At 40.0% G+C, this 72,089-nt stretch overlaps 3 protein-coding genes across 11 annotated transcripts in view; 1 reads left to right on the forward strand and 2 right to left on the reverse strand.

The window, feature by feature from the left end:
* The window catches only part of zmynd11 (zinc finger, MYND-type containing 11), a 17,604-nt gene extending 16,909 nt beyond the window's left edge, over positions 1 to 695 (reverse strand). For 4 of the 9 annotated variants that reach the window (XR_014029216.1, XR_014029217.1, XM_081353057.1 and 1 more), the window contains exon 1: positions 470 to 695. The gene's annotated coding sequence lies outside the window, so the exon portion shown is untranslated. The remainder of the gene's footprint in view (positions 1 to 469) is intronic. The other 5 variants (XR_014029219.1, XR_014029220.1, XM_081353054.1 and 2 more) reach the window with 2 other exon arrangements.
* A 6,576-nt stretch (positions 696 to 7,271) lies between these two features.
* On the forward strand, positions 7,272 to 38,828 carry vipr2 (vasoactive intestinal peptide receptor 2). The gene is made up of 13 exons (XM_081352224.1): positions 7,272 to 7,511; positions 14,813 to 14,915; positions 18,720 to 18,827; positions 23,177 to 23,271; positions 30,784 to 30,881; positions 31,235 to 31,370; positions 32,138 to 32,288; positions 33,360 to 33,420; positions 33,593 to 33,662; positions 34,878 to 34,969; positions 35,484 to 35,619; positions 35,949 to 35,990; positions 36,924 to 38,828. The coding sequence occupies exons 1-13, from the start codon at positions 7,461 to 7,463 to the stop codon at positions 37,095 to 37,097; spliced, it is 1,317 nt and encodes a 438-aa protein (XP_081208350.1). The 5' UTR covers positions 7,272 to 7,460; the 3' UTR covers positions 37,098 to 38,828.
* Positions 38,829 to 54,098: 15,270 nt separating this feature from the next.
* Positions 54,099 to 55,118, reverse strand: LOC308682890 (uncharacterized protein). Its single transcript, XM_081352861.1, has 4 exons — positions 54,847 to 55,118; positions 54,635 to 54,767; positions 54,462 to 54,533; positions 54,099 to 54,336 (listed from the first exon to the last, which is right to left on the reverse strand). The coding sequence occupies exons 1-4, from the start codon at positions 54,917 to 54,919 to the stop codon at positions 54,279 to 54,281; spliced, it is 336 nt and encodes a 111-aa protein (XP_081208987.1). The 5' UTR covers positions 54,920 to 55,118; the 3' UTR covers positions 54,099 to 54,278.
* Positions 55,119 to 72,089: the final 16,971 nt, after the last annotated feature.

Consider the following 72,089-nt stretch of genomic DNA (forward strand, 5'->3'; position numbering starts at 1 on the left):
ATGGCGCAAAAGCATTCAGAACACGTTTATATTAACGAAGCGACCAAAATAATGTAATTTCAAAAACCATGATGACTTTAACAGCTGCCTGTCTCATTTATGATCAATCAAGCCAGCGCAAATCCCGCTTTTCGGTCACAGTGCCTAAAAGAAACAACATACGGATGTCTAAGAGTCGCAAAACTACAAACGTTAGGACATCGTAAACGCACGAGCTGTTTTTGTCACGCGCTTCACATAACCAAACCGCAAGGAATCACGATTAATAATCGAATCAAATTGCAAATGGAGGGAAAACCTTCATCGGTGCCTAGACATTCTTGTTGGTTGGTTGGTTGGTGAGCTACACGGACGCCATGTTGATATCCCTCCCTCGTTTCTAGACAAAACCAACCAGTTGGGAGTGGATTTTTTTGTTCTTCTTTGCCGTGAATGTCATGAAATCGATCCGGTTTATGCGCTTACTTACCGGTGTCCGACAGCTGATCAAACGCCTCGCCGTTCAGTCGCACTTTAGGATGTAACGCAGCGCTGGTTACATTTGTGTTTCCGGAGTTAAATGTCAGAATTGTGGTTGGTTGGAGGAGCCCGGCCACAGTTGAGAGCTCGGAGGGGGTAAACACACACACAGTACAGGCTGTGGGAGAACTCTAGTGGCAGGACGCAGGAGTTGCGCGCTTTACTTTGCACGTCTCACCTTCAAGCTTTTTTCACTTTAACTTAGCCTAGCCTACTACATTTTCCCCCGGTTTCACAGACAAGGTTTAAGTCTAGTCCCAGTTTAAAATGCTAATTTGAGTTTTAACTGAAAGCAACTTGCACTGACATATCTTAAAATATGTCAGCGCCATTGTTTTGTCTCAAGACGCACACCAGTAATGTTTTTTTTTCTAAGGCTCGTTTTTAAAAGCTACTTAAATGTCCTAATTAAAACTAAGACCTAATCCTGGCCCTGTGTGTGAAACCGGGCCTTATTTTACTAGTTTATGTATTCATAAATGTAAATTCCAAGTAAAACTTTTTTTTTCTTAACTTTTATATTTGGTAATGATTCATCTGACCTCTGTTAGATACGATGAGCACATCATCTAAAAAATGCATGCATTTATTATTATGATTCTGCAATATTATATGTTTTGAGACTTTGCTGGAACATGTCATCAAATATTAAATGAGCTGTTTCATTTTTCAATTCAGTTTATATTAAGTTTGTTACTGTTAGTGTGGAACATGTCTGAATACAAACCCCCTTTATGTTTTCTGGCAACAAACTAAATGAAGTTAAATTAAAATAAAATTAAATAAGATACATTAAAAAAAAACTAAATAAAAGGTTGCAAGTAACATGATTGCAAATTTAGCCTGCAGAATATCAGGGCGGGCTATGGGAATAAATATTGGTTTGTCGTAGTTGATAAACATATATTTCCTATAAATTAAAGAAAAATGTATTTTTTGTGATAATTTTCCAAGTCTATCGACTATAGACTAGAGTAATAGAATGATGAATACTAATAATTTTTCTAAATGTGTCAACTAAATATTACTTTTTTAATAATAGAAATAAGTTCATAAAATAAGTTTTACTTCAAAACTTTCACATTGAAGGTTACTGTATGCATAAATATTTATTAACCTCACTTTATGTTGTGAATGTTAATTAAAAAGTAATGCTAATAATACTAATAAAGCATCAATTGCAACTCTAAATATATTATAAGAGCTATTCTTTGGACTGGAGTAAATAGGATGAACAGGTTTTCCCAAAATAATTCTCATTGCCCTTAAAGGGATAGTTCACCCAAAAATACAAATTCAACCATTTACTCACCCTCAAGTTGTTCTAAACCTGAATGTGTTTCTTTCTTCTGTTGAACACAAAATAAGATATTTTGTAGAATGTTGTTAACCGAACAGTTGCTGGACCCTCCATAGTATTTTTTATTTTTCATATTATGGACGTTAATGGGAGCCAGCAAGTGTTCGGTTAGCAACATTGACTTCCATAGTATTTTTAAAAATTCATATTATATAAGTCACTGGGGGCCAGCAACTGTTTTTTAACCAACATTCTTCAAAATATCTTATTTTGTGTTCTGTTCAACAGAAAAAATAAAGTCATGCCAGTTTAGAACAACTTGAGGGAGTAAATGATCACAGAATTTTTATTTTGTGGTGAACTATCCCTTTAAGAAGAAGCTCCAGCAGATGGTGCTAAATTAACATACATAGACTGACACTAAAATGTCTGCAACCTTAAAAAAAGATGAATATACTGCTTCATGTCGCCTGTCCCATGTCGGTTTAAAGTTGTCGGTGAAAGTCTTTTTCCAATTTCTTTTCCCTTTAGGTTTTTATTGTCAATGTGTATCTGTCAAGCACTAATATTACATTGCTTAACATGAATAGAACAACTTGAGTTTTGGTACTTAAAATAGTATGTTACAATTATGCGCAGCGTTTGTATAGTCTGAACTTTTATTAGCCATGTCCCTCTAAAAGCTGTGTCACTATGTGCTCATAGTCATAGGTAATTTCCTAGAAATGGAAAGTATTCAGTTGTTTTACCATTTGCTTGACCAAATTTATTTGGATCTGTGTGTGCTTACATTTTCCCTCACTTTAACATCACAACAAAAAATTAAAAAGTCTAAACACATCTCAACGGTTGACAAAATGTTTGTCATTATTTCTATTACTCTGCTTATATGTCCTTTTTAAAAGAGAGAATTTGCCAGGAATGTGAACACTCAGAAGACACTAAATAATTTTGTTCCATGTGTATACATCTCTACATAAATCATATTTTCTTATGTAAAGACTCATTTTTATTGTAGATGCGTAAGCACAATGCATACGTTACCAGCAGTCAGACATATTCCTTTCAATATTAATATTTCTGTAATATATATACTCTTAAAAAATAAAGGTTCCCAAAGGTTTTCACAGCGAAGAACCATTTTTCAGTGAAAAGATCTTAAAATAACCTTTTTTTTCTTAGTGTGAATAACATTTTAATCCACTTTAAAGAAGCTTTTGTGGGTTGAATGTTAAAGTATCTTCATGGAACCATTGATGCCAATGAAGAACCTTTGTTTTTTAAAAGTGAGCAGTGTTCGTCTTGTTGCTAGGCGGATTGTTTTGTACGATGTAATAGTTTTTTTTTTTTTTCAGCAAAAGCTTTAGAACAGAGTATACATAACAAAAACAAAATATTATTTTTTCCCCCCTCAACCCATGAAATATGTGAGACTACCAGTCTAATATTAGATTACAGATTCCTGTCTGAACTGAATCCCTTTATAATGACATGTCCTGGATCAGTCCACTATATAGGAACTATCAGTACAGGCTTTAATCTAGACTCTACTCAGTGCACTCTTTTCATTTTTCCCTTTCAGACTTTTTTTGGGAAATGATAAACCATTGAATCTCCATAGAAGGAGAAATCCCGTCTGGGTTTATTTTAATATACGCATCTGACGCAAAGTGCATTTTTTTGGAAACGTAAAAGTATCAAAAGCCATAAATGATGATGAACATGTCAGTATTTTCCTTTGTGAAATGTTCCAGTGCAGATGGTCTTGATTTGAGAGAGTAATGTCTTCTGTTCATCTTTCCACATCCAGCTTACTGCAAAATAAAACCTGCTACTCATATTTTAGGGAAATGCATTTATTCAAGCCGCATGAAATCCTGCGTAGTTTGACAGATCTCAAAATATACTGATTCAATTGTGTTTTAATCTGTCTGGTTAATGTCTGGTTTGCACTGCGTTTGAAATGCTTTCTGAAACATCACATTTTGATTTATAATGTGTCACACTAGCCTTAGGACAACCAGAAGAGGTCACTGTCATGTCAAATCACAGCCATGCAACATTAATGAGCAAATTCTCACACTAGTCTGTTTCTTTTTAAACATTATCCTCAAGTAAAGGTATATGCATGAGCTGTACTTTAACCCTTAAACAGGCAAGAGTGGAAAATGATAAGCAAAAAATCATTTCATGTTATTTTTTATATCATCTGGACTTAAGTAAAACATATCTAAAATATATTTTTTTATATTTTATATATTTTGGATTTTATGAGTTGTGACTGTTTTGAAACCGGACCTTGCGTTACCATAAAAATGGTACTTTAACCCCTGAAAGTATTCTGGCGGGCTGTGATGCGTGAGGTCGCGTGTGCCCTCATTGGGCGTGACGTCACGCCAGGCTCACTGGTAGGCTTAAGCAGTTGCCGCGCGGCAGCCAATGAGCGCGCTGTATGCCGCTCTAGCTCAGCTGCCTGCAGCTGCACTGCGTTGACAATATATGAAATTAAGGATAATTTTTGGTTTCAGTATCTCGAGAAAAGAAGGCTTTTCCCGCTGCGTAAGCAGAGCTTACGCAATACGAGAGAACCTCTCGTAAGAGAACCAAAGTTTCAATTATTAAAAGTGTGCGTCGACTTTTTGTGACAAACGCCATAACTCCTGTTATGATGTAGATTTTTTGAGGTGCACTCTTGTCATAAATTCATCTATTACTGTTCCTATATAATTTGTAACAAAAAAAACAGTGCTAAAATATCTATTTAGGAGTCTTAGACCAAGTCTTTCCAACGATATATAGTTTGTCATGATTAGATTAGGATTTAAAAACTCAAAATACAAAGATGGTCAAAATTAGGTTTAATCCCCTTTTTATTCCCTAAACAGGCAACGTGACTCAGGAGTCACATATATTTAAAACATGCTAAATAACAACATGAACAACATATTAATTAATTTTCTTCTTCAGCACCTTATGACAATGTTCACAATTAATATTAGCAGTATTATTATTATTTTTCCAGAGGAAAAGTAAGTTTAATATATATTTACTTTCCTCAAAATCTGAATGTCCTGCACCACCGGTAGCCATGTTGGATTTAGGTCAGGCTGACTAATTTATCACACAAAAATTGGAGCAAATCATGCGACCATCATACTCAAGACAGACCATGCTGTGATAAATGATAAAAGGATTTGATGAAAAAATCGTTCTTATGCCCCAAAAAAGACAATAAAAACTGTCAGGTCACGATGCCTCGCCTTATAACAGTTAAGGCAGCTCTTTTTCATATATTTCTGTTTGATACACTCTATACCATCAGCTCAGGCAGTGGAAAGTCAATGGCTGCTCTCTGATTTACTTATTTCCACATCTGTCTCCAAACTCCATCACATGATGTTCACAAAGTCACATTAACTGACCAAGAACAAACGCAATGCTAAATGAAGTGATTTCCTGGAACGGCACTTTAGTGCTGAGAAAGTTATTATTCATTAAGCTGCCATTTAGCTCAACTGACTTCTGCATTTGACAGTTTTATCAATGGTTACTCATAAAATGTATCAAGTGCATCCAATTATAAAGTGTGAAACAAAGAATTGCAGTGTGAGTTGAAAAAAACAGTATAGGCACAAAAAGGTGCAATGTTTCCTCTATACGCACAACAATACTTTTTGTTGTATGTGGTCACTCTATCTATAGAATCACATCTGTGACCTAAATACCTTGTGGTTTGACATTATAGATAAAAGAGTCTTAGCAAGCAGTTTATTCACAGGTTCGCCCGCAAGACTTCCTCTCTAAGGAGACAGAAGGACTAAGGTTTATTTTCTGAAGTTAATGGTAAACTAATCAGCAAAGTCTTTGGAGTTATAGTAATAATTAAAGAAGTGAAAAGATCCATTGCAACTTCTTCTGCCTGTTAGAATCCAAGAGAGACTTCACACTTACATCTTATTTTCACACTCATTTTCTTGCTTGTTACCCGAATGTTCTTCTCTCCAGAGATCTAATTTAGAATTGTGCTTTTTCAATCCCAGATGTTGTTTAGTTTCATAGTATTGAGCTTAAAGTTTATATGGTAGTCAAATATCACTTTAGGGGCCCCGTGGCGTATGCGAACTGACCGACCGAGGGTGGCCCCCGTTTCCTCGTACTTGCACTGGGCCCCGCCCCATGAGTGGTTTTGTATGTTGGTTTTAAATTAGAATATAATTATAAATTCAGAACATGTTATTTTTCATAAATGTCTAGTTGATACAAGTTGTAACACAAACAAAGGTTGCTGCCTAAAATTTTTAAGTATAATCAACCTGAATGTTTCAGTCATTTCAACTTAAAGCTACACTGTGTAGGATTTTCTCCCATCTAGTGGTGAAATTGTTTATGACTACCAACTGAGTTGAGTATTACTTAGTATTACTTTCTAGCCCCTCCCATTCCGAGGGCGTTTTAACTCCTACGGTGGCCGTATTATTTCCAATCTGCCGGCAGTTGCGAGAAATCTCCCCCTCGCATTCGTCACGACGCCACTGAGTGTAAAAACGCGAAAGGCAAAGCTTGAATTTCAAGGTATGTCCCTCTTTGGCTAATGTATTTTCAAGATGGAGGCACAACATGGCTGCCGCCATTCGAGCGACTCGCTCGTATGTATTCTAAATGGCAGATTCTACGCTTACGAGAATACTTGATTAGTTGGTAAGTAATTACACATTAATGAGCACATATCATTTTGAAAGAACAAAGTGTTTTTTGCTAAGAATCAACATAAAAAATTACTAAGTGTAGCTTTAAATTACATTAAAATGACTTTTTTCTTTCTTTTTTTTACATTTCTTAACTTATTTTGATGAGTTAAAGCAATGTAAAAGACATGTTGTCATAGCATTTTTTTTTTACAGTGAACGTGTTTTAAATATTATAAATGTATTAAATGCAATGTTTGTTGACTAAAACAATGGTATGATATTTTTGTACCTTTTACATTTTGCCGTTTCATGAAGTCTTTTATTTCAAACAATTATTTACTATTTAAATGCTGCTGAAAAGCCAGTAAAGGCTGATTCTATTGGGACAACTTAAATTAGGGCATGTTGGCTCAAAAGCCCAACATGTGTTCAGTGACCCAAAAATTTTTTTTCCTGGGCAGTGGAAATGTTCGATCAGTTATTTTGTGGCCAGTGATTTAGTGATTTTGACTTTAAAAACCAAACCTCGAAACCAGAAATATTTTCTGGAGTAAAAAGTGTAACAACTAGCCCCATCATAGCCCACAATCAGCAAAATCACACCAATTTGAGTGACCTCAAGCAGATAAACACTCAAAGTGTTTGAAATGAATGCCAGTGAAATATCTGTCCAAGTGCTGGCAGTGTAAGATGTGTGGCGCTTCTGATGATCAAGAGAGGAGGAGGAACAGAATCAACAGCCTCCCCTCAGCGCGCGCGCACGCACTCACGCGCTCATCCATTCTGCACTCTACACACTAATTTTGCGCGCTCAGAAGTGTTTTCACCGGACATCTTGGCGCAAGTGGCTTGTTTTCTTCTGTCCTCCAGCATGACTTCTCACTCTTGATTCTGAGGACTGGCTGGAATTTATGCTAACGAGATATTATTTATGAAACCAGCAAGAAATAAACATGAACCTCGTGAACTGTTTGGCTCTTCTCTTAGTTTGGCACGTGCACTCGGTAAGTACCTGCACCGGTTGTTATGAGTTTTTCCGCCTCAGGTATGCGGGTTTCAACTGTCAAAATATTTTCAGCAAATATGGGATTTAGAGTGAAAAAAACAATCACATCAAATGCGAGTTTTCTTTAGTTGTGGTTTTGTATGCTGGTTTCAAACTATTTCCATCTTCACAACCCTTAAGAATCACAATGTCTGTGAATTGTGTCCGCAAAACTATCATATTTTGCTACAGCTACTAGTAAACAATAGTAAAACCACGCTAGCGTGTTTCAGACAAGAGCTAACGTTAATGATAGAATATTTAAATTAAGAGGTTGAACTGCTGTTTTCAGGACATGTTTGTCAATTGTCACGTAGTTAGCATATATTTATAGTTGTGTGCAAATTATGGTCACTCTTTAGATTATGGTCCAATTCTCAGTATTAACGAACCATTAACTACGACTTTTCATTAATTACTCCTAAATACTATTATTCAGAAAGGTAGGTGTTAAGTTTAGGTACTGTGTAGGATTAAGGGATGTAGAATATCGTCGTGCAGAACAAGGTATTCATATGTGATTTATAAGTACTAATAAACAGCCAATATCCTAGTAATATGCATGCTTTAAGCTACTAGTAGTGAGAATTGGATCCTAAACTAAAGTGTTACCCAAACTGTGAATTATATAGATATATTAAATAAATACAGTCATGATATATCAAATGTATTTGATGCTATTAAAATGGTACAAAACATTTTCTGCTCTAAAACTGATGAAATTTTGTCAACTTGCATATCAGCTTATGGTGGTCAAGCTGGTTTAAGAACATAATTGATGGTTTGTTATTGGTACCAGGTTGATCTCAGACCTGGACTGCCAGCTGAGCCATTATTGAAAAATGCTTGTTCAGACCAACCTGACCACAAATGACAAGCTTGGACTAGATAGAAACCATGTCAAAGCCAGCTACTATCAGAAGAATAACAAATAGGCTACCTTTAACACTAACTGTCTCATGAATCATTTTGTGGTAATTGCTTTAATTTTTTAAAACCTTAAAATAGGCTGTTTAAAGTCAAGCTATGATGTGACAATAAACCCCATTACGACATCCCCAGTTATTGGGGGGACAACATGAGTTTAATAAACTGTATCTTTTTTTTCTTGGGCACCAACAATAAAAATATTTAATATTCACCAAGTAATCAATAGTTTTTTTTTTATTATTATTTTTTTTACGGTTTATAATGTGTAACCATATATCTGAGAAAAATTCAAAAGTGTGAAGCCACAGTCTGAGCCAAAAATCTGAGGTAACTGCCAGCCATTAGTGTTAAAAGTGCTTAATTTCTATTGGCTCATTGATCTTCACTTTGCATCAACCTTCAGTCATTCAGACCTTCAGCTCTCAGTTTTGGACACTCTTATACAGATTTAAATTAAATTACAATTTAAATTAGTCTTTTAAATATGCTAAAAAGAGAACATAGCAATGTTTTGAAGAGAAGTGGGTCAGGGCTATTCTAGACAGGCTCTCTGTGGTGATTCAGGTGTTTCGCCCAAAGGGGTTTCACGAAAAGATTCATTGGAGCAAGAGCTACTCAATTTCTTGCTGTGCAGTGTAAAGCTGGTGGCTTGCAGACACATTAAAAGCTATATGCTTTTTTGAGCAGCTACAGTTATAATTTTTTTCCTCAAACATTTTAAGATTATAAGTACTTTTTAAACATTGGTCTCCTAACGCACTTTTACAGTTATAAAGCCAAAAAAAAAAAAAAAAAAAAACATAACACAAAGTTTAAACTTTGGATATATGGCAAAAAATTGCTGTTAGAAAATACCAAGTGCACTAATATTTAAGATATGTTATCTTATGCAGTTGTATTTGTAAGGTAAATTCATCTTGTTTTAAGGCTGTGTAGATATTTTTTCTGGAAAAGATACTGATCAAAAATAGGATTTTTTTCCCCCCGGTGTAAATACCAATGTCAAAGATAAATAGTTTGGATATTGCTGGAAAAGCGATGCACCATATAAACTTATATAAGCTATTATTTACAAGCCCTGTTTTTAATCTCATTTTAAATAAGCTTAAGCTTATCTATTCAAAAGTCCATTTATCAGTTACTTATCCTGTAGATCAGCGAGCATCTCTTTATGACCTTAATTAAAGATCAACACTCTGTGTCCATATGGCTGCATCCCCAGAGGCACAAATACACACAAACTCAATCTTATATATGCTGCAGAAATATTCAATTGTAGCATATATGTATCTGTGTAGCTACAGGGACTACAATACAAGATGACTGTCCTTGATGTGTTTTCCACTACAGTCTTTGTCATGGATTAGTATTGAGAATGCACATAAGCGTAATTGTTGTGTGTGCTGCAATGTTCATATTTATACAAAATAACAATTTTTCTTGTTGTACTACTTTTTTTAATTTGCAGTGATTTGTAAAGCTCATGCAATATCTGCCCTCAAAAGCCACTAAAACTAGCTTTTCAATCCGTGGATCAAGAGGTATCTTCAGCTACTGAAGACATATTACACAGAGATCCTATCAAAGCTCAGAGAGGAAGTTGTGTGGTTGTGCTCTATGAGAATTCAATCCATTCAATCCCTGACCAATTTCATGCAACAACATTTAATGTCTTTTTTTTTTCACTACTCCTTGTCCTCCAAGGGTTTGATGGTATTGTATCGTATTTATGTGACAGGCTTTTGTGGTGATGAAAAATTTAGTGGCAGAAAGAACAGTATTTTCTTTCAGTCTAACCTTTTTCCCCAACCTGTGCTAGGCAAACAATGATAATAATCCAGAAGATATTTTACTTCTAAATACTTTGAGTAATCATTTGAGCATTCATTTTCAAAAAAAAAATTCCACATTGTTTATGATAGTAATAACACAGCTTTTCGTGTGGAACACAACTGTTTAAACAAAGCAATAAAATCTCAGAACGCTTTTGACCTTGAAATGCATTTCTTATTCTCGTTAATTACTTCAAGTGTGAGAAATGGAAAGTTGGCTTACAAACTGATAACAGTTGCACAACTGCTTTTCACCGTAAGCATGAAACCACACGTTCTCACTTAATCAGATGATGACATTTGCAAAGTTTCATGTTTTCCAGCTGACCCACTTCAGTTTAGTAAAGGACTGCCAGAATCCAGATTCACTTCTTGCAGAATAAATCATCTTGACTGTGTCAGAAGAGAATCATAGTAGCACGAAAGCAAATTGTCAAGCCAAAGAAGAGATGGTAATGATGTTCGCCATGTTAGGTTTAAACTTGAACGGTCACACCACTTTTGTGTAACATTTCAGTGCATTTTATTCACTAACCACCCGCAATCCAGAAGCTATCTGTGCTGTGATTCGTCATCGTTTTTCGTGAGCATGAATAACCAGCGACTACATTTCATTTAAAGGAAATTTCCTCCTTCAAATAAATCTGTAGTCTAAGTCTATAACAACTTATGGAAATGAGTTTGTGGTTGCAGTAACTCCAGTGGGATTTAAACATGAGCGAGCAGGAAAGTGTGTCACACATGCACAGTAGTACAGCAGGGTGCAAGAGGATGTTGCAAACAGAATAGTGGGACTGAGTGACATTACTGACACTGAAATTCAAGATCACTTTTATTAAAGATGAAAATGCACTGGATATGCTGCCGCTTCAACCTCTGCCTGTATATATATGAGACAGACCGGGGCAAATCACAAGGGCTATAATATAATTTAGAGTAAAAAAGTCCAATTTTTGGGCTTTCTATGAGTAGTTTCAAATGGTTCAAAAATTTTTTACATTGTAAATGTTTATTTAAGTTGTATTATGGCTTTTTAATGTTTTTTGTTGGTTAATTACAATATTTGTTGGTCAAAACAAATAGAATGATATTTTTAATTTATTGTTTTTTGTTTCATAAATGTTTTACTGTTTAAATATTGCTGAAAAACCAATAATAGGCTGTTTAATAGCAGGTTTCATTGTGACAGCTAATCCCATGTAATAACCCCATTATAGGACCTGATCTGTTATTAGAAAATGTCAACTTATGATCATTTTTACAGAAAAAATAAAAATAAATTCATACTTTATTACAAAAATACAAAAATATATAGGCCTATATATATTCAAATAAATTAAGTTATTTTGGACTTTCTATTCAGCAACAAAATATTAAGCAGAACAACAGTTTTCAAATATTTATAGTAATAAGAAATATTTCTTTAGCAGCAAATCAAGCATATTAGAATGATTTCTGAAGGATCATGTGACACTTAAGACTGGAGTAATGATGCTTAAAAAATATTAAAATATAAAACAGTTTTTTTTTTAAATTGTAATAATATTCACGTTTTACTGTATTTTTTTAAAAAAAATAAATGCAGATTTGGTGAGCAAACCTTTGAATAGTAGTGAATGTATCAATAGAGAAATAAACTTGAAAAAATAATAATAAACTAGCAGTATTGACTATATGGTATTTAAAATGACCTTTTCACATAAATGTTAGTCATATTTACTTGAAACATCCTTTAGAACTCTGATAAGTGTCATTTATCTGATTATCTGAACTATTCATCTCATTTTGACATTTTTGCATCCCCGTCACTTAGTTTAAGAAAGCATCATTCTCAGGTGGAAGTGTTTTACATGTTTATTGCACCAGATGCTCCCCTTTCAACTACAAAGCCTCTATTCGTTTTCCCAACAAATTATTTTTGAAAAACATGTCAATTCCCATGAAGCAGAAGGATGAGTCAGATATGAGCCCTGGCGACCGACTGCTGTCGAGACTCAGTCTGCTAAACCGGAACAATACGCTATCAGGATATGTGATGCACTTTTCTCACAAATGTCATTAAAATAAGATGTGCAAAAGGAACACTCTTGAAGCTCATTTGGATATTTTTTAGTAATGCTGAGATGTTTTGGATTCAGACTTTTGGTAATCCACGTATTGAATCCATTCTTTCTCAGTGGAAGCTGAGAAATCAGCGGAAAAAAAAGAAGTGAGAATGTCAAATCTGTTTTGGACTGTAATTGCTCTCAGCCTGAGTTAATCTCAGCCAGCGTGCGTTTGCTCTGACTGTCATGATCCGAATAATCCTGATACAATCGCTCGTATCATTAGCTTGTGTGGCGATCGTTCTAGTTGTGACACAGAATGGAAAGCTCTGCTCAGCTGAGGACTCTCGTCAAAGATGTAGCTGAAGATTTTGAAAGAGATGAGCAATGACAGACTTAAAGTTTAGGCTTATGTCCTGTTCTGATTTGTCTCTGCGCTGTTCACTTGAAAAAACCCAAAGCCAAAGTGACTAAGAGTTCACACGCAGCGCAAACACGTAAGACATACGAGGTGACCTTGTGTTTGAAACATTTGGGGTTAAAAATTATTTGATCAAAATACATATTCTTACGATCTTTGATGTCAAATAGAATGTATTAAAAAAATTCCTGTGCTTTCAGAATGATTTTAGAGCATTTCCACTCCACATTTATAAAGCAAAAACTATCCATGACTGAGCACCAGCGATGAGATCTTTAACCGAAGACTTCATGTGACTCTGGTTAATTCCCTTGATATCATTACAGTTCTTGTAATAGAGGATTTTTAGTCCATCAGTTGAACAGGCTCTGTGACCGCTCTTTGATCACGCCAGCTTTGAATCCAACTGTGTTGATCAGTCATTTCAGATGATGTCACCAGAAAGCCATCTCAACTGAGTTAGCAATTCAGCACTGCCTTCAGGTGACAAACCTCATGATGTTTATGTAGATCCCAATGAGCTGGAGGGCGCATGTCTATGCAAATACAGGCTATATTGTCACTGAGACCAGGGTTATTATAGTTTACTAAAGCTAAAACAATAAAAAAAAAACATTATCTGCAACATTTTTCATATTAATTTGGCTTAATTTAATGTACAAAAATAGCTTAAACTGAAAAATTACTAAATATTATATATAATATTTAGTAATTTTCATTTTAATTATTTTTGTACATTAAATTAAACTAAATTAATATGAGAAATGTTGCAGTAATATATTACTAAGTAGATTTAAGTTGTCTTACTTTTAAATGTTTTTTATTAATTGCAATATTTGTTGGTCAAAATAAATATTTAGGTATTTTTGCTGTTTAATTTATTGTTTTATGTTTCATAAATGTTTTACTGTTTAAAGGGTTAGTTCACCCAAAAATGGAAATTATGTCATTAATGACTCACCCTCATGTCTTTCCAAGCCCGTAAGACCTCTGTTCATCTTCGGAACACAGTTTTAGATATTTTAGATTTAGTCCGAGAGCTTTCTGTTCCTCCATTGAAAGTCAATGGACGGCATACTGTTCACGTGCAGAAAGGCAATACAGACATCATCAAAGTAGTCCATGTGACATCAGTGGCTCAATCTTAAGTTTATCAAGCGTCGAGAATACTTTTTGTGCGCAAAAAGTAAACAAAAATAACGACTTTATTCCACTATTCATTTCCTTCTCTCTGAAGTCCACTTAGTGTTTTTGCGTAGCGCGTCTGTGTTGTACGTCACACGCATCACACATGACCAGCGTCGGCCAATAATGAGCCTACGTGTGACGTACAACACAGACGCGCTACGCAAAAACACTACGTGAAATAGCTCGAGGCCCAGAGAGAAGGAAATGAATAGTGGAATAAAGTCGTTATTTTTGTTTACTTTTTGCGCACAAAAAGTATTCTCGTCGCTTGATAAACTTAAGATTGAGCCACTGATGTCACATGGACTACTTTGCTGATGTCTGTATTGCCTTTCTGGACATGGACAGTATGCCGTCCATTGACTTTCAATGGAGGAGCAGAAAGCTCTCGGACTAAATTTAAAATATCTTAAACTGTGTTCCGAATATGAACGGAGGTCTTACGGGCTTGGAAAGACATGAGGGTGAGTCATTAATGACATAATTTTCATTTTTGGGTGAACTAACCCTGTAAGTATTGCTGTAAAACCTATAATCGGCTGTTTAATAGCAGGTTTCATTGTGACATCTTACCCCATAATGACCCCTAAAGCTGAAATAAAAAGGAATAAAAACTATTTAGACATTCAAAAAAAGAAGGCAAAAACACAACTAAATTATTAAAACTTTAAAAGTAAAAGTAAAATGGAAAATATAAAAATAAAAACTAATTTAAAATCGTATTATAAACTATAATAATATATCTCAACGATGCAAAAACAACACTGACTGTGACGGTTTTCTCTTCTTGGATGACAGTAGCATTGAGATCATACGGTTGATTTTCTTTCCTTTGCCCCTGAAGGTCAGCGGGAGACATGCAAACTGTCACTTTCTGTATGAGCTGCAGATGGCCGAGAAGGAATGTTTGGGCATACTGGCTGACGACTTTCCTGCAAACACCAAAGGTAATGTATTAGTGCGTGTATGTGTGCACATGCACGTTACATCATCTTCTAAATCCACTTACAGCATCTGTTGTGTACAGTATGTTGGATGGCCAGAACGTGAAACTGCATTTCACTAGTAGGCAAACATTGTAAGATGAAAGTGTCATGTGTGTTTGTATCATGTTCCCCACAAACATTACAGTGAAAGAAATCTGAATGAGCTCTCGCCACATTGTTTGTCCTACATAATCAGTTAATGTCTCATTGTTTTTCTGTTGGTGTGTAGCAATGCTCTGGCAGATGTAGAATCACATTTACTGTTGGCTGATAGTGGTTGAGTTGCTTTTGGCTCCAGCTTTTAAGGTCAATGTTGAATGTGATATTTATATTGTCTGGATAGTTTGGTGCAGGGATGATATATTTTTGTAGGCATATTTTCTAATTTCATTAATAATATCACTCATTTGTGTTGCAAAGATGAACGAATGTGTTACGTGTTTGGAACAACATGAGGGTGAGTAATTAATGACAGAATTTTTGGGTGAACTACCCTTTTAAGTGAGTCTGGATGAGGTAACAGAAGATATCTCTCTTTTTTTAAAGGAATAAAGATACTCATAGTTTTATGATGAGGGCTTTCAGATCCTACTTTGAAGCTTTTACGATCCTAGATGTTTTAGTGATGACTTGTGTTACTGATGCCTATGCTTCAAAGGGCCTTTAAATATTTTCTTCTGCATTTTCCCAGCTCGTATCATCTCTGGTCATTGGCCGTAATCATACAGCCCGCGGTCAATAACCGTCAGGGACCATATTTGGCATTTGCTTATTTATGTGACAATTCTAATGATAATCAACTACATTTAAACACAAAAGAAGCCTAAATCGGTGTAATCAATGTGCAATCATAGACAATCTGTTCTTTATTTTTGCGTGTTGGTTTTGCGTTGTTCTACATGCTTTGCATCCACTTTAGAACAAAATCAGAAGTGTGGGAACAACACTGCTTTGTTTGCCTTGATGACAGCTGTATGGTGTCCATCAACGGACAGATGTTCCAATTAATGGTAATTATTTGGCAATAAATACACACAGGTCTTGACCACTGAATGGGTGAAATGAGTGACGAGTCCCTCTGGAGATGATTGCAAAAAAAAAAAAAAACGAAACGGTTTTGGCCACTTAATATATCCCAGATTTCTGATTGTTCATAAAAGGGCAAAGTGGACTGAGCGCCGACCAATCAGAAGCAATGTTTACTGTGTCTCAAACAATGCTTGGTGAGTGACCTGTTTTCTCTTAGTTTAGACTTCTTATTTTCCCTCAGAACCGACCAGCTGTTTCAGAGAAGACACAGCTGTTTAAATTAATTGTTCCTAAAAATGAAAATTATGTCATTATTTACTTGCCCTCAAGATGTTCCAAACCTATGTGCCTGAGTCTTCTATTGAACACAAAAGCGTTTTTTTTTTTTTTTTTTTTTTACATACACACAATACTGTTAAAGGCACAATATGTAAGTTTTTTGCTTTAAAAATAGCAAAAATCACTATATCTATGTTATATATTTTTTTTTGTTGTGTACTTACATTATCCCGACTGTTTCCAACAACTTTCAAACCAGGAGAAATTTTTATTTAATTCGAAGACACAGCACGTTTCTTTATTTCCGTTTTGTCGCCGCCAATGGCGTCATAATCCGCGTTGTCTCTGGTTTCCGCTCGTACTGCCATGGTAACCAGAGCTATGAACCAGAGCCCTCTGATAGTAACCAAAGCGACAGACACAGACAACTGTGTAGTTCGCAATGTCTATTTGCACACTGTTGTTGTTTCGTTCAAACATTATGGACCATGGCAAGCAGACTTTGGATAAAAAAGGAGAACTAAAACGAGAATCAATATCAGCGCGGTGTTTTCGAGATGCCTAGAGCTCCCATAGACATAAACGAGAGCTCCACGTCCGAGACTTCGACTGCTCCTACATGTACTTTATTAAACAGGTGAGCACATTTACATAAAACTAATCAATGTTATATAGTTCAACAATGATAAAATGTTAGAATATGATCTGTATGTTATTCTAATGTTGATCTAGTTTACTGCTAGTCTCATACAGACAAACTAACACATGATGTTTTATTAACAAAGTTCGGGAGGAGCACGTTCAAATAATCAAGCAATCAATCAATCAACTCATCAAACAATTACCATGTCTACCCTATCAGCATGAGAGGAAGCATATATATATATATTCACTATGTCAACTCACCTAACTTCCTTGACAGTTTTCAGCATCCCTCCACCACCCCGACTCCTCACTCTTGGCTTGTTCTTTCACAGCCAGGAATACGGGGGGAGTACTCTGGGTTCGGGCCAAATACCGAGCCCGGAGCCCTCTCCTCGGACAGCACGCCAAATACGCATTTATTCTATCTGACTTATTTGTAAGTGTGAACTCGTGAAATACATTTCAACACATTCAAATGCAGTTTAGTGTGCTAGTGTAATGTTAGACCAAGTGACACAGCGCTGTGTTACCTCACAAGTTTAAGTTGTCTAATAAACTGACCTGTGGGTAGTAATTCTGCACTTGCGTGTAGTTCGGTAGAATGAAATGTCCATATTCCTTTTATATCCGCGGGACTCGCGTCGCGTTTGGAGCTGATAGCTGTCTCTTAGCAATCCCGAACTGCTTCATATCACAGTCATGATAAAAGCATCGATGTATTCAGTCATCCATAAACATTATTAGATCGGTCGGCTTGACGTTGACGACAAGATCCATAATTCTTAGCAAATGTTGCGTCATCAAACTACACCTTTGTTATTGTAAAGAGGTTAGCGACCCCTAGTGGAGAAAAAATTCCATACTGTCCGTTTAAAAGTATTTGGGGTCAGTGAGATTTGTTTTTAAAAGAAAATAATACTTTTACTCAACAAGCATGCATCAAAAATGACCGTAAAGATTTGTTTTTACATTGTTTCAAATAAATGCTTTCTCTTCATCGAAGAATCCTGAAAAAAATGTATTATGTTTTTTACGAAAAATATTAAGCAGCAAAACTGTTTTCAACATTGATAATAATAATAAATGTTATAATGTCAAATATTTTATTTTGGTTACTCTTTTCCATATATAGATTGAGCAATTGGCATCTCAAGTTCCAAATTGACAAAAAGCACCATGAAATTGTAAAAGTATTACTCATGCATTATATTTCAAGTTCAAGTGCTATATAGTATTCCAGTTTACCATTTTTTTTAGGTGAAATATCCCTTTAGTACACAGAAAGAACTACATGCCCTCATTGCTGTGCCGTTCCTGAAAGTGTTTGGAGTTGTAGATGACGATGGATGGGGGTGTGATGTCATTTTCAAACCTCTTTGACCATCTTTCTATTTATGTCCAGACCTTCACAAAACATTAATTTGACCATAGATGCTGGAATTTGTCCTGTCCCTGTGGGCTGGTCTCAAGAGATTCAATGACTTTCTCCTTTTTTGTATTTTTTTGGTTGTACTGTACCTTTACTGCTAAATGAAAGGCAAATTAAATGCATGTTCCATGCAGTGTTTGTGGTGTATTTGGTTACAAGAGAAAAAATGGCCAGATACACTCAACTCACAAAAGACTGTCAAGAACATTGGTAAATGAATGCAGATCTTATCTTAACCTAAATGTTTCCAGATTCCTGTCAACATGTCAAGTTTCTCACGTGCAGTGTTGCGGTAACTTTTGTTGAAAGTTCTGCTATTTCAGCATATTTTTCACAAAACGTTTTGAGCTTTTATTTTGTTTTCTATGTCTACGTCCTTACAGGTTGCAGGGGGATGTGGGACAATATTTCTTGCTGGCACCATGCCGATTTTGGAGAGGTGGTCGTCAATACCTGCCCCGCTGCCCTAAAAAGTTTGTTCACCAGAGATGGTAATTTTTACTTTAATATTTGCAAACTGTCATTTATACATTTTAACATGATACGGAGATCCAAAATCGGTTGATACTGATAATTAAAAAAAAAAAGTGTAATATTGGTCTTTACAAAGTCAGAACCACATTTGGAGAACCACTAGATGCCCTTTTGAAGATAGCTCATCTCATTATGTATTAAAGGAACTTCAATTTTAAAACTTTCTCTTTTGGGGTTACGTTTGGGGCAACATTTTCTCCGAAGGGTCTCACCAGTGTATGTAGGAACCTAAACAGGTTCTCTAATGGCATTAGGCTGTAACCCCCTATTTTGAACCTTAAGTTTATAATCTGTTAAGCTCTCAAGTGCACAAAGCAGATATGACAATAATATGCTGCTATTATTTTCAATTCGAGGGCTAGTTTTTTGTAAACTAATAGAGTGAATGTGCTGACGTGATTGTGAGTGTGAGTAAATTAATGAGTAAGGGAGTAAACTGAAGGCTGGATTGAGTGAATCATGTCTTTCCCCTTCTGCTCGGACATGCTCAATGACCCGTGGACCCAAGCCGAGGGCACAGAACCAGCACACTCGTTCTACCCCACAGAGAAGTTGTCCGTCAAGCTCCAGAGTGTGGGAATATACCATGATTCCCCAATCAGTCTTTTTCCAGCCCTTTCTAACCTGCTGGCACAGAGAGGTCATGCAGGAACACATGAACACATGGTGCCGCTGGATATCCACAGAGGATATCCACAGAGCCAAATTAGCCCAGAATATCTGTAAACACATGCTGACCTGTGGTTTTATAGCACACGATTATCATTTCCAATCAAGCTTTCTAATGTATGGCTGAACTTTTCACAGATGAATCACTGTCATCATCATCAGCATCATTTATGCTCCATTAGCTGTTACCCCAGATATTATCAGCTGTTTTTTTCCTCCGCAAAGTAGCTCTCAAAAAAGCAACGCATTGCACTTTCTCAACCCAGTGTTCAGAGGGATATATTTTTAATCGTTTGACAGAGGTTAATGGATTGTACGTAAATCAGATATATATATATATATATTACTTTCTTTCATTGTATGAGGTAGTTTCAGGTGCATTGGGGTTGTGTGGGCAGTAAATGATTCATCTTCCCATTTCTTTCCTCGGCGGAGCTCATGCGCTACATCAGGGCTTTTCAATCTGGGGCCCAGTTTTAGGGAGAGAAAGTGCAAAAACATATGTTTTACTCTTTCATTATTGTATATTTTATACATTTTTGTTTTGACGTAATAATTTAATGTTTCAGGAGATTCAGAAATCATGAGTAAATCAAGAGGTTTTTAACAGTATAAAGACAAGTAAGCATATTTTGTGTAAAAAGTATTTATTTACATAAAGAGAGAGATGAACAGTAAGACATGAACAAGTAAATGAATACCTTTCTTTGCAAAATGTCTTTGTCACCTTCAGCTTTACCTTAACACTGGGGGTTGTACAGCAGTATTATCTTTAAAATGGCTTTAGAGCAATATATTGTGAAATTACCGTTTCTAAAAAAAAATCTAAAAATCTATATTTATAATAAATGAACTATAAAATGTTCTTTTTTTTCAAAGAAGTGTCTTGTGCTCATCAAGGCTCCATTAGATCAAACATTTTAATATACTTTGACATGTAATTTATTCCTGTGATGTTAAAGCTGAATTTTCAGCACCCATTATTCCAGTCTTCACTGTCACATGATCCTATATGTTTATGTGTGTGTGTGTATATATAAATATGTGTGTGTATACATGAGCCATTTGCAAAAAAAGTACATTGTACATTGTACAGAAAGAAAGCTTGTGTTACATTACTGCAGTACACCTGTCATTTCTACAGTAGCCTTTTGGAGGACGTACAAAATGACTCCACATGTAGCATTCTTCTTGTCTTAGTTGCTGATGTCATGTTAGATATGAGGGTTCTGGACTGATGTGCCATGCACAAAATGGAAAGTAGCTGTCTGTCAGGCTTTTGCCAGCACAAAGCTCTGCGCCTTTGCATTTGTGTCCCTGAATGGCAGTGAGAAGCAGCAAAGCAGTCCCGCTTTGTGCTCCCGCAAAGCACTTATGCTTCTGGACAATTACATGTTTGATTACCCTTCTGACATTTTGAATTCAAGATAAGAGCTCACATGATGACGTAAATTAGCGGATGCCTGTGAATAGGACGAATAAGGTGGACCAGGTTTTCAAAGATGGGTTAGTTAGCGCCTTTATAAAGCCTGAATCTGTCTGTTTGTACAGACAGACCCTTTTGTTAGGCCTGTGTGTGTGTGTTTGAGTGCCTGTACGCACGTATGTTCAGATCTGCATGGCTGGGTGTGTGTGAGCATGTGTGGGTGTGTGTTTGGGGGATTTGTTTCAGGCTGGACATGGACAAAAATAAATCTCCATGTTGATACATGTCAGCAGAGTTTACATTCTCTCTCTCTCGCAAAGTGCTCTGCAGTGATGTAGTTGTGCTCTCCAGCATATTCGGCCACATGAAATGCCATTAAATATTCATTCTGCTTTCCTGTCAGTCCTAAAATATACATAGAACATACGCATGTCGCTTTGAGTAACACATCAGAAGTCGTTTCACTTGAAGTGTTTTTAAAATCACATACTATTGATGCTAGTAAATATACAGTATTATCTAGCTCAGTTGTCTTTTGTAGGTCAATGATCTACTGATAGAGTCCAATGTCTGTTGGGTTTCTGAAGTGAGGAAGTCCTCTCTCTGTTTTTTAATCCATTAAATTTGCATAAAAGCCAAGGCCAATTTTTTGCCTTTCTCTGAAAAAATAGTTTGAATACTTAGAATTTTTAATCACAAAAAGAAAAAAACAAAGAAAAATAGCTTCCAAATTAAGATGGATCACCGTTAAATATTGTTTAGAAATGATTCATGCTAGAAAAATGTGTGAATTTTCTCTGTACACACACACACACACACACACACACACACACACACACACACACACACACACACACACACACACACACACACACACACACACACACACACACACACACACACACACACACACACACATTATTATTACTTTTTATTATTACATAACCTAATTGCAAAAATATATATTTTAATTAATGGTAAATTGCAATTTTATTATAATAAATATAATAGCAAATGTACATAATTTTAGTAGTTTTCAGTTAAATCAACCTACAGCTTGTTAACTTAGTCTCTGCATATTCATCTGGGATAGAATAAAGTATTTTAACATGCATTATCTTTAAAGTATACTTTATTCAGATGGTCTTCACTCTAGCCAGTACTATTTTTAAATCAGATGTTCCAAAATATATCGTTCAGCCTACTTATTTTCTTGGAAAGGACTTGGGTGTTATAATATTTGGTTGATGTGTAAATGTGTTCATGTACACTTTGTTAGCCTGCCAGCTGCTCTTCTCCAGGTGTAATGGTGGTCATTGATGCCGTGCAGTGTGTAGGAGGCTGTTATCGCTACTGAGAGGATTAACAAGCCTACACGCAGATACTTTAGTGCATGAAACACAAATATACAGTCAAGGCATAAATACAACCTCTGCCTCTCAGCCTTGACTGAATGCATCAGTGATGTGCAAAACTATTCCATTATCACTGGTGCCATATAGATTTAAAAGTATAATGAGTGAGTGCAGCCCATGTAGATGGAAATGCAAAGGTAATTGCACCTAAAGATAAAGGCTGGACACGATGATGCATTTCAGAATCTTTTCACTCTATAATGAAAAGGAAAAATATAAGTCATCATAGTTTCCTTTAAGAAAATTAAGATTTTTTTTGGACCAATAATTTATTGCATGCAATGTTAACATCATTACATTTAAGCACATTCAAACCCCTTGTTCTCATTATTAAAATACTAATAAAAGTTCATATTATCATTAACATAACTTAAGTAGTTACTTAAGTTATAGTAACTACTAGTAACTAATAATAGAATTAATCTTACTGATCCCAAACTTTTGAATGGTAGTGTACATTATTTTTGGTTTAAATATAATAAAATAACTGTAGAAAACTAAGTGAGAGAATGCATTCAATTATCATGAAAATGATGGCAATTTTTTTTTTTTATGCAAAATATTGTGTCTTTTTTTTGTTGATTTTGGGTGAAACATTTCTTGGCAAGCTTTGTTGAGCTTCACTCGATTCTTGAATAATGAACTTTATTAGCTTTCTCAGATATTTCTTTCTGCGATGTGCAATGCTGCGAAGCGTTACCTACCAAAACACTCGCTAATGCTCGTTGTCAGACTAAATTGCCATTAATCAGTCTGATAAATTGTCTGTTAACGAAGCAATGTCTGTTTGTTCTAGGGATCATTAGCAGGAACTGCACTACGGAAGGCTGGTCCGACGTGTATCCCGGCATCCACAGCGTTTGCTTTGAGCCCAGCCCGAATCCAGCCAAGGTGAGTGACTGAATTTATGCAGTCAGATCTTTCCCAGAATTACTTTACAGTCATTCGTCCTGAAAACAGATGCCATCAGAATGGGACTTTTGATTGTACACAGTATTTAGGATCATTGCGCTAACTATCCTGAAGGAGCTATGCTTGAATGGTAGCGGTAAAGGAAGATATTTTGGCTGAAAGGCACTGTTCTTCCCTCTCCACATGTGCTATAACCACTGTGTGTGGACACTGAGGACATTTCGGGACCCTGAACCTTTTAGTGCCTGCATCCCTGCCAGCTGGGACTACCTTTGGGCCAGAGACCGTGTTTGTGTGCATTTGGAGATGCGAGTGCGTACATTAATGCATGTGTGTGTTCATGCGTGTGTCTGACAGAGGCAAACAGTCGTGGAAAGCACTAGAGTTTTAAAAGAAAGCGAGCAGCTGGCTCTAGTGTATTTTCATAGGCTTTAAACCAAATTGCTCTCAGTATTATATTTCTTATCAGGATCCCAAATTTGGAGACAAATGATTTTAGATGCGTTTGAAGTTGAAAAGAGTGCCAGAAAGCCAAAAAAATAAATACGTGAGATGATAAAAGAATCAGAGCAGAGAGGTGCTTTTGTTCTTTTATGGCAGAGTTAAAAAAAAAATATATATATATATATAAATGTGCAGTAACATGTAACGTTTCTCATAATAACACTAGATTCTCTCAGTCCATTAAGTAGCTTGTCGTGAACGGCAGTCGCCTGTGAAATTTACAGTTTCATCCTGTGATTGTGCTTTAGTGATATGAATAATCATGAGCAACTGGAATGGAGAGAATCTCTGCAGGAAGTGAACCATGGCAATGCCAGTGTCAAGACAGACTGCCAGAGCGGAGGAGTGAACTGAATCATTAGGAGTTTTCATTCATTAGTTCTGCAAGTGTTCTATATTGGGTGGTTAGATGGTCATTTTTTTTTCTCTAGAGTTGTACCTTATTAATTTACAAAATGCAGGGTCCGTAATTAACATTCACCAAGCACCAAATGTGAGTTTAAAATTGGCGGATGACTTTTTTAAGGAGCTATGACATAAAACATGATACAATAATTCAATCTAATTGTCAGAATTACAGGCTGACCTCCACTGATGTAAGTCAAGTTAGTTATTCAAATCAAAACATGTAATAAAGAAAACATCAGTAATGATGTGCATAATCTAAAGCTTGCTAACCCCCCCCCCCATAACTCATGTAGTGACACATAAGGACAATCTTCCTCAGATTAAACCACCAAATTGAAAATATCAGTAACTGATTTTCCTATTAATGAACTAATGAGGTGAACTGTAACTGAGCTTACTGTGGCTTATTTTACATTTATTCATAAGCTGTAACTAGTGAAACACCTGACAATGTTATTATGTTCTCTCTTTATTGCCATTACAGGGGCATCAGGGAACATCCCACAAACTTAACTCTCCCTAATAAAAATGAAAAATGAAACATTTTATCCCCATCTAATTTTTGTAACCTTTAGTCAAAACAAGTCATGAGATGTTTTTAACTTGTACCCATGACCTGTTTTGCCTTAAGATTTGCAGCATCATTAATTCTTCATGGCATTGTTTATCAAATAAGCGCTCTTAATAGATCTGTGCTGTTTTATAGGGGTAGGGAGCCTTGGGAATGCAGGGAACGATAGGAACGTTGGGAACCTTAAGCTTAAGTTATTGTATGTTAGTTTGAGGCCATATGGAAAAACTTTCATTTTGACAAAAAAAGAAACGTCTCCAACATAATCAGATGAAACCTCCCCTGCATTCTAACTTAAACAGCTGTCTGAGGGAAAGAAAAGCATTTAACACAAAAACCAAATAAGGATTTCAATGCAAATGATAAGTGTCTTATACTCCGTTAAAGTTATTATGACGAATAAATGTCCTATTAAGTATTAAAATGTACCAGATTAACATATAAGTCAGTTGGCGAGAGCAAATGTTCAGCCAAAGCATTTTGAATGTAAGATTGTACAATTTAATAAATTATGATGCTGAAATGTTAGTCTTGGTTATACACCAAACTGACATTAAACTGCACCCGGAGGAATACTGTATTTCAGAGAAAACGAATACTTGAAGATGACAGGGCTCAAAGCTGCTATAACTCGAGAAAGTTGAAACGAAATCCGCTTTTATTAGAGGGATTTTCTATAAAAATGTCAGCACATGTGTTGTGTGTTTTATATTGCTTTACCCTGTCATGACCGTGTGGTTTTGAGTGTTTGTGGACAAGCGTGGTCTCCAGCAGCGAGGGCAAACGCCTCTTATGGCTGGATAATCAGCCCTCTGAAGCGCAGTGAGTTGTCAGAGCGACTTGAGGTGATACCAAGGATCAGAGCAGGCATGCTGACACATCGGCCTGCTCTGATTGGCTAAATGTTGAAAGGAGATGCATGCAGTGACTGAAGCAGCCTTGAAATGGTGCAAATCAGCCTGTCTGGCTGACACAAAAACGGGATGATCCAGCATATAAATTGGATTTGAACTGGATTTCATTAGAACCTGTTTGACATCTAAGCAATGGTTTGATTCACGTATAGTTGACTGTAGAAATAGTAGAAATGGGTTTCTGCAAAAAAAAAAAAGCATTACCGCTAACCCGGACGTCGAGGTCTCTTCAGTGATTTGGGAAAAGCCCGTAAAAGTCCTGGCAGAAAGCGATGCATAAGGATCACTTTCTGCCAGGACTTTTACGTGCTTTTCCCAAATCACTGAAGTGACCTCGACGTCCGGGTTCGCGGCAGCATAAGCCATCAGGCAAGTGTTACTTAAATAAACTCCTGATGTACTTACAAACTTTCCAATGCCTCGTTTTATGAGCACAGAACCTATTTGTACTACTGTAGAAGTTTGGTACCATTCCGGGCCTTATTAGTGGGGTAATTTACGAGATACAGCCTAGGATCCATTAGCGCCTGCACTAAGCCATTCAGCTGATATCTCTAAATAAGCTCTAACTTTAAAGGAGAACTCCGGTCAATTTTAAAACTGTCGAGTTCACGCGCGTGATCATAGGTAACTAAACCTATGCGTGTGAACTCGACAATCGATTACTATGGACTTTGACCGAAAACAATACAGGTATGTGCGCTGGCTGAAATAACATAATTTTTATTAATATCTTTCACATCTACTGCAGTCAGATTCACCCGTGATCACTCTGAAGGAATCACTCACATTAGCTGTGCACTTGTAATGACACATCAAGGATGTTAAGAGGCTAAAAGCTGGTTTAAAACTTGCCCCATTGAAGTCAACAGGGTGCAAATTTTAAAAAGAGGATAACACGGTGTAGGCAACACCGATTTTTGTCGTTGTTCTCTGTACTGACAGCACTCCAAATTTACAAAAAAAATTAGCTCAATGTTAAAATTGACCGGAGTTCTCCTTTAATAATGTTCGACCAAGGGAAAAAGGCTTCTGGGGAGGTGTTTCTCGAGGTCATGGTGCAAAGGACCCTATGATTTTACTCCGAACCATCCCTCTAATGCATCCTTGCTGAATAAAAGAAAACGTTTACACTATGTATATTTGTCCACAGTAATAGAATGGTTTAAATAAATGAGAAGTTTGATTTACTTAAGGCTTTTCTACACTTTATAGCAAGTCTTATGTTAGTAAAGTTTTTTTTGCACAAAAAAACCCCATCATTTTCCACTGTTTTTCTAAACCATAAAGTTAAACAGGATGTTTTTGCTACTGCGCCTTTAACACAATATATAAATGAGCTCTGTTATCATTGGCTAACCTCTTTCATGTGATAAACACCCTCATTTATCAGAGTGGGCCATACAATCACTTTAATTTCAAAAGAGTTAGGAAAATCTTGTTTTATTGTACTTGCGTATTGTTCTTTAATGTTTAGACATCACCCAGAGTTCAGCACGTGTTCCGCGGTAAAATGGTTGGCAGCGGTGTGGTTTGGGATGGTGCCCAGTTGACTCTGCGCTGCTCGTTTGAGCGATGAGGGGACAGTTCGCTGTTTTTCATTCTGATCCTGTGTCAGGGGAAATGAAACATTAAAGCAATTTCCTGAAGGGTAGAGAGACAGTAGCAGAGGGCACATTCCCATCCTCACAGAGTTCTCTCGTGGAAATTAGCAGAGATGACTGAAGTCGTCCTCCTAAGGCGTTAGTAAGAACACTGATCGACCTTGAGTCAAACTTGTCTGAAACCTGATATCTTGAGCCCCATCCTGCTTCGCTTCAAAGAAGTCCTGCCCTGGGCACCTTCAAAGAAATTAAAACAAGCCCATTGACGAATTAAATTGGACATTGATCTTCTAAACTTGGGGAATTGATTCTCTTTAAAAGGACACCTGCTATTCCTTTAGGGTTGCCTGATTGATGTACGGATAGACCAGTTTGTCTTTCACCCTTAAATTAGTACTTTAGACTGAAGGTTGTATTCAAATGTAATCATTTACTAATCACTTTAGAGGAGACAGAGGCTTATAAAAGCATCTGGCTTTGATTTGTTAGGTAATTTCTTCAATCACTTTATAATTAAAGTAATGATTATTAAAGAATTTAATTAAATAATTTTTAAATGAATGACTGTTTTCAAACATCATCTGCTATTGGTCAGAAAATCTGATAATTCCGCCATTGGTTGAGCCAGCATTGCTATGTGGAATGAAATATTGCAGAGCACTGTTTGATAGTGCACTTTTCAAGATAATCAACCTAGTATTTTAACATAAAAAAATGACACACATCCCCTTTAAGTCTAAATAGACTACTTAGACATCGTCTAAACAATGCTCACCTTTTCCTAGGCCTTGCACCGCATGTTGAGTTCCAAGTGCCATATTAGTGTCACTTTTAATCTGAAGTTCTCCAGAAGTTTTCCATGGGCATTCCCTGAAACACAAATCACATCCAGCAATAAATAAAAGACTGTCTGAAGAAGGAAACAATCCCTCATCTCATCTAAAGCCAGCACAGAGGCTGGTTTCTGTCTCCTCCTTTTAAATGCTACAGCAGTTAACCTGCAGGCCTGAAAAGAAAGATAGCAAAACAAAAGAAATGTCAACCAATAGATTTATGGGCGTTTTTTTCCAGCACATTTTTTTCCAACATTTTTGTTTTTTGTTTAAACAAACTCTCTTGGAAACTTGTTAACATGCCTTCATTCTTTTTTTATATATATATTTTCAAATGCCTTTTATTTATACATTTTATATTTTAATCCTTGTTCCAAAAAATATAAATAAATAAGTATAAACCATTTCAATATTATTTAAATGCATTATACTTTGCCCAATTGTGACGTTAATAAAATCAAGAAAGCTCAAAATATTATTTGGAAAGAGAACATTTTTTTTTGTCTTTTCCAATAATTTTGTCAAATTATTCAAAGAGTGCGAACTTTTTATTTATGACACATAAAATGCTATGAACTATCAAATGCACAAAATATACACTACAAATATATTTTTATTTTTGAATGTCATACAGTCACGAATGTATCACTGCTCTGAAACTAAAGCAAAAACACGTACACAGACAAAAACATTCTTAACCATCTGACGGTGAATTTGTGAGAATTTCGCTGAATGTTTCTTTCAGCTTTATGTTTAAAGTAGTGCAGGAGGAATGTTCCTGGTGTTGTTAATGTTGATGAGTGGGTGCTCTGGCTCCAGTGTGCCATGTTGTAAGTCAGACTGAAAGAATGCTGTTTATGGGGGATGAATCTGTCTGAGCTTCATCACACTCTTCCACCGCCAAGCAGCTGCCTGTCCAGCAAGCCATTTCCATGGTTATTATTCACCCTGTGATCCTTGTTATGTGATGTTATTTTACAAAAGCGTATTTGTTCATCTTAAAGTGTATTTCAGACATTCCTGTCTGAAAATTTTGTCCTAATCATATTCCTAACACTAACCCTACCCATAACTTATCCCTAAAATCAGAGGAAAATAATAGGTGAATAACACTGATGTAGAAGCACCTAACCCTGGTTGTAGGCCTGAATGTGACATAAATGAGGTTTTATTTAACAAAGTTTGGGAGGAGCAGGTTCAGATAATTAACCAAATCATGCACAGCTGTTGATTAATCAGTAATCAACTCAATGACAGAGTATAAATTCACAGCAGACCTGTCTCTGTTCATTGAAAGTTTGTCAGCATCCCTCCTCCACCCCATCTCCTCACTTCCAGTTCCATCTACACTTCCATTTCCATCTACTCTTACCAACTGGGGGGAGTACTTTGGGTTCGGGCCTAACTCCGAGTTCGGAGCCCTCCCCCCGGACAGCACGCCAAATACGCATAAACTTATTGTATTAATTATATGTAGATGTGAACTCGTGAAACATTGGTTGATTGGAATGTTGTTTCAGAATCAACAAAGATGTTGATCCAGGAACATGTTGCACTTGGTGAAATCTGGTTCACCATGTAAAATGGGATAGTCTTGGTTACAGATTGTGCTTAACTTGAAATTGTTCATGTTGCCTAATATTAATATATTCATTTTAGATTTTTATTTTTTCATGTAAAGCCGGGTGCTCACTGTGCGATTTATAATAATCCTTTTATTGTTCCTTGTCAGACTGTACGAACATGATCCCCGCTGTAAGCCATGTCACACTGTACGATATCAGTTGTCATTAATGTCAGACTGTACAACAGTCAAGACACGTTAAAAACGGACACACACAAGAACACTCAGCCGGAGTTTTACATCATCAATCAATGACATGTTCGGTGACAGTGAGTTGCATTACACGAAGGATTGAAATGGTGGCCACGAAGAAATCTCTAACATTCATTTTGACCATGGCTTGTCTTGAAAAACAATTTTACATTCATCGTAGGAGAAGTCAAATCTTCTGACTCTGCCAGAATTTTGTCAGAGGTCAACTTTGATCGCAACGGTCATTAATCGGCTGTCGGTGAATATGTCAAACTAAAAGACTTCAGATTTTAGCCTAGGATCAGAGGAATCGTTTAGGATTTGCAAAATTTGTCTCAGACAGACAAAATCAAACAAAATCGTACAGTGTGAACCCGGCTTAAGTAAAATGATCATACAGAATACCTTTTTAATTAACCAAGTGAAATTACAATTTGCAACTGGACAGCCAGTGTTAATCATGCATTTCTGTTATGTGGAAATGGCAGCTTTGACATTTTGTTCTGGGAAAAAAAGAATGATTTTTATGCATCATGAGCGTAGGTGGGTGATGACAGAATTTACATGTTCTGGAAAATGTGCAACATGAACTAGACAAATGTAGACATACTTTTATACTGTAAAACATACAATCATCTTTTTTGTTGTTGTTGCCTACAATAATCAGGCAACTTTATTTTCAAAGATAAAAAGTTATTTGAAATCATTTAAAAGCACTTAAAATCCACTTGAATCAAAAACAGTCCTTTTTTTCAGACAAATGCATAATGGTGTACATGCCTTGGAGTGAATGGAGTGCAAATACAAGTGTTTCTCATACTCTGTTTCTCTCTCTGTCCAGCTTGTTTTCTACACGGTGATGAAGGCCCTTTACACACTCGGACACAGCCTCTCTCTCATCGCACTTATCACCGGCAGCACCATCCTCTGTCTGTTCAGGTTTGAAACAGAGTCTTAAATAGTTCCAGTAGTTGAGTCTGCTTTATATTACAGCACACTTTGTATGGATGGATGAGCCTGCCTTATATTAATTGTAATCATTTGGCAGGCTTCTGAACGACTATATTTTAAACTTTTTGACATTGAGGATAAACATTATGCTTGGCGCACGACTTTAACCCGATAGTGATTATCTTGCTGAAATGAAGTTATTAATTTAAAAAGTTGTCTGGAGACGTGATGAATGGAACAGTGCTTAAGACGTCTTTGCATTTTTTCTCACAAACTAACCGTAAGCACAATTAAAATAGAAAGAGGCCATGTTTATTTACAGCACTGTCATGCTCCAACAGAAAACTCCACTGCACCAGGAACTACATCCATCTGAACCTGTTCTTCTCCTTCATACTGAGGGCCATCGCTGTGCTGGTCAAAGATGCCATTCTGTTTTCCCACGAGAACGTAGAATGTACAAAGCAGCCATCACTGGTGAGTGACTCCATCCATACAGAAGTTCCACAAGAACATTCATGTAATTAAGGGTACGTTTACATGACAACAATATACCAAAAACCAATATACCAATATGCTTTTTTCGCATACAGGCGACAACGTTGTCAAAATGATCCCCATTCACATAGATCCGCGTAAACGACTAAAAACGCTGTTTTATGCATTCGAGGCTAGTAGTTGGCGATGTCACTTTGAAAAGAAGCACTACGTGCCTATAGACTGAACACGTAGTGCGCATGTGCATGACGTCACCGTTTCACAAATTCACAAAAAAGACCAAACTTTTGAACAGAACTGTGCAATTTCTGCACAACTAGTGACACTAAACAACTAAAAATACCAATTGTTTCCCAACACCACATCACCCCATAATCCCAACCTCAATCTCAAAGCATTAAACCAGAAGTTGGCATACCAGGCAGATCAAACAAACATTGCAATGTTTGAAAGGGCTAATGCTTTTCAGGAAGCCAACCTTACAAATGGTTTACTTTCAGCTGTCTGAGCACATTAAACTGAGATATGAGACAGTATTTTAACATCGAAAAAATTACACACTTCACCTTTAAGGGTCTGAACTGAGCTAAGCCAAAACATGCATAGTCAACTAAACACATTTTATGCTTCATCCGTTTTAAAAGGTGGTTATTTCTGTCACTGCAGACCATAAAACCCCAAATCTTTACACAGGTTTGCTTCAGAGATATGTAGTACACAATGCAGCTCTCTGTGCTTGTGTTTAGATTGGTTGCAAGGCCAGCCTGATCATCTTCAACTACTTCATCATGGCAAACTTCTACTGGTTGCTGGTGGAAGGCCTGTACCTTCATACCCTACTGATGGTCATCTTCTCTGAGAACAGACACTTCATCATCTATCTCCTCATTGGATGGGGTGAGTCTTCATTAGAAACACTGACACTGACCTTGATGAGCTTTTTCCTTTTTCCAAAATCATTTGTTAACCTTTAGAATAAATTCAAAATTACTTTTCAATCTTTTAATGCTATTGATGTCAATGTTTTCAAGCAGGTATTTGAGTAAATAAAGGATCATTTGAAGCCTAGAAAAGTTCCACTTCCCACTGCATTTAATGCGTTTGCTTTCATCCTGTCTGACATGAACAGATGCGTGCATAGAAAATCATTTGAGAACACACACCTCTTCACGGTGTAGCACTGAATGTCTCTTCCTTAATTCATTCAAACACTTCTGAATAGATGTCGCCCACTACTCAGAGGAAAAACAGCGAAGGGAACAACATGACGTGTCTTGTTCAGGCTGTTTGCCTTGCATTATGTATTAGTATGTCTTTGTAGTTTGTTGCGTCTCTGGAGTTTCCAGGCGAGAGAAAGGAGAGCAGGATCTTCATTCACTTCTAGAGGACAAGCTTGGGCGTGGCTTGCTAGACTCATCATATCAACACCTCATTAAGCTTCTCTTTCATCATGACAGTGACGACTAACATGGCCTCTTTAATCATGTTCTGTTTACCAGCATTTCCTCTCCAGCTCTTCTTCTGTCTAGAGATAGTGGCCCACCTCCCAACAGGAAACTCAACTAACAGATTTTTCAGCAGGTGTCCGAGCAGAGATGCTGTTTTCTAACATCACATTATCTGTCTGTTTGTCTGTCTCATTATCTGCCTGTCTGTTTGTCTGTCTTTCCGTCCGCCTGTCTGTCTGTCTGATAGATCTATCTATCTATCTATCTATCTATCTATCTATCTATCTATCTATCTATCTATCTATCTATCTATCTATCTATCTATCTATCTATCTATCTATCTATCTATCTATCTATCTATCTATCTATCTATCTATCTATCTATCTATCTATCTATCTGTCTGTCTCTCTCTCTCTCTCTCTCTCTCTCTCTCTCTGTAGCCTATATTTACATTGATTACACAAAGGAATGTCAGCACAAAGTCTCTTGATATTTTATTATTCCCTCTCCTTCCCCCAGGATTCCCCACCGTGTTTGTGATTCCATGGATTGTGTGTAGGATTTACCTCGAGGACACAGGGTGAGCAGTTGAGCACAGCATAATCAGACGGTGACAGAACTCACATGAGACTCTTAATAGCGGATATTTAAACCTGAGAGATTAAAATGAGGCAAAAGAAGATGAAACGCATTCCCATTTGCTACTCCTGTTATGAAAGCTCTTGTAACTCTTTGATGTCTTCTCTTAATAGATGCTGGGAGAGAAATGATGCTCCGATTCCCTGGCGGGTGATCAACTGGCCAATTATGGCATCTGTCATTGTGAGTATAACCTCACACCAGTACTTATAAACACACTGAGACCAGCCTCATACTGTATGCATTATGTCAGGCAGGGAGGGATTCTGCCAGCAAAGCAGACACTGGGATGTGCTGAGTCTCACGGACAGTTTCCATGTCCTGGATGAGACGTGAGCGCAGGCATGTCAGGAAGAGCGAGCAAACATGCTGTCACAAGTGCCTCTCTCAGCACACGTGCCAGGACTCTCTCTTGTGTCCGCTGTGCCATTTCCATTTTGTAAACCCTCACCTGCAAAAGATCAAATGTCTTTGGACAGCAGGATGGCGGTGTTTGACAGCTTTGCCCGAACGCATCCAGGTCAAAATGTTCCTATGCCCTCTGGAACCTAGGAATGCAATAATTATAAAAAAGGTCATATGTTTTTCTGGCAAACACACTCTGGTAATCCATGTGTTTAGATAACTCTCACAGAGCACCATCTACCATGTATCTACGTCTCTCTAACCCAGAATCCCACTGGTCGATGAAGCTTTGGCCAAGATGTTCTGTTTGTTTTGGTTTGGGTTTTTATGGCAGGATTAATTATGAGGAACAGAAACAGGTGCCCTCTTTTGTTTTTACTATCTGTCTGAAGGATTTAAGCAAGATGGAAATTGGAGATGATCATTTTACATTTGAAGTTATGCATTTGGCAGACCAAATCCCATTTTTTTGGTGCTTTCAATGTTTTCTTTAAGAATCAAACACATGATGTTATTTTTGTAGTGTTATTTTAAAGGCCAGATCAACTCCTTAAAGGGACAGTTCAGCCAAAATGGATAGTTCTGTCATCATTTTCCCACCCTCATGTCATTCCAAACCTGTCTGACTACTGTGGATAAGATATAAAAATATATTTTTGTCAGTGGGGTCAACACTGGAGCACTGAGGCATTTTTTTTTACACAGAAGAAAGAAAGTCATATAGGCTTAGAACGGCTTGAGAATGAGTAAATGGTGGCAGAATTATTATTTTTTTGGATGAACCGTTCCTTTAAGGCAGCAACTGCACGTTTTCACGTGTTACAGTGTGTGCAATAATCCTGTAATCTGGTTCAAGTCTTACAGAATGTTTTGAGATCTTCTTGTGTCAGATCCAGTGAACAGGATTCAGTGGTAATGTTTAGTCTGGAGAATGTCATTGTATAAAAGAGGAATGATATAAAATCTTGTTCTCTTCCTTTCTGTTTTCTACAGTTCAACTTTATTCTGTTCATCAGCATCATTCGAATCCTGGTCCAGAAACTGAGGTGTCCTGATGTTGGTGGAAACGATCAGTCTCAGTACAGGTATTGCAAATGGATGCCAACTAATACTCTATTTTGCACACATGGCATCAGCCACCATGTCTGAATCCTCTTATGTGCTATTCAGGTCATAGCTGAGATCTCCCTTTTACATTTACCAGGAGTTGCATTCTAGCATGAATCTCTGAAAAATAGAAGGAAATGGATGACTGCTTTCCATTTTTATCCAAGGCTTCCACTATCTCTTGTGCAGTGCTAAATATATTTGCATTGAAATATTTATGTCGCGATTTTTGCGATCTGAGTTTTTGTTCTGCTGAGAGTGGCACGTTCTGTGTTTGAATGCCCTGTCGCTAATGCATGAGAGGCTGTTGTCTATTTGATGGTTCTCCCAGATGCACTTTTCCCTTTTTGTTCTTCTAAAGATTTCGGTTTGGAGCTCTCCATTGTATGCTTGGTAATAACTTTCGATTTGACAAAAATTGCCATGCTATCATAACAGGGGTCCCTCCTTATCACTCCGTCCAAATCCTGTTCCTCCTCTTTCTGTTTTCAGGAGGTTGGCCAAATCCACACTTCTCTTGATCCCTCTCTTTGGCATCAACTATGTTGTTTTCGTTTACATCATAGAAGAAAATGGAGAGATGGAAAACTACAAAATATTCTTTGACCTTGGCCTGGGATCATTTCAGGTGAGGAATATGCCTGAGTGTTCACTTTAAAATGATCAAAAGTAACAGTAAAGACATTTATAATGTTACAAAATATTTCTATTTCAAATACAGGCTATTCTTTTGAACTTTCTATTCATAATAATAAAATATGTTTCTTGCGACTGGAAATTCAGCTTTGCCATCACAGGAATAAGTTATATTATAAAGTATATAATAAAGTAGAAAACTGGTCTACTTTATTAATGGTTCTTTCAAAAACATTTTATCTTACCGACTCCAAATTTTTAAACGGGATATGATGCTTTATTAATGTTGTACCACATTAACTCTCTATGTTCCTTTCACAGGGCTTGGTGGTTGCGATTTTGTATTGTTTTTTGAATAGTGAGGTCAGTGTGCAATCTTATCAATCTTATCAACATATCTCACTTCAGTTCTTTTCCAAAACCTAGAAGCGAGTGACTTGGAACACTTAAGCAGCAACACAAATAGCTCTAGACGTTGATGTTCGCATGTAGCTAAGATAAGCAATATATTCTATGCATAGCACACATACATTATTGGGATAAATAAATTAATTTGAATTACACTGAACGTTTTTAGCAATGCTTTTTTATATCAAATGAAACATTCTTTATTTATAATCAACATTTCTCTTGCCTTGGACACCATTTTGTATTAGTTTGTAGCAATGCATTCTAGGATTGGCTTTTGCCTTTGAATTTGGTCAAAACAAAGTATCTTAAAAAGCAATATGATTAAGTCACAGCACCCTTCATTTCCATGCCTATGATGCCTTAAAATGCTATCTCCTCCTCAGGCAGCTCACTAGGTTTTGGAACAGAGCCGTAGTATTCCTTCCTAGTTAAAGTCAATATGAAACATTCACAACACATAGGTGTCTGTTTCACAGACAGGGCTTAGGTTATTTTAATATATGTCAGTGCAAGTTGCAGTTAAAACAGCTCAAACATGCATTTTAGTCTGGGACTTGCTTAAGCAGTGTCTGTGAAACCAGCCAATTATGTAATTTCTTTATGACATAAAGAAAAAATGCAAGCTGGACCCTATATTATCAATTTGGGATTGATTGAATCATGAAAAGAAAAAAATAAGAAGGATTGGTGACAGTTTTTTCAAAGGTGGAGCAGCAAGTAATTACATTGTGATGAATAAATTACAAAGACAAGTATTTTTGTTTGAGTCAAGGAATGTGTATTGAGTAAATAAATTGATTCAATTTTGATTTCATGTGGACTTACCACGCTGTGGTAGTGTGGCTGTGCTAATGATACTGGCTTTTATATTTGACTGCTCTGCAGGTCCAGAGCGAACTCAAGAGAAAGTGGCGGAGTTTGCGTTTAAAGCGTTACATCGGCCGTGACTACCGTCTGCACAGTTCGTCCATATCCAGAAATGGCACGGAAAACATGGCCCAATTCCATCGTAACTCCAGAGCCCAGTCTTTCCTACAGACTGAGACCACCGTGGTGTGAGACATCCCAAGAACAGAAGCGGCGCTATATGAATCATGCTCTTAGTTCACTGCCCCTCAGCTAACAACTCGTTTTCTTTTTCAAAAGCTTTACGCTGAAGAGGACGAGGCTTTCTGAAGCATGATATTGACATGCAGGAGACATGATGAGGATTCAGCATCTCCATGAGGCATGAGTGTGTTGTCAGTTCAATGCAAAATCTTGCTTGCCTACCAAAATAACGTTAAACCAAACCTCTGAGTGAGAGTATTGATGCATTAAAAACTATCATTCTGATCACAATATATATTGTTCTTTTGTAAACACTTTCATAGCATTAGGGTCAGATTATATAATAGTGTTATGTAAATGCTACTTAAGACCCACAGGAAATTTCTTAGACTCATGGAGACGCTGTGCCATGCTATCAACACATGAAAACACAGCCGCCACCCGAAGAACATTGGTCTTGGATGAATTCAAGAAGTGGGTCACCTCTATACCAAACTCAGATGTGAGGTTTTCACAAAGAGCACATTACCGCTGGAGGCGTCCAGATTAGCCTCGGACTTATTTCAGGAGAATATGTCTTTCTTCAGATACACACGGACACTGACCTACACTGAAAAGACAGTCGTTCACTCAAACAAAAAGTGGTGATTGTAAGAAAAAGCAAAAATTCTTGCTCTGATATTGAACTGTTCTTGTGTCTGCAGCATTACACAATGCCATTTTGTCATTATACGACCCCTGGGATTAATTTTATACCTTCTGGAGAAAAGCCACAGTATGAGCTCTCTCAGATATAAGATTAGACTTTTTCCAGGATACATATATTCTAGCATGTGAATGTAATTCATTTCTTCGTTATTATGCGAGGAGATTCAGTAAAGTCTTATGAACGAAATGAGTATGTGGCATAAATATTTAGTTGGCCTACAAAAAGATCCAGCGATAAACCAAACGCGACTCACTGTTATTACTTCGCAAACTCTTTTATTTCGTATCCCACTGATCAGTCATTTCAATGGAAAGTGTTGACGGCGTTTTTGATTATTTCACTTTTGTGTTGCTCTGCCTCACATTGTCAGGGGGGTTGGGGAATTGTTCACTGCAATGAATCCTGCTGCCTGTGCTCTTTTCATTCAACTGAAAAACAGATAATTAATCTAGCAGACAGTTGGACGCAGATTTAGGTCAAGTGAGCTGACAAAACACAGCGAGTTTGAAAGTGACATTTCAGTGCGAGCTGCGTTCTGCGTTATTGTCGCAAACAGATTCTGGGAAGTGCGGTCCACAGACTCCACAATGGCTTGGAGAGGAGATCGGATCTCTTACAGCTGGGCCTGAAGAGCGAAAGGTCCCCGGGACACCACGTGCGAGCTTGCGTTCATCTAAAGTGACACAGATGCCATGGGCAGGGGCATTCAGCATCATTATCAGACTGTCAGAGGGAGAAGAAAAGATGGAGCTTTAATTAGACCTGGCAGAAAGGAATTGTGTGTTGTCTAAACGAAATATTGAAGGAGGGTTTCCGTTGTTTATTGTGGAGGACAGTATGCCTCTGTGAAGAATCTAGCGTGTTTGACATGATGTAAATAACGTTGTGCACTTCTCTTTTATTATATTTAACCGTCTGCAATGTTTTCATTGAAAAGTTGTTCTCAGTTTTTGCAATTGTTACATTTTTGCTGAATGTTTCTTGTAAACTGTATTGAGATTTTTCATTAAATGTGGACGTTTTTAAACTGTATTCAGTCACTGTTTTAATCACTATTTAGCTGATTTAATTTGAAATTAATTTTCACCACTTATTCTAACTCTACCAGCGATTCATACTGCCGTAATTGATATCTACTTAATACGGCAAAATAATTTAGACGTGCGATGTCGATATTGTAGATAAGGTTGTTTGTATGATCCCGGTTTGTGAAGGGAACGATAAATGGGATGCTAAAAAAAGGAGCAGTGAAATACGATTACACTTCTCCCTTGCCGATCAACAAATCAGCTTCACCATCAACACAGATTATATCAAACACAGATGATGTTGTTTTGACTCATTTCCTGTTCTATTGCCGTCTGTTGTCTTATCGCCTTCCTGTATGCTCAAAAAGGAGTGAACATGCTCCTCCTTGAAGACAGAGAAAAACAGTGAATAACACCTCTCATTTTCAGATTGCTGACTTCCACATCCACACTGTTTCTTCATGCAACACCCTAGCAGAATGTTATTTCACTATTTTTCCTAAGCAGACCCGTTTAGATGTGCCATCAACTCCGTAAAAACAATTGAACTGACAGAATGTCACAAATTAAATTTCACGGTAATTCACGCAGCCTGATTATGGAGTTTCGCAGCCTTCAGTGTAACAGTTGTTTGAATGAAGATTAGGGAATAAAGGATGGCACACTGCCATGGCAGAGATGTTTCAGGCCTCCTGCCCTTTGCTCATTAGCAGTGTTTGCAAGCGATTTCCTGCAATTAACTAATCATTTTTGCTCAATCCAACCAGTCCAATCCAACCAGTGTTATTTTCAGTGTTGGGCAGTAATGCGTTAGTAAAGTGTTACAGTAATGTAATTACTTTTTGCAGTAACTAGTAGTGTAACTAATTACAGAGTAATGTCACAACTTACATTTGACAACAGTGTTCTTGCATGGTGATCTAGGAGTGATTGGATTGTTTGATTTCAAGTCACTAGGGGTTGCAGCAACAAAAGTTATGTTGTAACCAGCTATTTTATTAGTAACTGAAATATTACTGAAATCTTAAATAGTTACACTACTAGTTACTGCAAAAAGTCATTGTATTACTGTATTGCATCACTAGTAATGCATTACTGCCCAGGTAACTAATATTCTTACTGAAATCGTTTTACTGCATATAACTTTCCCATCCACTTTGATCCAGATATACATACCCACCATTTTCAAAATACTTTCTAGAAATCAAAACATTGTCTTATGACCTTATGTGAATTCTTTTGACAACATACATAATGAAATATAATCGTGTCTGGTAACAGGTGGCTTATAGCTACAATTAGCATCAAGCTAATCCCATGACAATTCCTGGGATTAATACTATGCTTTTACTCATAACTCACTTTAAACCATCATCGAGTGTTTGTAATAACCTATGGGGATTTTGGTCATATGATGAAGCAGAAATATGATGTTTGTAGCATTTTAGAATAAGCTAATCACTACAACAGCTTAGCATTTCTCATGAAAGAATCCTTTCTTAGCCCAAATCACATGAAAATCACATACAATATGCCTGTCATAATTGTGATTAGCTTTTTTATGTTCAGAATTAAAGTGAAGCTTGTGCTTTTGTCATTTTTTGTTGTAAATATTTCGATTTAGCTTTCATTTATTATTTTCAGTGAGTTTCTTGATAAAAGTTTAAAATAAGCCAGTTGATAGCCACAGTTTTGTAATGGAATTTGTAAATGTTGTGCTAATGTATTCCTGTCACAACTTTAAGAAAATTAGCAAAGTGAAAGTTATTTGCCTACATTAGACAACATCAAATGCTTCTGACTTGCTAATGAACACCTGTGCCTTATCCCTTCACCCAAAAAATCTCCAGATGCTTCACATTGGCAATGATCCATCACGATTCGTCCCGACTTATCACCGCTGTTGACCGCTGTGCCTCAGCTAACTCATTTGACATGGGTATTAGGCTGAAATGACATGCATCCAATCCTGTGACAAGAGCTGAGTTGTCAGCCTGTGGATGTGGCAACAGTTAGAACCGTGTGCTCAAAAGCCAGTGAAGTGGAAACCTCCACACACTATACTCTTGGGAACTGCGAATCTGCTTTCAGAATCCTTGCATCAGATGGAAATAGACAGGCATTTCAAATGTACACATGTAAATTGCTGACTGGTATCTGTAATTGGGTGGCATAAGCTTTAGAAGGATTGAAATGGCCTTTTGGGATGCCATGACCGCTCACTGACCCCTGTTCACACATACAATGTCTGGGAGTCTTTGAAAACATGTTGTCCACTAGGAACAGCTGTACTTTTGCATTTGCCCCCTGCTTGTCAATGTCGCCACACAGCGAGGAGTTCCTTCTGTTCTATCCTGTTCTCCTCTGGAGCTCAGGCTGGCCTCATCGATATCTCCTGCTGTAAGCAGAAACCTCTCACTGAGAAACTGGTCTTTTTTGAGTGGACGTTCGTGCCCAGGTGAGTCAGGAGTTTATATGCTGATATTGATGCCTAAAAAAAAAGCCAAATCCAAAAACAACTAGATGTACCGCATCGCGGTACAAAATATGACCGCCGCTTAGGCCTGCACTGGCTTTCCACAAAAATAAATGACGTGGAGTAATTTGGCTGTATTGCGTGTTTATGTATATACCTAAAAAAAGTAGTAGTATGTGCATGTCTGTCTGTCTGTGTGTGTGTGTGTGTGTGTGTGTGTGTGTGTGTGTGTGTGTGTGTGTGTGTGTGTTTGTGTATGTGTGTGTCTGTGTGTGTGTGTGTGTGTGTGTGTGTGTCTGTGCGTGTATGTATGTGTGCGTACATGTGTGTGCGCGTGTGTGTTTGTGTGTGTGTGTCTGTGCATGTGGATTTGTATGTGTGTGTATGGGTGTGTGTCTGTGCGTGTGGATGTCAGTGTGTGTGCATGCTTGCGTTTGTTTGTATTCCTGCATGTGTGTGTGTGACAGTATCATCCTAATGTCACAGTGTCTGGTGGTGTTTCCCCGGGTATCCACTAGATGTCCTCCTTTCCCCACGGAGTCATTCACAGGAACTACCTTTCCCACAATTCCAGTCTGTTATTTCACCCAGGTGTTTGTAATCTGTTAACCAGCTGTATCTCGTTGTCATCTCGTCTGTTCATGTATTTAATGCCCTGTTTGTTCCATGTTCTGTGTGTATCGTTGTTTATGTCACACCGTGTCGGTTTCTTGTGTTCTCTGAGCCTGTTATTGTTTCGTGCTGCCTGTCTGGATTTTGAACCCTGCCTGTTTTTTGACTACGACTCTGGATTACCCCTTAAATAAATTCACCCAACTGCAATTGGATCTATCTTGCTTCTTTCCTTGTGTGGAACGTGACAGAACGATACACCCATGTTTGGATCCAGCAGTACGGGGGTTCGTATCCTTCCTCCCACCACTGTGAAGGAGAGGAGGGGAAGAATCCAAAATTTAAGGGCCCTACGCCAGCAGGGTCAAACAGTGAGTTGCTTATCTCAAACCTTTTGGACTCTATCTAGAGGTATGAACTATAATGATGCAATCCTGAAGGACCTTTTTAATCGCTGTCTGGATGACCCGTTGCCGCAATGGGAGATGAAGGGGGTGGAGATCCTTGATTTTTGGGGATTTACTAGGTATCTACACCATCGTAGCCAATGGGATACACCTGCCTCGCCTTCATCTCCAAGCGAGAATGCATCGCCGCTGCCCAGCCCAGAGAGTGCATCGCCGCTGCCCAGCCCGGAGAGTGCATCGCCGCTGCCCAGCCCGGAGAGTGCATCGCCGCTGCCCAGCCCGGAGAGTGCATCGCCGCTGCCCAGCCCGGAGAGTGCATCGCCGCTGCCCAGCCCGGAGAGTGCATCGCCGCTGCCCAGCCCGGGGAGTGCATCACCGCTGCCCAGCCCAGAGAGTGCATCGCCGCTGCCCAGCCCAGAGAGTGCATCGCCGCTGCCCAGCCCGGAGAGTGCATCGCCGCTGCCCAGCCCAGAGAATGCATCGCCGCTGCCCAGCCCAGAGAATGCATCGCCGCTGCCCAGCCCAGAGAATGCATCGCCGCTGCCCAGCCCAGAGAATGCATCGCCGCTGCCCAGCCCAGAGAATGCATCGCCGCTGCCCAGCCCGGAGCTCCATCAGTCATTAATTCCGTCCAGACCTGAACAAGCACCTCACCATCGAAGACGGCGGAGGGGGAGGAAAACCTCGGGCCTCTCCAATGACCTGGAGGCTGTCCCCAAGCAGCCCGTCGTCGTCCCGGAGGTCGTCCCCGAGCAGCTCGCCGTTGTGCCCGAGCTGCTCGTCCTACCGCCCCCGCCCACACCTGCCGAGTCTGTGTCTTCGGACAAGATGGCCGCCGCCGAGCCTATTCAAGTCCCGTCTGCCCAGCCAGAGACTATTCACGTCACGTCTGCTCAGCCAGAGACTGTTCATGTCACGTCTGCCCAGCCAGAGACTGTTCACGTCACGTCTGCCCAGTCAGAGATGGTTCACGTCACGTCTGCCCAGCCAGAGACTGTTCACGTCACGTCTGCCCAGTCAGAGACTGTTCACGTCACGTCTGCCCAGTCAGAGACTGTTCACGTCACGTCTGCCCAGTCAGAGACTGTTCAAGTCACGTCTGCCCAGTCAGAGACGGTTCACGTCACGTCTGCCCAGTCAGAGACTGTTCACGTCACGTCTGCCCAGTCAGAGACGGTTCACGTCACGTCTGCCCAGTCAGAGACGGTTCACGTCACGTCTGCCCAGTCAGAGACTGTTCACGTCACGCCTGCCCAGTCGGGGACTGTTCACGTCACGTCTGCCCAGCTGAAGCCAGTTTTTATGCCTGAGCCGGTGGTGTCTGTTCCTGAGCCGGTGATGTCTGTTCCTGAGCCGGTGATGTCTGTTCCTGAGCCGGTGGTGTCTGTTCCAGAGCCGGTGAGGTCTGTTCCAGTTCCAGAGCCCGAGCCAGTGTCTGTTCCAGAGCCCGAGCCAGTGTCTGTTCCAGAGCCCGAGCCAGTGTCTGTTCCAGAGCCCGAGCCAGTGTCTGTTCCAGAGCCCGAGCCAGTGTCTGTTCCAGAGCCCGAGCCAGTGTCTGTTCCAGAGCCCGAGCCAGTGTCTGTTCCGGAGCCCGAGCCAGTGTCTGTTCCAGAGCCCGTGTCTGTTCCGGAGCCCGAGCCCGTGTCTGTTCCGGAGCCCGAGCCCGTGTCTGTTCCGGAGCCCGAGCCAGTGTCTGTTCCGGAGCCCGAGCCAGTGTCTGTTCCGGAGCCCGAGCCAGTGTCTGTTCCGGAGCCCGAGCCAGTGTCTGTTCCGGAGCCCGAGCCAGTGTCTGTTCCGGAGCCCGAGCCAGTGTCTGTTCCGGAGCCCGAGCCAGTGTCTGTTCCGGAGCCCGAGCCAGTGTCTGTTCCGGAGCCCGAGCCAGTGTCTGTTCCGGAGCCCGAGCCAGTGTCTGTTCCGGAGCCCGAGCCAGTGTCTGTTCCGGAGCCCGAGCCAGTGTCTGTTCCGGAGCCCGAGCCAGTGTCTGTTCCGGAGCCCGAGCCAGTGTCTGTTCCGGAGCCCGAGCCAGTGTCTGTTCCGGAGCCCGAGCCAGTGTCTGTTCCGGAGCCCGAGCCAGTGTCTGTTCCGGAGCCCGAGCCAGTGTCTGTTCCCGAGCCGGAGCCAGTGTCTGTTCCCGAGCCGGAGCCAGTGTCTGTTCCCGAGCCGGAGCCAGTGTCTGTTCCCGAGCCGGAGCCAGTGTCTGTTCCCGAGCCGGAGCCAGTGTCTGTTCCCGAGCCGGAGCCAGTGTCTGTTCCCGAGCCGGAGCCAGTGTCTGTTCCCGAGCCGGAGCCAGTGTCTGTTCCCGAGCCGGAGCCAGTGTCTGTTCCCGAGCCTGAGCCAGTGTCTGTTCCCGAGCCTGAGCCAGTGTCTGTTTCTGAGCCTGAGCCGGTGGCGTCTGTTCCTGAGCACTCAGTGATCGCGACACTGGCCATTATGGCCACAGCCATGTGGTATGTGTGGGCTACGTATACACTTGGGCCGGTGGTGTCTGTTCCTGGGCAGGTGGTATCTGTTCCTGAGTCGGTGGTGCCAGTCCCAGTGCCTGAGCCGGTGGTGCCAGTTCCTGTGCCTGAGCCGGTGGTGCCAGTTCCAGTGCCTGAGCCGGTGGTGCCAGTTCCAGTGCCTGAGCCGGTGGCGCCAGTTCCAGTGCCTGAGCCGTTGGTGCCAGTCCCAGTGCCTGAGTCGGTGGTGCCAGTCCCAGTGCCTGAGTCGGTGGTGCCAGTCCCAGTGCCTGAGTCGGTGGTGCCAGTTCCAGTGCCTGAGCCGGTGGTGCCAGTTCCAGTGCCTGAGCCGGTGGCGCCAGTTCCAGTGCCTGAGCCGTTGGTGCCAGTTCCAGTTCCTGGGCCGCTGAGGTCTGTTCCAGTTCTTGCGCCATGGTCGCCCGAGGGGTCTTCACCGCCGTGGCCGCCCGAGGGTTCTTCACCGCGTGGCCGCCCGAGGGTTCTTCACCGCCGTGGCCACCCGAGGGGTCTTCACCGCCGTGGCAGCCCGAGGGGTTTTCACCGCCGTGGCAGCCCGAGGGGTCTTCACCGCCCTGGCCGCCCGAGGGTAAATCTCCGCCCTGGCCGCCTGAGGAAAAGTCTCCGCCCCGGCCACCGGATGGACTGGTTTCTTCGCCCTGGCCGCCGGATGGACTGTTCTCTTCACCCCGGCCGCCCGATGGTCTGTTGGCTTCGCCCCGGCCGCCCAATGGACTATTTGTTTCGCTCCGGCCACCAGAGGGACTGTTTGCTTCACTCTGTTTCCCCGATGTACTGTCTGTGTCACCCTGGCCCCCTTTGAGTCTGTTACCCCCTGTCTCTGTTTCCCTTCATGGACCTGGCCCCCCGTCCCTCCCCCTGATCCTCCACCGTGCCACCTCCCTCCTGAACTTTTGTATTGTTCCGTGTCCTGTCTTGGAGTGTCTGGGAGCCACTCCGTAGAGGGGGGGTCATGTCACAGTGTCTGGTGGTGTTTCCCCGGGTATCCACTAGATGTCCTCCTTTCCCCACGGAGTCATTCACAGGAACTACCTTTCCCACAATTCCAGTCTGTGTTATTTCACCCAGGTGTTTGTAATCTGTTACCCAGCTGTATCTCGTTGTCATCTCGTCTGTTCATGTATTTAATGCCCTGTTTGTTCCATGTTCTGTGTGTATCGTTGTTTATGTCACACCGTGTCGGTTTCTTGTGTTCTCTGAGCCTGTTATTGTTTCGTGCTGCCTGTCTGGATTTTGAACACTGCCTGTTTTTTGACTACGACTCTGGATTACCCCTTAAATAAATTCACCCAACTGCAATTGGATCTATCTTGCTTCTTTCCTTGTGTGGAACGTGACACCTAAACCAGCAACCCTTCGCTCAACAGCACCATCTACAGGCCGATGAGTGTACAGTCACTAAATGTGCACATAAATGAATTTATTTTATACCCCCCCATGGATGAAATTCTACGAAACTTAGCAGAGGATACCCCCAGAGGATGTCAAGTTAATCATACACATGAAATATGATGCAGTTCTGAACATCTCCACTGAAGATAGGGGTGATTAAAGCAGAATAATATTGCATTTTCATTTTTTATGGGAGGGGCGCAAATCACAAATGAGTGATTATGGGCTAGGTTGATGTGGACCCTTAAGAGCAACATACCATAAAAATTTCTTCATCCTCGGTGCCACGGTTCAGGTAGTTATTTAGGAAAAACTGCATTTTTTTGGGTCTGGGGGGGCCCAGCGCAGGGGGGGCAGTGGCCCCCGGGGACCAAACGAAATTTTTCCGTAGAAGTCTAGTGGGGCTACATGCCCACCAAATTTCATGTTCCCCGGTGCTTCGGTTTCCCTGGTATCGTTGACGAAAAATTTATGGGGGCCCCAGCGCGGGGGAGGGGGGGGGGGGGGGGGGGGGGGGAGTGGCCCCCGGGGACCAAACGAAATTTTTCCGTAAAAGTCTAGTAGACCAACATACCATAAAAATGTCTTCATCCTCGGTGCCACGGTTCAGGTAGTTATTTAGGAAAAACTGCATTTTTTTGGGTTTGGGGGGGCCCAGCGCGGGGGGGGAGTGGCCCCCGGGGACCAAACGAAATTTTTCCGTAGAAGTCTAGTGGGGCTACATGCCCACCAAATTTCATGTTCCCCGGTGTTTCGGTGTCCCTGGTATCATTGACGAAAAATTTACGGGGGCCCCAGCGCAGGGGGGGGAAGTGGCCCCCGGGGACCAAACGAAATTTTTCCGTAAAAGTCTAGTAGACCAACATACCATAAAAATTTCTTCATCCTCGGTGCCACGGTTCAGGTAGTTATTTAGGAAAAACTGCATTTTTTGGGGTTTGGGGGGGCCCAGCGCGGGGGGGGAGTGGCCCCCGGGGACCAAACGAAATTTTTCCTTAGAAGTCTAGTGGGGCTACATGCCCACCAAATTTCATGTTCCCCGGTGTTTCGGTGTCCCTGGTATCATTGACGAAAAATTTACGGGGGCCCCAGCGCAGGGGGGGGAAGTGGCCCCCGGGGACCAAACGAAATTTTTCCGTAAAAGTCTAGTAGACCAACATACCATAAAAATTTCTTCATCCTCGGTGCCACGGTTCAGGTAGTTATTTAGGAAAAACTGCATTTTTTGGGGTTTGGGGGGGCCCAGCGCGGGGGGGGGAGTGGCCCCCGGGGACCAAACGAAATTTTTCCTTAGAAGTCTAGTGGGGCTACATGCCCACCAAATTTCATGTTCCCCGGTGCTTCGGTGTCCCTGGTATCGTTGACGAAAAATTCAGTAAGGTGACGAAAAAAAAAAAAAAAAAACTTTGACAATCCCTATATGACCGCTTTCGCTAGCTACGCTAGCGGCGGTCATAATAAACATTTTTCACCAACTATGTACATACTATTTTAAATTGAAGATGGATTTTGTTTACCATTACATTACAGTACATTATAGTATAAGATGATAATACTATGATACCTTGATAGTACAGAAATTGTGGTATTGGCTTGGTACATTTAAAAAAGCATGGCATTATCATCATACATATACAAAACTACAGTATTAAAATGTTACATTATCAAAAAACAAACAAACAAAAAAAAAAACATGGCATTATCTCGATTCCTATTCAAAAACCATGGTAGCCTACTACATGGCATGACATTACAAATATCAGATCAACAACAGGTGATGTTGAATTTATGAACGTGTGTGCTGTTTGTGGCACTGCTACAGTGAGGTGATGGAGTCAAACATTTCCACTGGCTCAGATGGACAGCGTTTAAGCCAGACAGGCAGCAGATGGGGGGTTTATACACCTTGAATAATGAATTTCCTGACCAGGAAAAAAAAAGAACACTCTGAACTCCGTCTCCAGGGACGGGTCTAAAATATCCATGAGGTAGAGAGTAAACGGGCTGTTGATGTTTCTTAAATGCTTAACACAAATTAGGAGCTTTGGTGTGGAGCAATGAAATTGATAGATGTTCTACTAGATTAGATGTTGCAATAATCCACAAGAGACGATTGTTCTTATAGTGCCAGGTGAAAAAAGACTCCATGTCACCACACAGATTAATGACACGACAAATGATGTGTAGTTTGATTTTCTTGTCTACCACATTGTTCTTGGCATTGCTTGTGAAGTTTGGGTGGGCGAGAGTCTATACTATAAATGGATCACAGCAGCAGATGGAACAGAATTCACTCCAGACCATATCATGTTTTTAAGAATATTTCTGTATCAGAAGGTTGCTATGTATGAATTATGAGATTTGCCAAGGACAATAGCAATGGTGTGGGTGTGAATTTTAACATTTTAATGTATCATTCAATTAACTGATGTACTCTGAGAATATTATTCCTACTTTAAACTATACAAGAGCTATATTTTTAATAAAATATTTACATGATGTGTTACTGAGTATTGGCTTTAATCTGCTGATTAAAAGTTCCTGAGAGGCAGATATGAATGGTACAAAAAGTCCTGAGACAGGAATACCTCAAGCCAGAGGGAATAAGTTCTTGTTCTGTTATTGAAACATATTAGCTGCTTCCTAAACTGCTGATATAAGGAAGGAAAGCAAAGGAGAACAGCAAGAAGATGCTCACAAGAAGTCTGAATTATTCCTCTCTCGTTCTAGGAAAATGCTCGTCTATGACTTTATTCTGTGTTCTCTGCCCCCCTCTATTGGTATTACAGTATATTTACAGTATATCTGCATGTCAATTTACCATACTCAAAGCACCCTACTGGAATTTTTAATTCCAACACATATTGTGTTAAAGTCCCCCTGTGGTGAAAATCAAGCTTTTAATGTAGTTTACTGTATGTCTATGTCAAGTCAAGTCAAGTCACCTTTATTTATATAGTGCTTTTTACAATACAGATTGTATCAAAGCAGCTTCACAGTGATAACATGAAAATAATACAACAAAGTTTGTTTCTAGAAGAAAATTGGGTCATCGTCCACCTTAAGTAAGGCGGATCAATAATATTGTTGAATATTAAATGTCCCCAACTAAGCAAGCCAAAAGCCAAGGCAACAGTGGCAAGGAACCAAAACTCCATCAAGGTGACAGAATGGAGAAAAAAACCTTGGGAGAAACCAGGCTCAGTCGGGGGCCAGAACTGGCCAACGAACGAACAGTGTGTGATTATGATTCAGGCAGATCTCAGGCATCAAAACATTCAGAATATTATCCAGTTCCATCTGGTTGGAAGTTGGAGTCATCACGCCGGTATAGAGGTAAGTTTATTGAGGATCAGTGCTGTCGTGTCAATGAGGCCTTCACAGGGCTGATGAGGCTGGCACTTCAGGGATGCGTCGTGGATGGGTCCAGGCGCAGATCCACCATCTGATCTGGATACGGCCCGGATCCGGCTGACTTCAGTAAACCTCGGAATAAACAGAAAGACTAACATTAGCGTAGATACCATTCTTCTTATGATGTAACGGGCAGTGATGGAGTACTCGAGTCCTGGACTCGAACTCGAGTCCCTATTCTCTGGACTTGAGACCGACTCATGAATGTTTTAACATTCATGTAATCTCTGTATATCTGTATTATCATCTTTAATGCTACAGGGGAGAGTTGTGTTTCCTCCTGGATGAACTTTCACCGATGATCCTTCAGTGACAAGCACTAAAACACTGTAACGAGATGAATAATTGTGATTCGATGACCAAATGTTTTGATGGAAATCACTTGACTTGGCAATCACAATCATGATCTGGATATGTGATCATTTGCATTTAATCATTTAACACATGCTTTTATCCAAAGCAACTTACAAGTGATGAACATCACAATGTTATCATAAAGTGACAACTGATTTTGATTTCTGAAGCTTATGTTTATGGGCCAGAATCTAAACCAGAGCCCTGTGTGAAAAACTCGCAATTGAGAGATGTAAACTCGCAATTCTGACTTTTTTTCTCGCAATTGCGAGTTTAGGCAATTCTGAAATCTTTTCTCAGAAGTGATATAAAGTCGGAATTGCGAGTTATAAAGTCCAATTCTAAGGAAAAAAAAAGACAGTTTTTTTTTCCTCAGAATTGCAAGTTATATCTCACAATTCTGACTTTATAACATGCAATTACGACTTTATGTCAGTGTCACGCAATTCTGACTTTATAACACACAATTGCGACTTTATATCACACAATTCGATAAAAATAAAAAATAGAGATGAAAAAACAGAATTGCGAGATAAAAAGTCACAATTACCTTTTTTATTTTTTATTCTGTGGAGGAAACAAGCTTCCATAGGCTCCGTAGAATATTTATTGTGGTGAAAAGAAAACAATACATTTAAAACAGTGCCATCTAGTGGCCATTAGTTCAAACAGGTAAGGTACTGTGAAGGTAGGATTCCAATCCGTTTATTAAACTGGACTGAACTGTCAATCTACAAGTTCTAAATGTAAACTGACATCCTGAGGTGACATCCTCTACTGCAGTTTTCTGTGTTAACATCGTGACTGTGATGTTATGTTCATTGTATTTGGCTACAAACCACAAAGAGAGAGAGAGAGAGCGAGAGAGAGAGAGAGAGAGAGAAAATGATCCTAAGACAGTTTTTAAGTGAGTATGCGAAATTATATTTGAGAAGCAAACAAATGCTCTAATTTGACATATTTTTGACTAATGGTAATATACTTGTCATGTTCCTTATTTGTAAGTTGCTTTGGATAAAAACATCTGCTATATCAAGGGTGTCAAATCCTGGTCCTGGAGCGTCTATGCCCTGCAGTTTTTAGCTTAAACTTTTCTCAAAATACTTGCTTGGAAGTTTCTAGTAATCCTGAAGACCTTGATTACTTTGGTTCAGGTGTTAAATTGGGGTTAGACATCAATTCTGCAGGGCAGTGACCCTCCAGGAGCAGGACTGGACGTACATGATTAAAATGTAAATGACCATGATCTAGATCATCAAGGGATCACCGTCAAAACATTTTTGATCGACATTTTTTTTATTGTTTCTTCTCCAGGTTTTAGTGTTTTAATGCTTGTCACTGAAGGATCATCAGTGAAAGTTCATCCAGGAGGAAACACAACTCTCCCCTGTAGCATTAAAGATGATACAGAGATTACCTGGATCATTACAAATGGAAACCAAACATTTGTAAGAATTTTGAAACTAGAATATCTGTATGGAGGTAACTCTAAACCAGAACCCTCAAATATTCACCCAAGTTACACTGGACGGATAAAAGCTCTCAGTTCTCCTACAAACACTCACTCTCTGCTTCTGATGAACATCACTGACACTGATCTGATGCTCTTCTGCTGTATGGACTATAGGACTGAGCGATCTCACTGCACAAAACTGGACTATGAAGGTAAGATTTTTTCGCCGATTATTTCATTGAACACTTTTCTAGTGTATTTTTATCATATGTATTTGCATCATCTTATGTATCATTATGTTTATTTGCATGTATCAAACCTCAAACTGAATAAGAAATCTGTATTCTTCTGTGTCGTGTGTGTAGATGTGAGCACTGGAGATATTTTAAATCATGATTCAGTGATCCTCAGTATCAGCCCGTGGCTGCCTGTCGTCTGTGTGCTTCTCCTGCTGTTACTGGTGTCAAGTGTCTGTGTGTGTTGGAGAGCAACAAGACTACAAAAAGGTGAATATTACTTAAACATGATTTTATTTCCATGATAACATCAGACAGCTTTAAAATAATCTGATTACATTCAGTTACTCTCTCTAAAAAGTACTGTATACTCTTTTAATTCTTTCTAATAAATAATATAAAATTGCATAAATTATTCTTTAAATGATTCTTCTCCCCATTTAAAGAGAGGTTACGTTACATTTTAACATTAGATGTTAAATCCACTATTGTTTTATATAGAATAGTCTATACAGTATTTGATGCAATTACATCAGTAGTAACTGTAATAAAGTTTCTGAAAAACTAAGAGTAATATCTTAAAGTAATGCATTACACCTAACACTGATTACATTATATTTACTATGTTTTTGTATAATTGTTTTCTCTAAAGGTTGTGCAAGAACTAATGACCTGCACCAGGACTGGATTCACAGTAGTGTTCAGGTCAGAATCTCTCATACATTTCTGCTGTAATATAAGTTTGCAGGTTTCCTAGTGGTCAATATTTGAGAGGCAAAAATTAGATATTGTATAAATACATATATATTTTATTTATACAGCTGTACATACAGTACATAATGCACAAATCTGTACACAAGTCTTCTGTTCCAGATGTATACCACATTATTTATTTATTTTCACATTATTTACACATTATATCACATTATTTATATATTTTAATGTATATATAATATATATGTATTATTTAAATGTTCTTTCTGTTCTTGTCATAAATGTAAATATGCATGTAAGAGCTCCTGAAAAATAAATAAGAATAAATTCCTCGTGTGTTTGCGCACACTTGGTGAATAAAGCTCATTCTGACTCTGATTTTGATTCAGTTATCTTTAAGCTGATCACATTCTCGTTCTTTTTGCTTTCCAGGGTGAAATAAAGTTTGGTCACTTTATGATGAGACGTGAGGAATGGACACTGACTGAAGTTATTTATACACCACTGAATAATATTTGTTAAATCATAATTTCAAAATTCTGTATACACTTAACATGTCTTGCGCTCACACACATTAACAAGTTATTGAATTTGCACTGAATATGTTAAAACAAATGATCCTGTTGTGATTGTGGCATCATAAAGCACCAAATTCTGACTAAACTTTAAACAACATTGGCTTGATGGATACATTTATTATGATGAAATTTACAAACAGTTAAAAAAAGCAAAAAGCAACACTTCTAAAGAAGTGCATACAAACAAAGAAGTAAAACCTTTGGGTGCATTTGCTTGTGGGTGATGTCTAGGTAATGACTTTTGAATATCCTAAATGTTTTTAATGCCAACCATATAGTTTAGTGACCGTCAACCACATCTTGTTTTTCATAGTTGTCAGTCACAATGTACATTTATAACCACATATAGCGCTTTACCACAGTGAACCACTAATGTGAAATGTGCTGTTGTATCTGAGCTACAGACCACAGCCGGTCCAGAAAGTGTGTGATCATTTCAGAGAACAACAGATGGAAATTCTCACCACAAGACTGCAAATGAGTTTATATCTTCTTATTTTAATGCATGATGTTTGTTAGAAAGGACAATATGTGGATTGGTTCAGTTAATCAGTTTACAGTTTGGCCGATTGGAAATGGAGCGTTCTTTGATCGCATTCTGTATATAATTTAAACAGTTTAAATAAGATTATTTTCATCCTGCTAAGAGAAACGATGTGAAGTTGATCTTTTAGTCACTGGCTTGATTTACTGATGCATAAACAGTATTGAACGATTTTGAGAGAAAGATAATGTCTTCTGAAGTTGTGTCTGAACTTGAATAATTACACTAATAATGCCCAGAATGGTACCAAACTTCTACAGAAGTACAAATAGGTTCTGTACTCATAAAACGAGGCATTGGAAAGTTTGTAAGTACATCAGGAGTTTATTTAAATAACACTTGCCTGATGGCTCATGCTACCGCTAACCCGGACGTCGAGGTCACTTCCGTGATTTTGGAAAAGCACGTAAAAGTCCGGGCAGAAAGCGATGCATTAGTATGTAGTGTAACGACACCCAGTTCCAGGAATGCACTAATATTTTGTTGGTAGTACCAGTTTGCAACAATTATTAGTGGGGGGTGTTTGGCTCGGGGTCATGGTGCAAAGGACCCTAGGTTGATTTTACTCTGAACCATCCCTCTAAGGCAGGAGAGTGAAATTAATACAAAACATCCATGCAATGCAAATTGGTTTATTGTTATCTGTTATATTATTGTCTTTTGTTCAACAGGGTTCATCTGTTAAAAAGTAACAAGCTGAATACTCTGTAGGACTGACTTTAAGATTGAAAAATTGTACTTATAAGTAGACTTATAAGTTGGCACCCTAGAAAAACCCAGTCAGTCCACTACAAGTTTACTGATAGATGATGCTGGTTGGTGGCGTGGAAGTTTGGCGTTTGTTTTGAGCTCTCCTGTAAAACAAAGCAAAACAAAACAATATGAATACAAGAATACTATACAAAATATGCAACACTTTATAAGATTATGTTGTTACAAAGTCAGGTATGTTTCACAACACTTGTTGGGTTTAACTTACAAAAGCTGAATTTCCTCCTTCACCCATTGTTGTCTCCAATCAAGACAGAACTCTCCTCGTTCAGTCTCAAAGCTGTTAAAGAGAATGAAAAAGTTAAAACAGAAATCTAGCATCAGATGCTGTTGATCTCTAGTCATGACATGTTTTCTTTAGAGAAGAACTGGGATTCTTACATGACGGCCTTCACACATGGAGGACTTGGTTTTAGCAGCCTGAAACCGATGATAGGATCAGTAAACTGTTCTCGAGTTAGTCTGGAGACGGCAGTACAGCATTTTATCAGCTTCTCATCAGCATCTGCTGAAACTGAAGAACAAGGTAAACCTCAATATTCTGCAATGTTCCATCAGATATAATAATATACAAACAGTTTCAAGCACTTTACCTGTTATAGTCCAGATCACAGATGCAAAAACCACAACAGCCAAACTCCTCATGAGGATCCTTTGTGTCTCCATTGTCACAGTCGATCTTCAACTCTCACTGCTTGTGTCTGAGAGAATATATGCAAGAAACTTGCTGGTTTATCTTAAATAGTCAATAAAGCGGAACTTGGGCTACACCCTGTCTTTTGCAAGCACATTTATTTTTTGTGGATGATTTCATCATTGTTCTGTTTCATGTGGGTTTCAGTATAGTTTATTTCTGAGTAAACTCAGTAAACGCATGATTACTGATTGAATTTAAACAAAATTGTCTGATGTATTAAATAGGGAGTATAGGGTGTGATCTCGGTTTTAGGAATACCTGGTTGACATTTATCCACACGGCAGGAAAAATTGGGCTACACATGGAAAAATTGTCATGCCCACTGTCAGTGAGATGGCAAAATAATTCATATGGATTTGGAATGATGTGAGGGTAAATAATTTTACTTCAAAAACGAAACTTCATTTATAGCTAAAATATACCAATGAAATGAACATATTCAGCAATGTCATGCATATAATCTTCAGCATTTTCTGTATTGCTGAGTGTAGATGAGATCACTGAATATGTAGAGCAGCAGGATACAAATAATATCAGTCATCATGATTCAGTGATCATCAGTATCTGTCGTCTGTGTGCTTCTGCTACTGTTACTGGTGTCTTTGAGGAACTGGATTGCAGAAAGGTGAATTTCACTTGATTTTAGGCAGCATTATAATAAGCATTAAAAGCTGACGACTGTAAGACCAGAGGCTTGTCCACACAACAAAGCATCAGGGGAAAAGAAAAGGGGCTGAAGGGAACCAGCGAAGACGGAGCTTCTGCATTTACTTCAGCTATTTTCTTCTATATCTGCTGTACAGCGGAAACAAACTTTGTTGCATTATTTTCCTGTTATCAATCTGCTTTGAAACAATCTGTATTGTAAAACACGTTATATAAATAAAGGTGACTTGACTTGATTGAAGGACTGGCTGAATTTTGATAAGGAGATGGGAGAGGGAGGTTGGGAAGAGACAACTCAGACTCTAAACAGGGCGATGAAACTGGACTTATGCTGGGCAGGACCAGTGGTGATGAAGGCACAGATGATTCAAGGATGGGTAGGACCAGTGGTGATGATGGTAACACAGATGATACAGGGTGGGGAGCACTACCTCTGTTTCCCAATTGATAAGCCATTCCTCCTCAGTGTCCAACTCCACCAAAACTCCCACTGGTACGGATGTAGCCGGCTCACACACCTGGTCAGACTTTCTTTGGGGTTCAGGCTCCGGGTGATGGTCTGCGCTATCCTCCTCCACCACAGCAGGTGTAAACTCCTTGTCTGACTTGTCAGGAGTTACTAATAGTAGGCTACAGTAGTTACTAATGGATGATGTTAGTGGTAGTGTAGAAGTCAGGAGCTAGAACACATGAGTTTCAGCTGGTTTATTTCTTTGAGCTCTGCTGCTGCTGCAAAAAGATACATTTACATTTACAATAGGTACATTTTCTGAAGTAACTGAGTGGTGTTTACTGTGGCAACAACACTCAATATCACAATGCCATAATCATCATGTCTATCCCATCAGCACGAGAGGAAGCATACAGATATTCACTCAGTCGACTCACCTACATTCCTTGACAGTTTTTCAGCATCCCTCCACCACCCCGACACCTCACTCTTAGCTTGTTCCTTCCACAGCCAGGAATACGGGGGGAGTACTCTGGGTTTGGGCCGAATACCGAGCCCGGAGCCCTCTCCTCGGACTTATTTGTAAGTGTGAACTCGTGAAACACACTCTTTGAGTTACTTCACTTAAACTAGATTTTTCTTCTCCCATGGTTGTCTCCAATCACTACGGGCTGCTCCCTGTCCATTGCAAGCACATTTAGTTTTGTGGATGATTTCATCATTGTTCTCTTATCACCTTCTGGATCAGTCACACTTTATATTAGGTGTGTAAGAGCCATTATGCTCTATTTAAATGTCTGTTGTAGTTCCACTGGAGAACACTGGGTGGAGTATGGGTTTAGGGTATAGGTAATCAGAGCGCAAGAGACGTTAGGTGTAATGGGGAAGCAAACAATTTTTGACCATGTCAGGATCATGTAAGGACATGCTAACTGGTGATTGCAATGTGTTTGAGCATCAGAACTGAGACAAATAAAGAAGATAAATGCAGTATTGGACTGGATGTGTATTTGTTTGGAACCACGCGTCAGATAACCCTACAAACACCTATAAGTGACAAGATGGTCATTTGTTGCTACAAGGTGACCTTAACTAACATTACAATGAGAACATTTGGTTTAAGCACCGAAACATGGCGGTATGATCTTCTTTCAGTACTTTTACAGTTCTCTTACGAGAGGTTCTCTCGTATTGCGTAGTTGCTTACGCTACGGGAAAGCCTTTCTTTCTCGAGATACTGAAGCCAAAAATTATCCTTAATTTTTATAATCTTGTCAACGCAGTGCGGCAGCCTGCAGACCTAGGGCAAGCTTACTAGCGTGCCCATTGGCTGCCCTGCGGCAACTGCAGCAGCCTACCGCTGAGCCCTTGGCGTGACGTCACGACCAATGAGCGCGCTTGGCGCGCTTAATGCGTCACAGCCCGCGAAAAGGGGTGTGGCTTAGCGTATATAAACAGGGCTCGGAGGCTGCTTCTCTGATTTCTGTCTTTTCAGCGAAGCTCTACGCATCGCTGCTCTCTGAGGAAGCCGCCGTCGAATCAAGCGACCAGCACGCCGAGGATCTCAGCCTGAGGACGCCGGCCGCCTTCGCCGTCTTCAGCTTTCCCTGCCTGCTTCGCTATCCGGCGAATATATCCTTTTACTGCTCTGTGTTGTATGTGTTTGTGTGTTCGCCCCGCGACACACTTTGCATCTAAAAGAGCGCGAGGCGTTGTTGCAAATGCCTCGCTCATCCTGTGGCTCGTGCAGAGCCGCGCTCAGCGACGGAGACCGCCACGTGATCTGCGCTCTCTGCCTGGGTTTCGACCACGCAGCCCGCGCCCTTCACGGGCGGCTGCGAACAGTGTGAGGACTTGCCGATGTCGACCCTGCGGGCTCGACTCGCCATGTTTCACGATCCTCCACCTTCTCCGGCTGCCTCTTCCGGGCCGCGTAAGAAAAAACGCCGCTCTCAAAGGCCTTCCGAGCCGGTGGTTATAGCTGAGCGCTCGCCGGAGCCCCTCCCGCGAGCCTCGCTCTCTCCTTCTCCCCCGCCCTTCACCGACGCGCAGCGGCCGGCCTCTGCCCGCACTGCCGTCGCCTCAGGGGATGAAGCAGACCAGCTGGTTACTCCCCTCTGTCAAGCCGCGCAAACGGCGCCGCTCACAAGGGATGTCAGAACGGACGGTCACGGGCTATAGCTTCCTTTACGTTACAAGGAAGCTACCCCCCCCCGGATGACGCACGCCCTCTCCCCCTCTGTTCGAGCCGCGCAAGGCGCCGCTCACAAGGGATGTTAGAAGTAGACGGTCACGGGCTGGCTTCCTTTACGTTATAAGAAAGCTACCCCGCGTCTCGGTCGCGCGCGTCACTCTCCGGCCACCTCCGTTTCTCACACATTTCTCAGTCCCCTCCTAGCTCAGGCGACTAGAAATATCTATATTGCAGTAAACGAGCCTGTTATACACGCACGCCTGCAAACAAACGATGTCACAGCACATAATGACATCTTCCCGCTCTCTCTCCCTTTGTTCGAGCCGCGCAGCTGCGCCGTTCTCAAGGGATATCAGAGCGGACGTCACGAGCACCGGCGAAAGGAGGAAGAGAGAGTGTTTTCGTCCCGCTTAGGCCGGACTTCCTCCAATCCTCGCATATTTCTCAGTCCCCTCTAAGTTCAGGCGGCTGGAAATACTATTATTGCAGTAAACGAGCCTGTTGTAATACACGCGCGCCTGCAAACAAACGCTCGGTCATATGCTCGCACTGACTGGAAGCTCATGTGTGCCCCTGTGGCTCAGTGGCAGAACATTAGACTTCCGCACCAGAGACCCGTGTTCGAATCCGGCTCTGGCAGCAGAAAAACCTTTTTCTGCTTGCTTCTCTCGAGCTCGCGGCCAGCTTTCTTACATACAGAAAGCAAACCCGCATCTCACGGGATACATATTTCTCAGTCCCCTCTAAGTTCAGGCGGCTGGAAATACTAATACTGCAGTAAACGGGCCTGTTTTAATACACGCGCGCCTGCAAACAAACGCCGAAACGAAACACGACGCTCGGTCATATGCTCGCACCAACTGGAAGCTCATGTGTGCCCCTGTGGCTCAGTGGCAGAATTTTACGCTTCTGCACTGGAGAACCGTGTTCAAATCCGGCTCTGGCGGCAGAAAATATTTTTTCTGCTGTCTTCTCCGAGCTCGCGGCCAGCTTTCTTACATACAGAAAGCGAACCTGCATCTCACAGGATGGTGCTTGAGTATTTATGAGCGTCTAAACATATGAGCCATCAAAGCATTTGCTCTATAACGCCGATGATGTTACAAGTGTAGAAAATGTGCCCACTCCCATGTGCTCACTGCTACACACAAACACGGTCCCCATGGTAACGCGTTCAGAGCGCTCTCTCATAAAGCGGTCACACGCCGCTCGAGTAATAAGTGTAGTAAATGTGCCCACAACTCTGTGCTCACATCTACCTGTAACTCGCTCTGCCACTCGGTTACCCCGGGCAACAGCGGCTCAAGCCGAGGGTGTTATAAGTGTAGAAAATGTGCCCACTCCCATGTGCTCACTGCTTCACACAAACATGGTCCCCATGGTAACGCGCATAGAGCGCTCTCTCATAAAGCGGACACAAGCCGCTCGAGTACTAAGTGTAGTAAATGTGCCCACAACTTTGTGCTCACACCTACCCGCTGCTCGCTCTGCCATTCAGTTACCTCGGGTCGCACACCCTCTAAGCTCCCAAACTCTGGCCGTGTCATAAGTGTAAACTCTGCGCCCGCTCAGGTGCACGCGCACTCACTTTTAGACATTACAATCCCCACGCCGCTTTCGCGCCAGGGGTGTTTGTCAGCAAATCGCGCTCCATCCTCTGGGACCGAGCTACCGAACGCTGTACAGCCGGCCAATACTGTTTACCAGCCCCCGTGTTCGAGCACCAGCGGCGCGCACGCCGCTCCATCCTCTCTGATACAGGTTCCCCAATCCCGCGCAGCGCGGCGATCTGAACCCAGAGACCATTCGACCCCTAGCTATGCATGCGGAAGCATGGGAAGCTATTCAGGGCGCGTCAGAATGGGTGCTGAGTACTATAAAACACGGCTATTCGCTTCAATTCGCTCGTCGCCCTCCGCGCTTTCTAGCACAGACGGAGACGAAAGTGAGTTCAGAAGCTGCGCACCTGCTTCAAGCCGAAATAGCGAAGCTACTGCGCAAAAGGGCTATAGAACAGGTTCATCCTTCTCTAAGCGAGTCGAGCCTTTACAGCCGCTACTTCCTCGTACCCAAGAAGGACGGAGCGTTAAGACCTATTTTAGATCTGAGACATCTGAACAAAGCCCTCATGAGACGGCCGTTCAAAATGATCACAACCAGAAAAATCCTCGCGCAGATTTGCCCAGGAGACTGGTTTATCTCTCTCGATCTAAAAGACGCATATTTTCAGATCCAGATAACTCCCCGTCACAGGCCATTCTTGAGATTCGCCTTCAACGGTCGAGTATATCAGTACACAATCCTGCCCTTCGGCCTGTCTTTGGCACCCCGTACATTACGAAATGCATGGACACGGCTCTCGCTCCCCTGAGAAAACAGGGAATGCGAATACTGAATTATCTGGACGATTGGCTTATTCTAGCGCTGTCAGAGACGGAACTTGTGTCTCACGGAACAGCGCTTCTCAGCCATCTGGAGGATCTGGGTCTCTCGGTCACTGGACCAAGAGCTCGCTATCGCCCCGTCAGTCAATTTCCTTCTTGGAATAGAACTGGACTCGGTGGCTATGACGGCCAGACTGTCGGAGCAGCGCGCGCGCCGCATCCGCCTCCTCGCCGCATCCCTCCAAATAGGCAGCCGGGTTCCGCTGAGGACATTCCAGCGTATCCTGGGGCATATTGCCTCAGCTGCAGCAGTGCTCCAGCTGGGCTTACTGCGCATGCGCCCGCTTCAACGCTGGCTGAAAGCGCGCGTGCCCCACCGAGCCTGGGCGGCCGGCGGCTTGCGAGTCAGAGTGAATCAGAGCTGCTTTTCAGCCCTGCAGCCCTGGCTGGCAGCCGAATGATATCACACAGGAGTGACTATGGGAGTGATTTCACACCGGAAAGTTGTCTCGACAGACGCTTCCAACCTAGATTGGGGAGCGCTCTTCGAAGGCAGACCGGTCTATGGCCGCTGGTCAGACCAGGAGAATCTCCTACACATAAACTGTCTAGAGATGCTCGCGGTCGAGAAAGCTCTCAAACACTTCCTCCCATTCCTCCACGGTCACCATGTTCTAGTCCGCACGGACAATACATCGGTAGTGGCCTATGTGAATCGCCAGGGCGGTGTCAGATCAGACGCTCTGCACCCTGGCGGAACGCCTCCTCGTGTGGGCTCAGCACTCTCTGCGCTCGCTGAGAGAGCTGCGCATGTGCCTGGCCACCTGAACGAGGGCCCCGACAGACTGTCCAGGGACAGCGTTCCCCCTGGGGAGTGGTCTCAACACCCCCAAACAGTCCAGTCACTGTGGCGCCGTTTCGGCAAAGCGAAAGTCGACCTTTTTGCGTCAAAAGACAACGCTCATTGCCCAGAGTTCTTCTCGAAGAACGAGGACGCGCTGGCCCAGACCCGGCCCAGCGGCCCGCTGTATGCTTTTCCCCCGGTCTCTCTGCTGCCTCAGGTCATCAAGAGAATCAGGGAAGCGCGCCACACAGTGCTCCTCTTAGCCCCATACTGGGAGAACCAAGCTTGGTTCCCGGATCTAATACAGCTGGCAGACTCAGCCCCCTGGCCGATACCGGTGAAGAGAGACCTTTTCTCTCAAGCCCGCGGCTCGATATGGCATCCCCATCCAGAGCGCTGTCTCTGCATGCGTGGAGCCTCAACGATTACACGCTGATCTGCCAGACGGGGTCATGAACACGATCATACAATCTAGAGCCCCCTCTACGAGGCGGCTCTACATGTCGAAATGGTCAGTGTTTAACAGATGGTGCACTGCTAAGGGGCTCGATCCACAGACATGTGGGGGTATCGCGAGTACTGTGTTTCCTTCAAGAGTTACTGGACGCGGGCAGGTCCCCTTCCACGCTCAAAGTCTATGTCACGGCCATTTCAGCGCTCTCTGTTCAGAGCTGGGCCGCGCATTAGGAAGGAACGAGTTCGTCATCCGCTTCCTTAGAGGAGCCAGGAGGATGAACCCCCCGCGACCCCCCTCGGTTCCTATGTGGGATCTTTCACTGGTCTTGGAGGCCCTGAAAGCGCATCCCTTCGAACCCTTGGAAACTGTGGATATGAAATACCTCACGCTCAAAACCGTTTTTCTGATAGCACTGTCTTCAGTCAAACGAGTGGTGGAACAGCTCTTTGTTTCGTTTGGCGGGCGCACCAAGGGTCTCGCCGCCTCGAAACACAGCCTGTCCAGATGGATAGTGGACGCTATTGCTGCTGCTTATGCGTCTAAAGACCTGCAGTGCCCATTGGGCATTCAAGCTCACTCCACCAGAGGCATGGCCTCGTCGTGGGCGTGGTCCAGCGGGATTCCCATTCATGACATTTGTGCAGCGGCAGGCTGGGCCTCCCCCTCCACATTTGTTAGGTTTTACAACCTGGATGTTCCCGCCTTGCAGGCGAAAGTGTTATCAGTCTAAGTCTCGCGTATGCCAGCCCACTATCTGTGCGCGGGCTACGTTGTGTGATTTAGCTCTACTGGTTGAGCTGCACTATGCAGGGAATTGTCAGTTCGGACCGGCCGTGCCGCTCCTAACCCCCTAGTGTGTGCTTATGTACGGCGCTAGCCCTCTTCGGGCCGCCCGGCTCTCTGCTATCACGTTCCCCGGGCTCTCCCTGGGACTCATTCAGTGGATGCTGGGCGCGCACGGCGTTGACAAGGGCGTTCCCGTAGCGTAAGCAACTACGCAATACGAGAGAACCTCTCGTAAGAGAACGTTTCGGTTACTCACGTAACCTCTGTTCTCTCTAGAAGAGGGAACGAGTATTGCGTAGCCCGCCGTGCTCGCACCACGAGCTCATTTCGCTTCATGCGACAGAAACCAGAGAAGCAGCCTCCGAGCCCTGTTTATATACGCTAAGCCACACCCCTTTTCGCGGGCTGTGACGCATTAAGCGCGCCAAGCGCGCTCATTGGTCGTGACGTCACGCCAAGGGCTCAGCGGTAGGCTGCTGCAGTTGCCGCAGGGCAGCCAATGGGCACGCTAGTAAGCTTGCCCTAGGTCTGCAGGCTGCCGCACTGCGTTGACAAGATTATAAAAATTAAGGATAATTTTTGGCTTCAGTATCTCGAGAAAGAAAGGCTTTCCCGTAGCGTAAGCAACTACGCAATACTCGTTCCCTCTTCTAGAGAGAACAGAGGTTACGTGAGTAACCGAAACGTTTTTCTCAATCGATTTGGTACATTTCTCCAAACTCAGGTAACTGTTCTCAAAACATTTAACACAGTGATCTGTACACTTTGTAATTGTCCTAAACAGATAGTAAATTCTCCTTCATTTCATACAAATTACAAATCAAAAGCATCATTTTCTCAAAACACTGTGCACAAAATTCCCTAATGTTATCACAGCAGTTCATACAGCCAACCAAATCTTTTAATATATCAGGAAAAACATTTGCAGCTTTTTCATTGGTCTTCACAAAGATCACAAGCATTTTTGTACCATTTTCAAAACACAACAAACAAAACTCTGCTGAGAGGAAGAAGGATAGGAGAGGAAGAAGGACAGGGTACACGTGTTTCAAATGAAATCAGAGCCACACTTATTGACCATGTCATAAATCATGGTCTCTCACTCAGAGAAGCTGGGCAGAGAGTTCAGCCCAATAAACAGATCCACAGTGGCTTCAATTATCCGCACATTTCAGAGGGAAAACCAGTAAGTAACTATATCATTGTACTTCTACAATGAGAGTCCATGTAGTCTTGTTTGCATAGGTCTAGGTTTCTACAGTAAATGTTCCTGCTTGTCCAAACATTTTTCAGAATTGAAGTTAAAGAACATTCAGGTGGACGAACAAGACTTCTTTCAAATGAACAAGAGCATGCCATTGTTGACATGGTGGTTCAGAACAACACCCTCCGCCTCAAAGAAATTCAGCAAATAATAACACGACAATCAACTGTTCCACAATATCCACCAATGTAGTCTCTCCACAATTGATCATGTTCTAAGGAGAAATGCAGTCCGAATGAAGCAAGTATATACAAAGTGCCCTTTGAGAGGCACTCCGTTAGAATGAAGGAGTTGCGAATACTTTGTTCAAGTATGTGCAACCCAATTACTGCACTTTTACTGTCAACACAAAGATATATTTTTCCTGAATTTTAAGTATGTGTCCATAAACTATTCCATGCTACTGTAAGTGAAAAGATTTAGGCATATCTATGTATACTGCTGCTTCAAAGTGTGAACTCAAACTTCAGCAACAGTTTCATTACTGTAAAATTACTGCCATTACTGTAAAACACTAACTTACTGTATTGTACCTTGTGTTCTTTTTACTCTAGAGAATCTTGGAGTTGGATAGCAGTGCAACTCATTATGAGTACCTGTATATTAATGAAGCAGGCTTCAAACTTCACAAAAAAAGGAGAAGAGGGAGAAATGTGTCTGGACAACGAGGAGGCAACATCACTCTCTGTGCCACAATTTCTACAACTGGTGTTGTGGCACACAATGCTGTCTTGGGGCCATACAACACAGCAAGGCTCCTACATTTTTTAAACCTCCTCAATGAAATCCTCTTTCCGCAGGGTGTTCAGGAGCAAATGGTGTGGAATTTTGTAGTTGTTTGGGACAATGTCCAATTCCACCATTCAGCACTAGTGCGCTAGTGGTTTGAGAATCACCCACATTTCAGGATGGTGTTCCTTCCAACATATTCTCCTTTCCTGAATCCAATTGAGGAATTATTCTCCTCTTGGAGATGGAAAGTACATGATCGCAACACTTACAACCAAGTAAGTCTTCTTCAAGTGATGGAAAAGGCCTGTGGAGATATTGGGGCACAAGCATGTCAAGGATGGATACAGCATTCAAGGCATTTTTTCCCACGATGCATGACTCGTGAAAATATTTGCTGTGATGTTGATAAAATTCATTTTTTTTATTCTATTTACCTATGTACTTATTTGCATTTTTTTTTATTTTTTTTTGTGGGGTGACAACTCATTGTTATACACCTGAACTCCTCATTAAAGAACTTAATGAAAAACATGTATTTTCATTTTTTTTTCTTTGTGTATCTTCAGCTGAATTTATCAAATCAACAGAGAACACACTTTTAGTTTTGATGTTAATATTGAATTTTAATAAATGCATTACTAGAATAAAATGCTGTGTCCTGCATGTATCGACTCTTCAGCACAATGGTAAAACCTACAAAAACTTAAACTCAACATAACAGAAACTATTTTAAATGTCGAACATAACAGCATTTAACACTAACAGGCATTTTCCTTTATCTAAAACACATAAAATAACACTTAATTCCAACAGTTATTCTCCTTATTCAGTCCTATGCAAAGCATATGCAAAGAAATCTACTGCCCAATTTCGAAGTTAACAAGAAGATTTTATTAAGTTATTTCAACTTATTTTTTTAAGAAAATAAGTTAACATAGACATTTGAGTTTACATTACATGCAACATTAACTTAATGTAATGATCAACATTATTATCTCAACAGAACTATTTCTGTTTGTTGTTGTTCAAGATTTTGATTGACCTTTTATACCTTAAAGTTACTAGAATAAAATGCTGTGTTTCATTGTGCAGTGAATACTTAACTGTTTCGCCAACATAAGAGTGTGTTTAGTTTGTGTTAACTGTTTTGAAAGCTGTTACCTGAGTTTGGAGAAATGTACCAAATCCATTGAGAAAAACTGTAACTCAAAAGTTATTGTTTGTCTTATCAAATTGTTTTATACCAACACTAACAAAGTTGTGTTAAATTAAATTCCTAATTCTGTCTTAAAAATTTAAGAAAACATAGGCCTACCTGGTAAAAAAAAACCGATATAAACAGCAACCTCTGTGTGATCATCTCCTGAAACAGACCAGTGAAACAAAACCAGTGTCCTGTATGAAAATCTCTCTACAAATCTTGCATGGCAGGCAACACATGCAATATTGTGACAGCTACGGTTGAGCTAGATGCCACATTTTACATTTCAGTTAAAATATTTAAAGTTTTGAAAACTACAGTTGATCCCTAAATGTGTAAATTAATATCAGGTATAGAGTGCTGTTATTAGGCTACAACCTAGTAATGGGGTGCGTTGTAACAGTATTTTAGATAAATATGAAAATCTTGTTTATTCAAACAACCTTGTAATTAAAAGAAATAGGTAAGTAGCCTATATTATTCTAAAATTACTAAGTAATTTGACTGTCTTATCCGTATACAATGACACAAGGACTTGTCATTCTGATGGCACTGACATGTTCATTGACACAGATATTTACTTCTGAGAGACGAACTAAGGATTTTGAGCAAGAGACTGGGTTTTGCAGGTAATCCATGGTGTTTTGCTATTTGTACGAAATTGTTTTGAGAAATGCAATTACTGTTTTTGCAAATGTCGAGGATGAATCGAGAAATGTACCAAAGGGACTGAGAAAAACGGTAAAGTGCACTTTAGAGCACAACACTGACTAAAGTTGAAAAAGTGAAAAAGAGGACCCCTTTAAGATGAGAGAATGGAACGGTCGACGAAAAAAAAGAAAGAAAATAAACCACATAGAAAATATATTGTCTGATATATTTATTCAATTAACTTTATTATTATTATTATTATTATTATTATTATTATTATAAAATAGCAAAGCACCACCCATCGGCTCCCCGCGAAAGTGACGTCAGAGCGCCAGTGGCCCCTGCAGGAGAAGCATTTTTGAGACGGAAGTCAAGTGGAAACAGCAATTGGTCTCGGCGGACTACTTGTGGTTCCATCGTAGAAAACGCGTTTTAATTCCAGGTGGAAAATATGTGATTCAGAAGTCAGAACATGTGGTCATTCTCATTTGTCAGCCAACTGAGTCCGGGACGTCTTGTAAGAGAGTGATTAAATGGCTTGCGGCAAAGAAATTGTGAGTGACATACAGATTTTTCACGATAAAATTAAGCGGAGATTCCGAGAAAACATCTGTTATGAGAAAAATGGAAAGACAAAGTAACGCATCGCCTGGATTCCGTTGAGAAAGTGTTGGTGTTTCCTGATTCATTTGTAGTGCATTTTCGGATGACCATGCATTTTCGGCTACTCTATGCAAACTGGAACTTTGGAAGATTGTCATGTGAATTTTTATTTTAAGATCGCAGGGAACCAGCGGACGATTGAAACACAACAATATAAAAAGCAAGGAAAGCGTAAAAGGCATGTTTTGGACTATCAATGCATTTTCATCTGTAACAAGGTTGTCGTCAGCATTGGAGCAGGAAGTAGGCTAAACTATCGATCCCGGTGAGGAATAAGATTATATCCATAGACAGTAAAAGAAAGGATTATATCCCACAGTAAAAGTAGGGGAGAGCGGGGCACAAAGTAACGCGTTTTGACTTTCTCAGTTTATGTAAATCTACTTATGATTCAGAGTAGCTATTTATTTTTTCCCTCACATTAATCTCCCACATTTCTAGTACAATTATGTGGTTTTGTTTTATTAATACACTAAATACTTTTTTCTTGATATACCCCGAAACAATGGAAGTGAAATGTGACAACATGCCCCATAGGTGGGGTACATTGTAACGTGAGGGGCATATAACATGACCACATGACAGCTTAAAATGTTATCTGATCTAATAAAAAAAATATAGGCTACAAGACAAACTAAAATATTTTCTAAATAAAATACAATTATTAACTTTTTCATATAAAATAATGGCATTTTTAAATAATAAAATATAAACTCATTTTTGAGTTTTGACTACGAACACAGGAAAACGCAGCTAGGCCTAAAAATAGTTCAAAACAAATAAGTAATTAGTAATTTCTGAACATTGACTCTCAGTCTTTATTCACCCTTTTCTCATGTTTTCTCAATAAAATTAATAAAAGTATAGAATATAATAGCATATTTCTAATAGGGGCACATTGTAACGCAGTGTTATAACATACCCCGCCTGCACAACTGGGATTTAAACCCTGCTAGTGTCTTCTGCTAGTTAGCGAAGCATTAAAGAACTATCTTAACTGTTAAATAACATATTGGAGATTAAAATAATATCAGATTTGTCTTATTTTAAATAAACACAAAAAATAGAGATGGAAAATTAACTTAAGAAATTTACTTTTGCTATGGTTTAATACATGTCTATGGATACCTTCCAAAAAAAAAAAAAAAAAAATAATAATTTTGGCGCAGCTTTTTCTCTATATAGTGTTGATATGGCAACTAGGAAATACACCAAGTTTCCTCATGCTAGCATGTGTGGAAGTATTTAAAACAAGTGTGTTACAACTGGCCCCGCGTTAGGTTGTGCCCCACGCTCCCCGCCGGTATCAACGTTTATTGTTCTTTGCTGTTGTATACAACGATACTACTAAATATCCCCATGAATAAGCTAACAGTAGGGGAGACCAGGGACAGTTGCAACATGGGGATGGTTGCAACACGTCATTTTTCTCCAATCAGAAACATGCTAGAGTGATGACACTCATACTGCACATGCACAGTTAGACCCTCCCACACCAAGAAGATAGTAGACGTATTCAACATCTGCTGCTGCATTTATTGAACAAAACATGGTTTGGAGGTATGAAAGTAAATTTTTTCACATGTCCCCACCACTTTTAAAACAAAATGCACACAAACATGTCCCTGCTTGATATACAACCACTGATAAACATAATCGATTTTGATGAGGAAAACATTTTTTGCAGAATAGAACCCAGAACCTTTGACACACTTGGCAAAAGTTATACCACTGGTCCTGGACCATTAAAGTACATACAACAGTCGGATCTATGTATTTATTCATGTGAAAATTCTTAACACTAACAACATATTAGATCTCATTAAACGACTAATTAAACCCAATGTACTATTTATCGATTACTGGACATCGTAATGTTATTGTACACACATCTCATTTATGATTTAGCATTGTAACCCCCCTCACATACACCTGTCCCACCCACTTTTTAAAACAAAGTTACCCCACTTTATATAATTACAGTCTTTTTTTCACGAGCTTCAACAGTAAGCCACTGCCTTAATCACATTATAGGGTTCATGTTAACGTAGTAGATAGCCTACTGTTCTTTGCAATATGTGCCTCTAGAGAGCAGCACAGTATGTGTTCTGCATATTATGTGCACTACAGTGCTGTTTTGCAGATGATTAATATTGAGGGATGGTTAAAATTTCGGAAGGCATCACGTCATGATAATTTAATAATAAAAAAACCTTTCAAACAGCCAGTGTGAATAATATTAATTGTTCAGTATGGGACACGGATTAATATTTGTACACTAAAAAATTGTGTTGGTTCAGCAACAATTCTAATAAAATAACACAACTGTTTGCATCAACCTTTTTTTAGTCATGACAACTTCTTCTAATGAAATTGTTAAATCTACAAACTAAACTGAGTTAGAAGAACTTGATCATTTTTAGCATAAACACAAATATTTAAGTCGATTACTCCTATTTAGTTACTCCAACTAATGGAGTTGTGGCCCTGGAACTAATTAATTGGATCTTTTTCAGTTATAATCAGCAGCTAGCATAAGCACTTGTTAATGCAACTTATTAAGCATGTAAATTTAATGAACAAGTAAGATATCTGCCACTGGCATTAGCACAGTCATTGCTCATATAGTCATTTACCTGCGAGTATCGACTCTTCAGCACAATGGTAAACATACAAAAACTTAAACTCAGCATAACAGAAACTATTTTAAATGTCGAAAATAACAGCATTTAACACTAACAGGCATTTTCCTTTATCTAAAACACATAAAATAACACTTAATTTCAACATTTATTCTCCTTATTCAGTCCTATGCAAAGCATATGCAAAGAATTCTACTGCCCAATTCCGAAGTTAACAAGAACATTTAATTTAGTTACTTCAACTTATTTATTTTTTTAGAAAATAAGTTAACATAGACATTTGAGTTTACATTACATGCAACATTATCTTAATGTAATGATCAACATTATTATCTCAACAGAACTAGTTCTGTTTGTTGTTGTTCAAGATTTTGATTGACCTTTTATACCTTAAAGTTTATTCAGATTAGGGGAAAATAGTATGTATGCATCATCTGAAAACATGTTTGTCTGTGGAGGGTGTGTCATGATCAAAACACGAACATGAACTGGCATGCAATTTACTTGCACGCAAACAGTTGAAAGCATTCAGCATGTTTCAAATGCATGAACAGTACATACATAGTCAACTTTCTGACAGAATTCTTCTTACAAAGTTATGGTAAACTTCTTACCAAGACCAAAAGTATTTGGAATGTGTGCAGTAATAATATAAATATTTTACTTGTACACTCTAATTGTAGTGTTGTCTATTGGGTTGAACAAAATAGAAGCATGATAGCTAGCTAGATAGACAGACATACTTTATTATCTCAGCAGTAAATTTAAATGTTTTTATTGGCTAGTCATAAAACTAGCTAAGAAACAAATTTCATTAAGCCTACATCTGTAGTTAATGATTCTTCCTCTTTTTGTAACCCCATATTTCTCTCTATGCATTTAGATTTCAGCTTGTTTATAACTGAATTGTTTATATTGTTTATATTAGATTTCGAGCGCGCATGTGTATAGGCTATATAATATGCATACTGTACATAAGTGTGTGCGTGTGTGTGTATACCTCAAAGTGTAACACGTGTTGAAAAGAAACAAACTGAAATAAAAATGTGAAATGTCCTGCTGTGACTTGTATATTTGTTTTTAATAAGTGTAATCAGGCCAACTCAGCACTCATGGGATTTACAGAAAACCACTCCCAGCTTAAGTTTCTGTTTCCAAGAAGCTTCTGCTGCTTACGTTTCTGTTTCCAAGAAGTGGCATGCTATAAATTAATTCAGTAGTGAACTTTGAGCCATTACAAAATAGCCTGGATGCTGTTGACCTATCAAACTGATTCAAAGAAATCCTTGAACCATTAAATGTTAAAATAAATGCATTCAACAACAATAAATAATGTTTAGCTTTTGTTTTACTGTTTTGTGTAAACCGGTTTAACCGGACTTGTTTGACTTATCTGTTTGTTTAACGTCAAACTTTAACCTGTGCAGACCAGAGGGACAAAACATATGACCATGCTTTTTTTATTTTGTAAATGCAGCCATAAATGGCATCCAATAAAAAATTCTGATTATTATAAGTTATTTAAAATATCCATTACAATATACATCATTTCTGAACAGTATAAAAGCTAGATTGAATTTGTATGTTCTGTCAAGAAAACTTTAAATAATTGATGTGTTATTGCACCCATTAACACAAACCATATCTCTCTTGTTTATGGATACAATGGAACTTGATCTCCCTATCAGGTTCAGATCTCCAGCTCAGATCAGGTTTTTTTTTTTTTTTTTTTGCTGTGCCGCACCTGGTTAAACAAATTCACTTTAAGCAAATATAAACCCAGCACCCCCCTCCATTACACACTGTATAATAAAAAGATAGTAGACAGACTTTAGACTGATTTAACTGGTTTTAAAATCGTTTGTTGTTCATAAAAGTTTAAAATATATATAACATTTCATAACAGACAGAAACTGAACTTTTTAAGTGCATGTAAATGTACTGACGTTGCAGTGAGATATCAAACCTTATGCAACCATCACAAGGTTCAATGTGAGCTCCAGCAAAGCTGCATTGTACACCATAACAACCCTGTGAAAGATTGAAAGAGATACAGCAGTCACAGAACAAGGGAGTGCATTAATACATTATCGCTCATCTACATGGTAAAACCAATTTTCATATGATTTTCATAAGGCATTTACATAACAGGTTTACCAGGTAGTTACACTGCACTTATTCCAGGAAACATATGATACCTTGTA

Source organism: Scardinius erythrophthalmus (assembly GCF_964197995.2).
Source record: "Scardinius erythrophthalmus genome assembly, chromosome: 22".
Lineage (NCBI taxonomy): Eukaryota > Metazoa > Chordata > Actinopteri > Cypriniformes > Leuciscidae > Scardinius > Scardinius erythrophthalmus.

Bases quoted from the DNA above. Each gene is read 5' to 3' on its own strand.
- vipr2 (XM_081352224.1), top strand. From the start codon at position 7,461: ATGAACCTCGTGAACTGTTTGGCTCTTCTCTTAGTTTGGCACGTGCAC. The intron at 14,916-18,719 runs GTAATGTATTAG...ACGTCCTTACAG, and splicing joins CTTTCCTGCAAACACCAAAG to GTTGCAGGGGGATGTGGGAC. The intron at 33,663-34,877 runs GTGAGTATAACC...TGTTTTCTACAG, and splicing joins CAATTATGGCATCTGTCATT to TTCAACTTTATTCTGTTCAT.
- LOC308682890 (XM_081352861.1), bottom strand. From the start codon at position 54,919: ATGGAGACACAAAGGATCCTCATGAGGAGTTTGGCTGTTGTGGTTTTT. The intron at 54,768-54,846 runs GTAAAGTGCTTG...CTTGTTCTTCAG, and splicing joins TGTGATCTGGACTATAACAG to TTTCAGCAGATGCTGATGAG. The intron at 54,337-54,461 runs GTAAGTTAAACC...TTTGTTTTACAG, and splicing joins AAGGAGGAAATTCAGCTTTT to GAGAGCTCAAAACAAACGCC.